General features: G+C 46.2%; 1 protein-coding gene across 1 annotated transcript; it reads left to right on the top strand.

Annotated features, from left to right (window-relative positions):
- The first annotated feature begins 34,312 nt into the window (after window positions 1-34,312).
- Window positions 34,313-36,105, top strand: LOC147737914 (uncharacterized). Its single transcript, XM_086924995.1, has 3 exons — window positions 34,313-35,272; window positions 35,442-35,890; window positions 35,973-36,105. Exons 1-3 carry the CDS (start codon window positions 34,352-34,354, stop codon window positions 36,103-36,105), a joined length of 1,503 nt encoding a protein of 500 aa, XP_086781121.1. The 5' UTR covers window positions 34,313-34,351.
- Window positions 36,106-72,089: the final 35,984 nt, after the last annotated feature.

Here is a 72,089-nt window from a genome sequence, read left to right on the forward strand (position 1 = left end):
CAGTATTGTCGTGGTGATGCGATGGATTTTTCCCAACAGTGTGTGGGAAGTGGACCTCACCTCACCCGGCAACTGCTCGGACGAATAAGGCACCGCTCTGTCCGTCGGTACCTTGAGGCTGAAAACGAGCCGAAGGGTGCATGCGTGTGAGGGACCTAAGAGGTGGGATTGTGAGCGTGAGTGAACCACACTATAGGCGAGGGTCGAACGAAGCCACATCACCCTTATTGTTGTGCTCCGCTACCCCTCCCTTTATCAATTTTAATTAAGCAGTGAGCCACCTGATTAAAAATGTTCTAATGGACTCTACTGACTTACTTTTAACTTTCACTCACGCTCACAATCCCACCTCTTAGGTCCCTCACACGCATGCACCCATTGGCCAGGAATAGAAGATCTCCACCAAAAGAGTAACACTACGTGTTGCCCGGCAAGCATTGCACCGCCAGCTTGCCGCTGGAGCAGGAGGCCAATGATGACACGATACAGTTATTTGGACGGATGGCTACTGTTGTCCAACCCTCTAATTGTGTGAGGCATCCTAATTCCGAAAAGGGTTTACTCAATTCCCTGTTGCACACTCCTGAGAGTGGCTGTTTTCCAAATTTTTTTCCCCGTCCTCCCTCCTCCTCCTCAGGGGAACCTTGTACAATTGTTGTATATTGCTCATTGGACACGTACATTGGACCCCGGTAAATATCGTCCTCCACTGTCCCCCCTTTTGCATATTACCCTGTTATTTGCAACATTTGTGGGTGGTCTGGGAACCCCGGAAGAGTATATCTAGCCTAGTCAGTTAGAGAGAAATTGTCCGACTTGTCCGAGTAGCAGACCTGTCACTGACCCCACGACTCTATAGGTGATTGATACAGAGAGCTGCGGAGCCCTCTGTCCGAATTTTCCACAAACTCCAAGGGGTGGAAATAGACTTAAGTGCTGGCGAAGCACTTTGGCTGGGGATTCGAGAACCCAATCGGGGTTATTGGCAGATTCCGTGCAGTGAGGGGGTAACGCAGGCGTTGCATCCGAAGCTGTGGGGGTTGGTCGTGCCCTTTGGTGAGCCCAGTCCTGACCCAGAACCTGAGGGGTATCCTGTCCTGGTTGTCCATAGGAGCCTCTGTGCTGGGCATGGTCCAAGTGCTCAGGAGGATGTCAGTGAGGGCCTCATTAAAAGGCAGCAGGGGATCCGAAGAGGCTGCTGGCAGCTGAAGCATCTCAGTCAGGAGGTTAGTCTTGACAGCCACTGTAGAAAGCTCGAGGAGCAAGGCCTGAGCCGTCCTATGCAATACCACATCGAGTAGGCTCCCTCGTTCGTAGCCATGGTATGGGGAGAAAGCATACCAAGGTCTGGGGAGGTATCCAGACCACTGGCATCAGCCAACTTCTGTCACCAGTCTGGCTCTTCAAGTTGGTCTGCTAGAGGGTCAAGAGACCCCTCCCAGTCCTACTCACCCTCCTCTCTATGCCACTCAGGGTGGAAGGGAACACCAGGAGTACCCTCAAGTGACGGGACAAACGTCAGTCCGACTGTAGAAGTAGACCTCAGCAAGGCCTACCGGTGCTAGGGGTTTGCCCTTCTCTGCACACAAGTCCTCAGACAAATAAATAGAAGTTAGCAGAGAAGGAGGCAAAGGTGACCTAATCATTTCTCCTGACCAATCATAAGTTGGGACCCTGTTATTTGCAACATTTGTGGGTGGTCTGGGAACCCCGGAAGAGTATATCTAGCCTAGTCAGTTAGAGAGAAGTTGTCCGACTTGTGCGAGTAGCAGACCTGTCACTGACCCCACGACTCTATAGGTGATTGATACAGAGAGCTGCGGAGCCCTCTGTCGGATTTTTCAACAAACTCCAAGGGGTGGAAATAGACTTAAGTGCTGGCGAAGCACTTTGGCTGGGGATTCGAGAACCCAATCGGGGTTATTGGCAGATTCCGTGCAGTGAGGGGGTAACGCAGGCGTTGCATCCGAAGCTGTGGGGGTTGGTCGTGCCCTTTGGTGAGCCCAGTCCTGACCCAGAACCTGAGGGGTGTCCTGTCCTGGTTTCCGTGAGCTGCTACCTGCTCACCTACTGGTATCCTAAATCCTTGAGGGTCCTTGTCCTCGTCCTTCCCGAAACTGACCCGTGGCCAGGGTTAGTCTTCATTCTTGTCTAGGTAAATATTACCCGTGGGTGTCCGTCCTTCTACCCCTTTCCTTTTGCTCTTAATAAAGCCTCTATGCACATGATTTTGCTCTGATCTTTCCTCTGATATATTTGCAAACTGTTTAAATAGTATGTTCCTATTTTTCCCTTCCTTTAGGATGTATTTGAACTGTTTCTTTGCATTATTAATGTGTGGTGAACTTTAGAAATTGCAATAAGACTTTAGCTAGACAGAGTAGGAGTGGGGCTGAATTACGTTTAGGCTATAGAAATTCACTGATTGGTGTGGTTTAAACTTATCGTCCCTAGTTTAAGTCTAAATTGAATAGCATGTTCCCTGTTACCCATACCCTTTAGGAACTCAGTTTTCCCTTAAATGGTGTTAGCATTCTTGCATAGCTATTTCATCTTTTTGATTCTGCTTATTGATGTCCTTATCAACATCTGTCTTATAATTCTGTCACTTTAAATTTGATATATAAAAACCCTCAAACGTCTCTGGTGTCTGTGGTCATTTTGAAAGGTATATCAAATGTCGATCGAATAAATAGATGGTGTATTTTGAAGTGTTATCACCTACCCTCGAGCTCCTGATCCATCAGGAGGAGTAAGTACCTGTAGTAAGTCAGGTATCCTGTTAGAAGTGTCACAGGAGACACACACACAATACTGATAGTAGCGTGTAAAATCACCGACTTGTAAATTGGGGTTTTGGAACGCATACATGGGCCCAAGTGCGTTATAATCTGGCAGTCTGTAGGGCCGGGTGACCTGCGCGCTCTATCATGAGTACCAACAGTTCAGATGGCAGACACGTGAAAAAATACGGAGCAGCCCCATGCCTAGTTCGCACAATTTGTGGCAGGGGTGTAGTGTGTGCAGGGGCGGCTGGAGTTTGTACCCAGTGTGCAGGAGGTGAGTGTGCAGGCGGCGCAGCACCTTACCGACCTTGCAGGACTTGTGGCAATTTGCAGGGGGGGGCGGCGTATGCCGCTAAGGTAAGTGCCCAGTATGCAAGAGGAGAGTGTGATGTACCCGCCGCGCGCAGCCCCTCGCCTAGCTCGCAGGATTAGTGGCATGGTGCAGAGTGTACAGGGGGCGGCTGAGGTGGTGCACGATGCTGGTGTTAGTGTGCAGGAGGAGAGTGGTGCATACGCCACGCGCAGGACTTGTGGCAATGTGCAGGGGCGGCTGAGGTGGTAGTGTGCAGGCGGGGCAGTCCCTTCCTCACCTAACTCGCAGGACTTGGCATAGCTACCACCAAATGCCCGGTCCGTTCCACCCCACACAGAAGCTGTGGTTACTTTGAACACTGTCCCAACTCTTCGTAAAGAACGGACTCCAGCAGATGGCTGATACAAACAAGAGATTCAAGACAGATTTCAGAGCAACCTTATCTGCCATATACCTACCCGTGCCGGGCTATCAAGAAAGGAAGTGGCAAGCACACCAGTGCCCAAACTTCTTCCGGAGCAATAGACATAGAGGAAGTACAGATGTCAAAAGCGCAATACAGGTGGCCATATTGAACTAGCATTACAACAAAAAAAGGCGATGAAGCATTCTAAAGCGTCGCGCGTAAGTTTTGCTACTCTATTAAAAATAAGTAATTCTTTTCTTGGTATTTTGGAGCGTAACACTGTGCAACACAACATTGTCGACTCGGAAAAGCACATAGTCTAAGATGGCAGCTGCTTCAGCTAGTTTACTTACTCTGGGGACGGACCTCTTCCGATTTCTCCGAAAGCCCACACGAACTCGCTAAATGTTAACTTCGTACGTGGCCAGCCGCACACACACACACAGGCCGGAGACACGGACAGTGGGAGGGGGTGGGGGGGGGGGCGGAACGGGCACACAGACAGCGGGAGGGGGGGCGGGATAGGTTTAAGAAAAGCGCTTAGCGGCTCTCGCCAACCACTCCGGCTAAAGGCACTTTCAAATTGACGAAAACATCACGGGACAAAAAAAACCAAAAAAAAACACGCACACAGCCGCATAACGTGAGAAAAGGGGCAGGATGAGAAAAACATCGCCGGAACGCCCACAAATCGCCTCGAACCATGACAGGCAGATCTCACTTCCAATGGCTTGCCTCCATTTATGGAGCTAGCCAATGGAAGTGAGAGGCGTGACAAAGGCACCATACTCTTCACAAAAGTATTCGCCTGCGCGAACGCTGCTGCGCTGGCGAAGCCTAAAAACAGTCTCATGAGTCTTGTATGATGCTGCACTCTAGTATTTGTGCCAGCTCATTGTCAAGCCACAGAGTTCATTACATCATTTGTGTTCAAAACAAGCAGCAAACTGAAAGTGCCGTCATTCCAAGATGCAAACTCAAGAAGAAACCAAGGTGATTCTTACCCAAGTCAAGATGGCGAACAGGACTGCATGGAGGATGGGGGGCACTCGAGGCAGCCCCTGCTTTTGCCCGGAGGGACCAAGGCCCCGGAGTGTGGGTTGAAGAGAGGCTGCTGGGTCAACAGCTGCGCATGCGCTGAGGACAGACTCAGCCTTCTGCCCCGGAGTGTGGGCTGAAGAGAGCCTGCTGGGTTAACAGCTGCGCATGCGCAGAGTACAGACACTGCCTTCTACCCCAGAGCGTTGGCTGAAGAAAGCCTGCTGGGTCAACAGCTGCGCATGCGCTGAGGACAGACACTGCCTTCTGCCCCGGAGTGTGGGCTGAAGAGAGCCTGCTGGGTCACCACCTGCGGATGCGCAGAGTACAGACACTGCCTTCTGCCCCGGAGCGTGGGCTGAGGAGAGTCTGCTGGGTCAACAGCTGCCCATGCGCAGAGTACAGACACTGCCTTCTGCCCCAGAGTGTGGGCTGAAGAGAGCCAGTGGATCAACAGCTGCGCATGCGCTGAAGACAGACCGTGCCTCGGCGGGTTAAAGAGGGCCTCGTATTAACTGTGCATGCGCTGGGGACAGACACTGCCTCGGCGGGTTAAAGAGGGCCTCGTATTAACTGTGCATGCGCTGGGGACAGACACTGCCTCGGCGGGTTAAAGAGGGCCTCGTATTAACTGTGCATGCGCTGGGGACAGACACTGCCTCGGTGGGTTACAGTGGGCCTTGTATTAACAACTGCGCATGTGCTAGGGACAGACCGGGCTTCCCGCCGGTGTACCGTAGTTATGATCTTCCCATCTGGATGATCTTCCCCGTACAATCTGCGCATGCGTATTTCACCACGCACGCGCATATGCTTGAAGACTACTTTCGCCTGTCTGTGTGATCTCCCCCGCATCCCACCGCACGTAGCATTGAAACTCGGTGAGTTCGGTCAGTATATTTTCTTTTATTTGTTACCTTCTATTTGTCTATTTTATGCGCGTAGCATTGAAACTCGGTCAGTATATTTTCTTTTATTTGTTACCTTCTATTTGTCTATTTTATGCGCGTAGCATTGAAACTCGGTCAGTATATTTTCTTTTATTTGTTACCTTCTATTTGTCTATTTTATGCGCGTAGCATTGAAACTTGGTCAGTATATTTTCTTTTATTTGTTACCTTCTATTTGTCTATTTTATGCGCGTAGCATTGAAACTCGGTCAGTATATTTTCTTTTATTTGTTAGCTTCTATTTGTTTATTTTTTGCACGTAGCATTGAAACTCGGTCAGTTCGGTCAGTATATTTTCTTTTATTTGCCCAGCTCATCCTATTTCTTTCAGGGAAGGTTGTGAGGAGGGAAGGGGAACGCTAGGCCGAATATCTTCGAAAACGCTCCTGAATGATCCCCCCACTTGAAATAAAAAAAGAAAACGCCCCTGAATGATCCCCCACTTGAAATAAAAAAAGAAAACGCTCCTGAATGATCCCCCCATTTGAAATAAAAAAAGAAAACGCTCCTGAATGATCCCCCACTTGAAATAAAAAAAGAAAACGCTCCTGAATGATCCCCCACTTGAAATAAAAAAGGAAAACGCTCCTGAATGATCCCCCACTTGAAATAAAAAAGGAAAACGCTCCTGAATGTTGCAGTTGATCAAGGATCCGTTTTCCTGAATTCTGCAGCAATTGTGTCTGTGTGTTATTACGAGCACTGACAGAGCCACTAACTCTGGCATATAGGGAAGACTTTCACAGATAGGTAACATATTCACATCCGTATGCAGAAGCATCTATACACACAAAGCACAAAACATTTACAGATGATTTACCCATAGACCAAAGTACACGCTTCAAACCACAAACCAACAGACATGCGAGCACCCATGCACGCAGACCGAAAGAAATACCTGCACCCTAACGCATTAACCAATAGATTTACAGGCAACGTTGCACACAGACCATATAACATAAAGTCATAATAAGTTACCCCAACACACAGACCAACAGACATACACCTAAGCATACAGATTAACAGACCTGTGGAACAAAATCCATACAGATTAACAGATACACAAATAATGCAACACACAAACTGAAAGAAAAACCAACATCAAATACATAAGGACCAGCAGACGCAAATGTACTCCAAAACACAGATCAAAAAACATACAGACACCAGAACACACAGTACAGTACAGCAGGCATACCGGCACATAAACATACAAAAAAACATACATTCAGGTGCCCCAACACATAGACCAACATACATACAGACTTGCAGAGACTAAAGCACACAGGCAAATAGCCCATTCCTACAAACCTGCACACCTATGGCAGACTATGCACACAGATCAAGAGACCTACTAGCAACCCAACACAAAGATTAATCAGACCCTCCAGCATTTCGCGATTTCGCGATTCACGAAAAAATCGCGAAATCGGCAGATTAGCGCAATGGCCGCGATATTTGCTGATTCGGCCGCTAAAAAGGGTCTCTCTGTAAAAAGGAGAAAATTAAGGCTTTTTTTTGGTTTCAAGTGACACACACGTCACTAGGTGTCGCCGTGTAGCCATACAATAGCTGCTTCCTATGCATAACTCGGTGTAAAGCTGTGGTCGTAATTTTAGAGCTCTAGGAATGGGGCAGATTTTCATTCACTGTACCGAGAGCGGAAACTGAAAATATAAAAGTGCTGGTTTTCACTATCTCGGAGTACCTACTGCCTCCGAGAAGTAGCAGTATTATTCTTTTAAAAATGCTACATTTCGGTCGTGGTTCTAAGTCACCGTGGCTAGGCTTTGGCACTGCCCGGGCGAGTCCTCCCGTGGCTTCGAGGCAGCAGCAGTGAATGGAACTGAGCCATGCTGTTCCATGCCTTAGTGAAGGCTGTTCCACGCCATTTTATAGCAACCCGTGCCATGTCACTGTTTATCCTGTATGATGTGCGTGAATTAACTTGACGAAGATTGTGCATGTTGTGCCACGTCACTGTCCTCATGTGTGCTGTTTTTTATACTTCGACAAAGCTGTGCGCGCCGTTCCATCTCACTGCTTATTGTGTGCGATATGAATATATATATATCTTGCTGAAAGTATGCACGCTGTTATAGTGCTATATAGAAAATATTATTATTATCACCACAAGAAAGACTCTAAAAATTAGTCCATTGTTCCTCCTGCAGGAATAGATTTCCTTAAAAACCGAGCACACTAAAACATTATCAATATGCTTTTCGACCCCCGAAGAAAAGTATTTCTAATGTTAAAAAAATCTAGTGACTGAGCATTTTCATACACTTATAGAGTGCACAGTGCTTCCATCTCTAGGTGTTATTTAGCTATGGTGGAACTGAAGAAAAATATCTAATATAATGAAAGCCAATGAGGTATCAAGTTTATTCCAAGGGAATGAGAATTAGAGGATGTTCTTAGGGGCAGGTTGTTTTCAAATAGAGAGAGTCCTCGATCCATAGGTACATGCAGGGTACAAGTTGGTTAATTTTCTATTCATGATATTCTGGTCCTACAGCACGTAGAATTGTATGGGTAAGCAGATAACATTGCTATGATCGCTGTATAATGGTGAGTTTGCTTGATGACTGCCTGAATAGTGAGACTTTTTCAAACTCCCTTTGTTCCCCGTATGTTTAATAGTAGAAATGGTAGTGTTTGGGGACACATAGGACTGTGGATTGAATCCACGGAATCCACTGATTGAGCCAGGCATACTACCACAAAAGAGTTTCCTGAAGTTAAAAGTATTTTCATTTGACACAGATTCACCCTTATGTGACATTGATTGAATAAAATCAATTTTTAAAACTCCGATTTGCCATCAAAGCCCTTGCTTTGCAGGAACCCATGAACTAGGACAAGCAGTGTACTTTTAAAATGACTGTGATATCAGAATATGCAAATCAGCCACAACATCTGACCCCTATACTTTTCATGCACAAGATGTACTTTGTTTTAAGCTGTACAGGTTTTTAGACTAGGGAGTTTTAACAAATGTTTTATGAAGATTTTAATAACGGATTGATCTTATTGATAAAACCTTTTGCCTTTTCTACTTATGCAACCACAATATAATGGTGTGTAGTGTATGTTTGCATGTTTTATGGAACAATCTTCCGAAAATAAACAAATAGAATTGAATAGAGCAATCTTTTCAAACTGATCAAGTTACCCTTGAAAATTCAGGGGCATATTCTCAAGCCCCCATCGCCACCACAACGCCACTTTCAGTGACATTGTTGTGACGCTAGGGGATTAACCCTATTCACAAGGCAGCGTTAAGCCACGTTAAGTGGCCCAACGTGACCTAACTCTGCCTTTAGAATAGGACCCCTTCACGCTGTATTTAGCCTGAAAGGGGCGTGCGGTGGGTGTTGCGGTGGGCGTTCAGGAGGATGAGGGCCGCTGTTTCTCCGTTGTCTAGTAGGGTCCTGATGTCATCAATGGCGGCGATGAGGGCATTTTCGGTGCTGTGGTTGCTGTGGAACCCAGACTGGGAAGGGTCCAGGATGCTGTTCTCCTCGAGGTAGCAGGTCAGTTGTATGTTGAATGTCTTCTCGATGACCTTCACCGGGAGCAGGGAGATGGGCCGGAAGTTCTTGAGGTCCTTGGCCTTGGGTTTCTCGAGTAAGGCGTTGATCTCGGCGTGCTTCCAGCTCTCCCGGAAGGTTGCTGTCTCGTAGGAGATATTGATGACTTTTCGGAGATGGGGTGTGATGGCTGTGCTGGCTTTCTTGAAGATGTGGTGTGGGCATGGGACTGACGGAGATCCGGAGTGGATGGTGTTCATGATCGTGATGGTGTCGTAGTCGTTGATGTTGGTCCAGGAGAGTATGCGGTTGGTGCTGGTGGTGGTCGTGGGGGCAGAGGTCTCAGTGTTTGTTGGGGCGGTCGTGGCGTTGAAGCTGCTGTGGATGTCTGCGATCTTGCGGGCAGTCTTTTGCTTTTCGAGGGAAACAAGGTGTCTACATTGTAAATAAACCAAATATACATAGCTTCATGTTGTTAAATAACTAAAAAAACGAATATATCTGTGTTTGTTGTAGAAAAAATGGCCGCAAAATTGCCGCTAAATTTCCATATTTGTGCAGCTAAATTTTCATTTTTGTGCCGCTAAATTTGGTAATCCATGCCGCTATATCCTGGGGGGTCTGATTAATAGACATACAGGCATTCATACCATAATATAGAGGCATTTATTACGTTCTTAATGTGTTCCAAAGATCTGCTTTGGCATTCATCTCTGGGAAATGAGACTCTTCAGTTCCTATTCACAGGTTGCAGTCCAAAACATCACGGTAACCTGCCAAACTGTCCCTGTCTCGTCTCTTCCGCCCAACCAAGCCAGGCATCCACGTGCTGCTGTTTGAGAACATTTCATCACAATCTCACCCATAGTTGTAAGTTGTTCTGACTGCATTTATGTAGCACCTACTACCCCTGATGAGGCATCAAAGTGCTTTTTCGCTGAGTAGTACGCTACTCCGGAAACCATAAAGGATTAGTGGTGAATCGGTAAAGTGAAAATATGAACGCAATTTGAGTGGTGGATATATTAGTCAGTTATTTGGATTGAGAAGGATAGTGGAGGGATAGAAGAGGGAAAAAGGTTTGCATTTATATAGCGTTTGCTACCCTTGTTGTGGTCTTCAAGCGCTTGTTCCCATGATACACACACTGCTCTGACCACAGTCACATTATTTAAATATGTACTTGGGCTGGGCACGTCACGCTTTGGGTAGTCAGGGGCACATGTATCCTACATAATCTACCTGCCAGCAGCCGCTCTACCTGCCCCAATTTATGAAGCCCCAATTCACCAACAGGCTCATTTTCAGCCAGAGCTGAAGCCTGGTAGCCACGACCTGACCTGTGCACATGCCCTACTCTGCCTATTTTGTCTATTGGAGCTTCGGTGGTGGATGAGACTTCTAACCCTAGGTCCGCACTAGTGTATGGTTCAGCTGCAGGTGGTGTTGGGCCCTAGACAGCAGTCTGATTTATACTCAACATCACAGACTACAGACCTAGTACTGCCACAGGCCTCATCCGTTGCCAATACTGTTGCAGCCTACAGTTGGTCCCAGGCCTGGCACACACGTTGACACAATGACCTGGGTTCAGAACCTGAAGTATGACAATCAGAATATGCCTGGCTGAGCCACGACCCCATTTTGGCACAACTTTCCATGTAAGTGCTACTTTTGTCGCTTTTCAAATTTAAAGTGTACACTTAGGGATCAGTAGAAGTTTGTGAGCTACATCGCTTTTCTCCACTGTGTAGATAGAACAGACTTTCTGGGGTATGAACGATGGTAATTGTTTTTATGCCACAAGTTAAAAGTAGCCTAGATGTAGCAGTCTCTCAGTCCATCAATGCAATAAATGCTAGACATGACACAGGAAACCATGAGCTTGTTTTTTTGTAGACTACATTTACTTATACATGTAGCTATTCTTTTTGCACTGGCGTGAGCAATGTGTGTCTGTGTATTGTTTTATCTGCCTGTGTGTGTATATGTGCCTGACTGTGTGTGTATAAATCCGCTGAGTCATGTTGTGTGTGTCGACCTGTGCCTCTCTGGCTATGTCTGTTCCTAAGAGTGCCTATGTCGGTCAGGCCCATTTTTAGGGCGAAAGACATCTTGGAGACTTTAAGAAAGTTGACCTAGGAATCCATTCCACCTGTTGATTACTATTGGCTTTGTGGTGGTAACTCACATGTTCTGGCTTTCTCTGTGCTGACTTTATTTGCTGTAGGTTATCCAGGTTCAATTTGTTTCTCTCATTGCCAAAACCCTGTTTTTGGTATTCTTCCACTAACTTGCTTTTTGTAAACAGGCCTTTAAATCTTTTTATTATCTTGTCACATTTTCTGTGCATTCAAAGACAGAGGTCAAATGTCAACCTGTGTCTTACAGGCAGTGTTTATTTTCTTTCTCTGACTTCAAAGTGAGAGGATTTATGTGACAATCGTGCTGGCTCTGTACAAGTTCCTGAGGAAGGCTTTACGATATATTTTTTTCTAGCACACATCAAAATTTAAATACCTGGAAATAACTGTTCTGACAATCAAATCAATACATTGTGTGTTCAACTTTCCACACATCTTCGTTTGTGCTCTGTATACTTTCATCAGTAATACTGTGAGTGGAAATGTAATGGTCAGTTCAATTGAAGATGTGATTTCTGTAATGGCAGTATGCACCTATACCATCCAGGCTGCATGCTACCCCACTCCACGCAACTGCACTCTACTCTTCACCACTACACACTACACCACTCCCCTCCATACTGCATCACAGCACTCTCCTCTGCACCACCCCACTCTACACTTCTCTACTCTACACCACTCCACTCTACTCTATGACAAGGCACTCTACCCTACACTACTCTACTTTGTACCGCAGAACTCTTCGCCACTGCACTCTACACCACTCTGCATCACTCCACTCTATGCCACCCTACTCTGCAAAAATGCACTCTATAACACTGCACTCTGTGCCAATATTCTCTACTCTGTACCACTCCACTGTACACCAGTGCACTCTATGCCAATTCCCTCTATGCCATTGTAATCTCTACCATTGCACTCTTCTCTGAAACAATCTACTCTATTCCACTGCACTCAGCGCCACTGCACTCTACTCTGCACCACTCTACGCCACTGCACTCTATGCCAATGCACTCTACACCACTCTACTCAAAACCAAAGCACTGTACGCCAGTCTATTCTGCACCACTGCACTTTACACCCCTATATTTCATATCACAGCACTTTATGCTATTGTACTATGTCACTGCCCTACATGCCACTCTTCTTCACTCTGCAACACTGTACTCTATGCCACTGTACTCTACGCCACCCTACTCTGCACCACTGCACTCTATGTCACTCTACTCTGCACCTCTGTACTCTACGCCACTGCTCTGCATGCCACTCTACTCTGCACCACTGCACTCTACTCTACTGCACTTAAAGCCAATGCACCCCATGCCCCTCTACCATACACTACTGCACTCTACAGTACAGTATTCTCTGCAACACTTCTCTGCCACTCTATGTTATGCCACTCTACACCACTGAACTCTGTATTGCATCACTCTATGTCACTGCCGCCTACACCAATCCACTCTGAGGCACTCTAATCTACTATGCACCACTGCACACTATGGGGCTCATTAGGATGGCGGGACCGCCCGCCCTAAGGGCGGGGGTCCCGCACGCACCATTAGGATGTGCCCGCCACAGTGGCGCCCGCAGGGGGCCCCCAGAGTGAAGACCGCCTGCCTTTCCGTGGCGGCATTGCCGCCACGGAAAGGCTTGCCTTACAGCCCATAGTAATATGGCGGACGGTGTCTAACTGACGCCGCCACCATGTTACAGCTTTTCCGCCCCAGCCGCAAGGCGACCGGGGCGGAAAACATGCGGGCGGTGTTTTTCACCGCCCCGGCCCACCCCAGCCATACTAATATGGCGGGGGGAATTGGGCTGTTGTTGTTGGGCGGATTTCCTCCGCCAGGCTGGCGGTGGCCACCGCCAGCCTGGCGGAGGAAATCCGCCCGACATCGTAATAGACCCCTAAGACTCTCTATACCACTGCTCTCTATGCCACTTCATTCTACACTGAAACAATCTACTCTATGCCACTGCAGTCTACTCTACTCTATTCCACTCTGTGCCACTCCACTCTATGCCACTGCTTTCTATGCCACTGCAATCTATGACAATACACACTGTACCACTGCACTGCCCAACACTATACTCTAGACCATTGCACTCTTCATCACTTTACTCTGCACCACTGTATCTCACTGCACTCTACACCAATGCACTCTACACCATTCTGCTCTACACCATTTAAATCTATGGCTTTCCACTTTGCACCACTGCACTCTCTGCTACTGAAATCTTTGCCACTCTACTCTGTGAGTAGTAGTCTGCAAGACTACTTTCGCCTGTCTGTATGATCTCCCCCGCACGTAGCATTCAAACTCAGTCAGTATATTCTCTTTTTTTTGTTTTTCTATTTGTTTAATTTTTTATCTGTTTAATTTTTTATGTAAGTTTTTCTATTTGTTTAATCCCTCGGTTCCAGGCGTGCCTAAGTCGGCTCCGATATCCCGGTGTCCCAGCAAGATCGCGCGCTCGGGGCCGCGAACAGCGCCGTAGAAATCCCGGAGGGGGTCAAAACTCTCTGGAGCTCCGGTCCACGAGGCTTAACTCTGCAGCTGCTCCACCTTGCACGTCACGTCCACTTCGATGAGGGGGCTCGCGTCGCATTCCCCTGATTTCGTCATCGAGTCGCATCGCGACACACCTACGTGTGGGGCGCGACACAGTAACTTGTCGCGCCACACAGTTTGGAAAGCGCTGCCCTAGAACAACAGTCACTGAGGTCACAGGACCCTGGAGAAGGGCCAGCTCTAGGGCGCTGCAACCAGTGTGACCACACCAGGTGCTGACTTTAGGTGGAGGCATCATGTTTTCAAGTATATTATGGTTTTGAAAATGCTTACTGCCTCCTTCCTGCCCTCCATAAAAATCTTCAGGGTTGTGAACGATCTTTGTAACAATGCCAGAACCTCCCCCTCTCAAACCCCCACTCAAAAGCTGTGCAATCAGCTTAATAATTTCTTTAAGGACAAGATCGCCATTATAAGAGAAAGCATTCCGATCAGTCCTATCATGGCGGACAGAGCGGATATCTGCAGAAACCCGTCCGATTTCGATGCCTTCCCTCCGATAGACCAATCTAGACTAGTAGAATTGTTGAACCGTGTGAAGTCCAGGTCTCCCAATGACCCCTGCCCCCCGCATGTACTAAAGGAAGTTTATTCAGCACTCCCGCTAGGCATACTCCCTCTCTTTAATGAGTCCCTATCGCAGGGAATAGTTCCCAACTCATTTAAAAACGCTACGTTGGTCCCATTAATTAAAAAACCAGAGGCCGATTCATCAAATCTGTCGAACTACCGGCCTATATCCCTCCTCCCTTTTGGTGCTAAGATTCTGGAAGCCCATGCGGCCAGCTGTATCTCTAACTTCATAGAAACAACTGACTACCTGGAGCCAAACCAAGCCGGCTTTCGCCAGGCGCACTCTACCGAGGCAGTGATCCTCGCTGTCCTGGACACAATGAGGTCTAATGCTGATAGGGGCATACATCAGGCCTTGGTGCTCCTGGACCTGTCGGCAGCGTTCGACACGGTAGACCACACCATCTTATTACACCGTGTTGAACAAGCCGGCCTACGAGGCACGGCCCTCGGCTGGGTGAAGTCTTTCCTGAGCGAACGATCCCAGGCAGTCAAGCTCGGGAACTTCACAGCGCCCAAATTGTCCACCACCTGCGGCGTCCCGCAAGGCTCATCATTGTCCCCCCTCCTGTTTAATTTGTACCTTAAACCCCTATTACACTCTTTAAAAAACAGGAGGGTTACAATCTACAACTATGCGGACGACCTGCAGCTAATTTTCCCATTAGATTCAACTGACTGACTGCCCACATCACTTTAGCCCCTTCGATGCTTTCTGCTCAACTCATCTCAGCCTTCAGTTGTTCTTTATAAAATCTTTCGATAAACGGCCGCATAGTTCAGCGCTAGTGCGTCTACCAAGTCCGGGGAAGAATATCTGTGACCGCCTGTGCAGTCACGATGTTGAGAGGGAAGACAAGGATCCTGGATGAGTTCTAGTGACTCCTTTATTGGAGATACAATTGTTCAAAAACACTAGTCTCTATGTCCGTTCTGGATTGTGTGGCGTCCAATCAGTTCCAAGCACCTAATCAGCCATGGATCCCCGCCCTCTCGGTCCTGCGTTTCTGCTGCTATCAGGGTCTTTTGAGACTTCTCTCCTTCTTTCACCCGACGGGTAAGGGTAGAAAACAAAGAGCGATGATTGGGTCAGTACCGGGAACTTAAACTGTAAGGCAGTGCAACCTTCACCAAGGTGTGGAGTGATCAGGTAAAAGGAGCGTGTTGGGATCTGAAAATGAAAAAAAAACAATTTTTCAACTCCTGTGTACCCAGCCGCCCTATTTTCAGTGACCTCTCCACCACCCCCACCACCAAAAAGATCCCCCAAGTAGTACTTGCCTTGATCGACGAAGCCTCATCATGGCCGTTGCGTCTGGAGCCGGTTCGTCTTCCACCTCCTTCTGCCCACCAGGTGTTCACAGTGTACGGTGGATCCTCCAGCCGTTACGCTGCATTGGATCTGCCACACCTCCTGCTCCGCACTCCGCTCCTCACCCGGCTCATCTCCTCCTCTGATGGTCGCCTCCTCTCTCCTACTCCGCTCCTCACACGCCTCCGACTCTCGTTCTCATGCTCCTCTGATCGTTCTCTCACTCAGCTCCTCTGTTATTTCGGGTGGTCCCAAGTACCGTGGGATTGAGGGCTGGCAAAGTCCGCCTGCCATCCTAATGAGGGCCTTTGTGTTCACTAAATATACCAACAACACAAAACTTGCTCTGTGCCTAAGATCACACTGTCTGCCATTCGGCTGAGTGTGATTTATGTTTAGGTTGGTGGTGGTCAGCAGTGTGAGCATTTCTTATCTGATTTTTTGAATTGCAAGTTGTTTATTTTCTTTCTTCAACCTTTTGTTTTTGTTGCATTGGTGGACTTTGAGCTCATCCCAATTACTGGCTTCGATGTAGGAGAATCATCTTCTCCTTGTCCTGTGGTAACGATGGATGGTTGCTACTTCCAGGTCATTTGATGGGATGTTTTTGTGTGAGGGGTTCATGGAGGTCCGGTCATGTTGCTATTGTGGTCCGTTCTTATAGAGCTTTTTGTATGCATGTGTCAGCAACTTGAATGTTATTCTTCTTTCAGTTTGTACCCAGTGTAAGTTGTGTAGTTGTTTTTTTAATGTGGTTGTGTTGTGAATTTTTGATGATGACTCAAGCTTTAGCGTTTTAGACAGTCTGTCATTTCTGGAAGAGTTTTCACTTTATTACTGGCTTACACAGTGTTGCTGTAGTCCATTGTGTTAGTGATGAGTGCATGGGTTAGGTTTTTTATGAGTTACTTGGATCCACTTTAATGTTTTGAAAATTATGCTGATGTCTTTGAAGCATTTCGATAATATGGTGTTGATCTAACTATTTATTGTAATTAAGCAGTGTAGTATGATGCCTTTCTTGCTTTTGAGTTCTCTTGGGGTGCTTTTTTTTTAAAGGCAGAAGGCCACCAGGTTTTGTCCCATGTGTATGAGGTGCAGCAGAGTATGACGAGTTTTGTTTTTCTCAGCCTTGACTGTCAGCCACCTGTTGCTCAGCCATCTTGCAATATCTTTCATCCCTCCTTGTCCATTGCTCCTACTTATGTTGTCTTCCTTGGTCAATTTTATTATGACCTTTTTGTTATTTTTGCACCAGACATTTTAAATTTTTTGTTTTTTGCGACCATGGTTGTGAGCTTTCGCTATGTAGACGTTGATGAGTGTTTTGGTGATGTAGGCTCATTCTTGTACTCTTCATCTGATATCTGTTGTTTCTGAGACAAAGGGCATGTGTTTGATTCTCTGTGTTGTGCTGGAAACAATTCCTCACCATTAAAACATATAACAAACAAGACGGAGGGCATTGCTGTGGAGGGGGGCTGGGGGGGGAGAAATGCGACACGGCCGCAGCAGGGGGCGGAGCGGGGAGAGCGGCGATGGGGGAGAGACCCGGCCTTACGGCCGTGAATAGTGTGAAGCAGCAGGGGCCTTTGAAGTGAAGCTAAGCTTCACTTCAAAGGTGTGGAAGGAGTGCTGCTGGGGAACAGATGGCGATTTGATGATGTGCACGCGCATTTTAGGTCAATGCGCTTGCACATTGACCTAAAAGCGCACTGGCACAGCATCAAATCGCCAGTCTAGGTAAACCTTATTTAAGCCCCTATAGTCTCGCTCAATGCGCATGCGCATTGAGAGGCGAGACCTAAAAAATCAGCAGTAACACATTTGTCATGTTTAGGATAAAAGGAAGAAAACAGAAACACAAAGCTAAGAAAGAGCTCACTGAGCTTGGTGACCATTGTGCTTCTAGGAAAAATAGTCTTGTGGTTGCCGATATAAACATTTTGCTACGCAAAACCAAGATTAAAGATAACAAAAATGAAAAGTGCTAAACCACGGGAGAAAAAAAGTCTGTGATGAGTTTTTGAGGGGGAAGACGTGGGAGAGCGGGGGCCAAGGAGGGTGACAGAAGATTGTCCAAGAGTCTCACAAATTTTCCCGACCTTGCAAGCACTTGGATGTCAGTGGATGCGAAACAAAGAGCCGAAGCCTCCCAGCATGTCCTGATCCCCCATCTTAAGTACAAGATTCAGAAAAGGGGGTGGTGATGAACAGAGTGTCTGAATTAAGCAGACCACTCTTACCCAGTCCAAAGATCAGGGCTTGATCCATCACCGTTATTTATCTCACTGCACCATCCCAGCTCAGAACCTGGCTATATGCAAATCAGTCTGTCCCTGGCCCAGTGCATCATGGGAACAGGGCAGACTAAACTACCAAGCCAATTCTTCACCAGAAAGGAGACAAGCTACCGGGGACCGGTTTCTGGCATTTCAGCCGTCTTCGGCCCGGCTTGCTTGAATCCTGATGGTGCAGTGAGAAAGGGACTCATGTCTGAGGATACCCTGCCACACCTATAGTGGCCAAAAATGATTCAGAAAAGGGGGCTTAAGTACAAGGGTTTTAATAGAAACTTTCTTGGGGCAGCTAGGGCCAGGCAACAACACAGGAGATGCAGCCATGAATGGTAATTGCACAGTCTGCAAGCCCCCTCCTCCCTTGTTGGAGCCCATCTGTTAAAAGCCATTGAACGCAAGCCAAGAAGTCGCATGAACATAATATTCTTCCGTGCCACTGCATTTAAGTTTTCCTGGAAATAAGCTTGCGGGAAGATACGAAGAGTTCAGTGGGAGCAGAATGGAAGATGTTTTTACGCAGTGCAAATCCATACGATGGGAAATTAATTTGACCTGTCTGTTGATGATATTTTTCCAGGCCGAGTATGGAATGGAATCTAAAAAGAGGGATGAGTTGTCCATCTCTAGCACTCTTATGGCCTTTGCAATCTGAGTGTTCAAAGGGTTGCCAGGACTGGAAAAGGTTTCTTTTAGGTGAAATTTTAAAGTGTTGTCACCGGCTTTTAATAGCCGTATGAAATATTTCAGGGTATCGGCCTCACAGTAAATTGATTGTCTTTATAGGCCCAGCTCCAAACGTAGTCTTGCTCACTGAATGAAGCCTGGGAGGTGGAAAACATTTTTGTAGGTGGAGATTTGGGCAAGATCAAGACTAGCAGAGCATGCCCCGGGAAAGTCCTGATGCCCGTAGGTTAAGGCAGGAAGAAGGGTAGCTTTGATCACCTTCAGAATGGCTTCTGCAGAGGGACTACACAGGGACAGGTTCAACCGAGTCAGGGAGTATGTGATTGCTCCTACTCTCTTTTGCAAGGCAGCTAGATGAGCTGCAGGTCTAGACGTCTCGTTGAACCAGACTCCCAAATAATTGTCAGTCAGTCATAAGCTTTTATTCGATATGCAAGATATCTTATAAGCACAAGTACAATACAACCATAATAATTGTATTTTACAGTTGTGTTGATCCTGGCAGGCCTGATGTTTCACCTTAAGCTTTTCTTATTCTTACATCTGCCAAATATCAGTACCTTGGTTTTTGCCTGATTGATTTTCAAGGCATTAGCGGTGTTCTATATATGGAGCGTACTTAATGCTCGTTGGAGACCCGATTTGGCTTGGGAGACCCGATTTGGCTTGGTCGATTATTATAATGTCATCCGCATATTGTAATATATGCAGAGACTTTTTACCAGGACTGAGTTTTGGCGGGAGGAGATTGCTGTTCTCTAAAAAAGTTCCAAGATCAGCTGTATAAAGATTGATTAAGAGAGGGGCAAGAACGCAGCCTTGCTTTAGCCCGTCAGCGACACTTATTCTAGAAGAAACTGTCTTTAGACAGGTTTTGATTTGCACCCATGTATTCTTGTGCTGTGAAGGAGGCTCTGTGGGATCCCCCAATTATTCAATTTCCTCCACAAGATGTTCCGGGACACTTTGTCGAAGGCCGCGCTGTAGTTAATAAAGCAGCAGTAAAGTGGAAGATGGTTTTCTTGGGCTGCTTCTTGACTTAGGATGGCTAGAGTGGTGATATTGTCTGTTGTGGAGGCCGATGCCCGAAACCCCGTTTGATAGTATGGTATTAAGTTATTGTCGGCAACCCATTTTCAAGCACCCTAAGAAGACATCGTGCGTATGCCCTTGCCTCAAGATCTAACAGTGCGATGAGTCAGTAATTAGCCGGGAGCGTGGGGTCTCCTTTCTTGAATAAGGGGCATAGAATCGAGCCTAACCATGAGTCTGGTAGCTGGCAAGTCCTGAATACGTTGTTGTATAGAGGAGTCATGAGGGCCGCCCACTCTTCCAAGGCACATTTAAATACCCCAGCCGGAAGACTGTTGGGCCCTGGAACACCGGCGTTTTTCATATTTCGCAGATGCTTGGAGACCTCGGCTGAAGTGGTCAGCTCATGAGTTTCTGTTTGAGTGGATTCAACAGGATCTCCTAGTCCGATCACCACTGGGTCCGAGGTATACTGCGATATAGTTGGGACACGTGCAGGGCCCAATCTTCTTCACAAACCACGTTTCCTCTCATCTTATTCGTGGAACGGAGTTTGTTCATGTAGGTCCAAAACTTGGACTATTGAGGAGGATATTTCCCTACTTAGCAGATAGCCACAGAAAAACTTTAGTACAGACATTGGTAATTAGCAGGCTTGATTACTGCAATGGGCTGCTCATTTCCGCCAATGAAGAACAATTGGGCAGGCTACAAGTAGCTCAGAACACAGCTGCCAGGCTGATTCTAAATGTCCCAGCCAGATCTTCATCTCGCCCTTTGCTAAACAAGTTACACTGGTTACCCATTCGCCAGAGGGTGAAATTTAAGATTTGTTGCATTATTCATAAATGCCTGTTGGGAGTTGGCCCCAGATACCTATCCGAAATATTCAGACTCTATGAGCCAGGTCGCTCTTTGCGCTCTAAGAGTCAAGCTCTGCTCCAAGTACCTAGGATCAAAAAGGAGAGACAGGGAGGCCGAGCTCTATCTTATAAAGGCCCTATTCTTTGGAACTCCTTGCCCCTCACCCTTAGGCTAAATTCCAGTTTGACTGCATTTAGGAAATGCCTAAAGACTCATTTTTTTCTGACCTGGTAGTCTTTCCAGTATTTCTGCCTGTGTATCCTTTTTTAGTTCAGCTTATGGTAAGAACGTAAGCGCGGAGATACCCCTTTGGGGGTCGAATTCCTGCACTATAGAAGAAACTAAATAAATAAATAAATAAATAGAGACCAAGTCTCCTGGAGACATATGATATCGCTTTTGTTCAGGAAATCAACGGCTGATTTTGAGGCAAGAATTGACTTTAGCCCAGCCACATTCCAGGATGTGATGGTTAATTTAGGGTTGAACCGACTGGCGCCCGTGTTAGGAGGGGCGCTGCTGGGCTGTGTAGTAAGAGGCTCAAGGGCGGAATAGCCGTGGCGGATATCGTTTGCGTAGAAGGCAGGGCAGTTAGGTTTGCAACTTATCAGACGTTGGTTGTTATGGCATGTGATGTTTAAGAGATTGTCTGCTTTCGCCGCTTCCAGAAGCCAAGCATGGGTTGCACCCCGGGACCCCTTCAGTACGCTAGTATACTGCTTCACTGGGGCCTGGGGGAGGAGAACGTGGGGATATTTTTGATGGGTAGGAACCCACATTTCGATGCCCCAATTTTCAAATAAATTGGCTTCTCTGAGGATTGCATTCCTAATGGATTCCTGGGACAACGATGTAGTGGTGGCCTTTGAGCCCCCTTTTCCTGCTATTGTAAAAAACTTGACCGATATAAGGTCTGAGGAAGTGACCCCAGACAACGCTGGAACACATTTGAGTAGACGGATGAGATTGAGGACGTCATATGAGCCCTTATGCTCGTAGTGAGGAAAAAAGACTAATTCTGCTCCCTTTTCCAGGTTCTGATGATTCAGGGTCCTAGCTGGGTCATTTGAGGGTACTGGCGCCGTCAGAGGTTGGAAGCGAACTTCGGGTGGGTGATTGTTCCCCCCCGAGTAGTTTACCATTTCTGATACTTGTGGCAATTGAGGCGGACAGAGCCTCTGCATGTGCACAGTGGAGAGCCAACCAGCTCTAGATGGATCCTCCGATAGATGATGAGCACAGCTGCTTGTTGCATCGCCCTCTATTGCACTTTGCGGCTCCACTTTCGATGGTTTCCCCATTACCTGACTTTCAAGTGGACTCTCCCGTGTTTCTGGTGTTGTTGCAGCAGACTGTACATTAATGGTCTGATTTCTAGGTCTTTGATCGTGAATGGTTGATACTGTAATTTTGTTAGACAATGGATCATTCACTGTTGGTGGGAAGTTTAAATCGATGGCTGTTGTGGCCCCAGGACCTTCCTGGGTTAATAGACCGGGCTGTTCACTGATGGCCTTTGGACCCACGGCGGTCAAGCTTGTCTCAGTAGTTTTTGTTTTGGATTTTGAGGGCAAGTTGAAAATAGGAAAATAAGGGAGGCCTCTTGAATTAGTGGCTGTCAAACTGAGTGCTGCTGAGCCTTCAAGCCACGCTCTCCTTTTCGCCAAGTGTTGTTTTTTGGATTGTTTTTTGAGGTTTTTTTTCTCCCTCCTTGACAGTGACGATTTCAATGAGGCATTAGGAAAGCTGTGGTCCGTGTCCATATGGACAGGGTCGGAGCAGACAGATCGTGTAGTTAATAATTGCGTGGATGTTTGACTAGTAACTTCAATGTGTTCAGAGCCCGTTTTGGGGGGGCAGGGACTAGTCCCTGGTGTAAAGCGGGCTGGACTTGTAGTGGCTAGGCGGACACAAGGGGAAATATTTTTTCTCTCTGGGAATGAACTGGAAACTATGGCTGGGCTTGAGGGCTCTTCGGCGGTAAGTGAGGGATGAGGCTCTCGTGTGGGCTTTAATGGTCCTTCTCCATTGTTATGGCACTTCACACTTTTCAAGATTGCACTCAAGATTTCGGGGAGAGACGAAAGTTTGTTGATTATTGGGGAGCAGGGGCAAGAATTCGGAGTGCCCGTTAGCGCCGCCCAGCCTTCAAGAGAGGTTATCCTGGAGCCCAGGTCCGATAGTGCTGAGGCCAGAGTTTGCATTAGATCGATCTGCAGCTCCATTTTCTGCGACTGCCATAGCGTGGCTTTAGCTATTGCGTCTTGCTTTGCGTGCAGAGATGTCAGTGAGACCAAGATAGAGTTTGTGGTGACCGAGGAAGTAAACGCTGGAAAATCCCGGTCCTCCGTTAACGTTCTAAGAGAGTTTGAGCGCGGGCTACGGCCCGGTGAGTGAGCAAGTGAATCTTCGATTCAGGCTTCTAAGGAGGCCAAGAATCGGTTGGATAGTTTGTTAGCTAGGGAAGAATCATCATAGTTGTAACTCTTGTTTGAAGATGAATGGTCATTATGTCCAATTAAGGGAGCCCTTAAACATAAGTTTGGGCTGTGTTGAAGTTGGGGCTTCAAAGTTGGACTGGCCGCGTTACTGTTATCAAGGTGATCTGATGGTGTCAGCTGGGCGCTGCCATAGACCTGGGCTTGGACTTGCAGCTTAGTTGCAGTGTTTAATACAGTAGTATTTAAGGGGTCAAAGCTGAAAACAGGTGAGGATGAGTTTCCCAGGGCTGCAAAGGAGGCGCTCAATGAGGCAGAGAGACTGTCCTGGGTCGTAGAAGCAATCTCCTGAGAGGGCGAATGCGGCTGGTATGCCTCATGTGAGGCGAAGGATTTAGGCGAGGACAGAGAGCGTTTCCCCAGAGTTGAGTTTTTAATGTAAACTGTACTAGGAGGGCAACAGTTTTCGCTCTGAGTGTCAACATTAAAATCTGTGTCGGGCCGTAGTGGGTGAGTGGGAGGAGAGCCCTTTTGGAGGGGAGTTTTTCTGAAGAAGTCGCTGATCCGAGATTGCGATGATGGGCCGCCTGGGTGTAACGTTGTGTCTTGAGATGGTGGCGACTCCTGTTGAGCCTCCCCGGGAGAGGCGGAGCGGAGAGTAGTACCCTTTCTCCGTGGAAGTCTTCTAAGCGGCTTGATGTTTTCCATGGTGAGTCCACAAGGTGTTGTTTGCGGGCTGGGCGGGGCCGAATCTTAGACACCTCCTAACCCCTCTCAGGAGTGTTGAATGCCCAGAAGTAATGAACTGGGGCTGCGAGGCTGCAAAGACAGCAACAGCCCAGGGGCAGTCTTAGCAGCTGACAACAGGCTCTACAGCAAAACTCCGAGCGACTGAGGCAGTGCCAGCCTCAGGCAACCAACTGGTCAGCAGATTACACCTCCCCCGTGCCTTGCCGCCTTGGTGCTGACTCACCCGCTTGCGGGTGCTCTTATCCCTCACTCCTGGCTCCTGGTTTCCCCTGGACTTTCTCAGTTCATCAGCGGTGAGGCTGGTAAGGGGGCCAGGCACGATGAGGCAAAAGCTGCTGCAGTGTTGTTATCACAGCGCTTAGCTTAGCGCTCACACCCGCCAGCGGCTGCTGTTCCTCTCGCACAGGCCAGTCGGCTATACTGCTGCGCTGCAACCAGAGCGGGTTCAGGATCGGCTCCTTAAACGGGCTGGTAGATTTTGATAGGGGGACCAGGTGCAGCGGGGCAAGGCTACAGCGGTGTTGTTGTTACAGTGCTTGACTCAGCGCTCACACCCGCCTGTAGAGGTTGCTCCTCGTACACGTGGCCAGTCCACGGCACCTCCCCGGAAAAAACTGACCCAGCTCAGGTCAGTAGTGATACCTGTGATGACTGCCTCGTCCCTGCTCTGGCTACTCTGACCGCAGAGTACCAGTGGTTCACGATGTAGCTCCTCCGGCCATGGGGCACAGTTTCGGACTGCTGCTGCTGTTTGGTATAGCACCTGTGGAGCCGGCCGCAAACAAGGATCAGGCGGCTTTGTCCGCGAGGCAAACCGAAGCGGCTCTGGCCGCGAGACGGACAAAAGCGGCTCTGGCCGCAAGACAAACAGTAGCGGCTCTGGCCGCTAAGCACGATTCAAGCAGCCCCTGCCGTGGGGCTCCAGCCGCAGACAAGGCTCGAGCAGCTGCTAAACGGAGTTCAAGCGGCTCCGACCGCAGAGGCAAGGCTTAGTCAGGCGGCTCCGCTCGAGCCGCTAAGCAGGCTGGCTGGAGCAGGCTCCCAGGCTCCCAGCAGGTTCCCAGCAGCGGAGCGGAACGCGAACAGACTGCCGAGCTGCCGGGTTGCGGATTAGCAGCTGACAAAGAGAAAGGCATTATCACTGATTAGCACTGACACTAAAATTTTAGCTAAATTGATTGCTACCAGACTCCAGCCCCTGATGCCTAACATCGTCTTCCCAGACCAATCTGGATTCATACCCCACCGATCCACAGCCCATAACATTCGCACCCTGTTTGCCTTATCACACCAGCTTAACCCCGACTTACAAGCCGCTGCAGTCTTATTAGATGGTGCAATAGCGTTTGATTCAATTGAATGGACTTACCTATTTACAGTATTACAAAAAATGGGATTACCCCCCATTTTTCTTCAGTGAATTAAAATACTATACACAAGACCGGTAGGTAGGATATGGGTCAATCAATATCTGTCGGACACGTTAAGCATTACACGGGGCACTCAACAGGGATGCCCATTATCCAAGCTTCTATTTGCCATAGCCTTGGAACCCCTGGCGTGTAAAATAAGGCAATGACACAAGACCACAGCCTTGCAATTTCCGCAACTCCCCTTGAATATTTCACTATATGCTGATGATATGGTGTTATATGTCCGAGATCCCGTGTTTAACCTATCTCCCCTAATTAGGGAATATATTAAATTCGGAGGACATTCAGATAAATTGGAGTAAATCAACAATCCTACCTTTAACTGATGCTACAAGGTCTTGTCCGACTGAATTCCCATTGGAATGGCAGACAGATTCCATTAAATATTTGGGGATTGCAGTGTAGTTCCTATATTCCCAATAGGCTCTGCGCATTGGAATAATATATTCAGCAGTGTAGACGTAGGACTGAGGTCGACTGGGTCTCTACTGACTATATTAGACATAAGGTTTGCCAGCTAGCTCAGAGGTCACTAGAAACTTTCTTGAATAAACGAGGAGGAGTTTAACCTCCCTGGATAGACAAGAAGGGATTAGCTTCTGACAACCATATAACATGACAACTTTGCTCCCTCAGAATAAGAGTGTATCTCTAGAGTTGTGTGAAAACAATAGACAGCTATTTCACTCAGTATTTTGTGCGTACTTAGTTTCACCAGAGTGCAGAGAAAAGAGAGACGGGCGTTTTCAATAAAAATGTGTTATTTATTGAGCAGTCTTCTTTCTCATGCAAGAGAAATGAATTGCCATAATTGCAATACTTAATATAAAGTAAAGTGCGTACAGTAAAAGGAGTATTATGAAATAATACTGTAAAAGCATTGATATGGTGTCTTAGCCATAAGATACTTTAAAATGGATAAAATATATACATACATATATACATTGACTAACGTACTCAACTGGTGCTTCTAACTACGCCTACCCCGGTGTACCTGACCTAAGCCTAATACTGGGAAGGAGTAAGTAAGTAGCAGTTTAAGTTAAGTTGGTTTTGCCAAGGATCTGATTCAATAATTCTCTTTAAGGATTTAGTCAGCTCCGTATCTGGGTGATAGAATGCAGGAGGTCTGGTATCTCTCTTTCAGGACTCGATATCCCAGCAGCCCGCGAAGGCGGCTGAGAACACCGGAGCTGGGTTTTCTCGGCAGGAGAAAAGACAGCGGCTCTCTCAGTGCGTCAAAAGGGAGGGGCAGCGTCCGTGGGCTCTCGGGCAAGTAGATAGCTGCTCTGCTCCAAAACCACTACCGTGTGTTTGCTTAAGCAACGTTGGTATATTTATACCTGAAAGGTGCCGGGTTTGACGTAAGGGTGGACATAAGACGTCAATAAAGATGTCACTAAGAACTGGCCGTTCTTACAGTGCTTCACAGGAGTTCTAGGACGAAATCAAAACAAAAGCAAACGGGGATTTCCTAGGTTGCTGGAAGTTTGGTTTGTTTAGAGAACTTGTTGTGCTTTCTAGGAGTCGATGGGAGTAGCCATGCTGTGCTTTGGATTGTATGAGCTATTACTGAATATGAATCCGATTCTTATGCTTTTGTCAGGACATTATTGATTATAACCTCACAAGGGCATAAATCGGGAATATTGAATTAGGGTCCTAGATAAGAACACGACAGGATCTGGCATCACCGGCACCTTGCGGTGGTTGTTTGGGAAAACTATGGTGTGGTTATTAGTAAGCTAGAGGATAAAGTAGAGAGGTGGATTAAACTGCCTCTATCACTGGCAGACCACATGGCTGTTATTAAGATAGTTATACTACCTAAACTTCTTTACCTCTTCAACAACATTTCCATCACACCGCCATCGTCTGTATTTCGCAGGTTGTCATCCATGATTACCCGACTCATATGGGCTGGTAAACCAGCGCATATCGACCTCTCTACACTAACTCTGCCCTACTCAGAGGGCGTCTTCAAAGTTCCCAATTTTTTTACTATACTACCTGTGTGCACAAGCACACTATGTTCACTACTGGTACCACCCAATTAGGTATCTACCACAAACGGCAGTTGAGGATGGTGACACATACCCCATACCACTACATAATATTCTTCCACACCTACGCACACATATGGGCAAACATGAGATAAACACAATCCGCACCACCAATCTGGCCTGGCAGAAGATGTGCAAATTAGCGAATAGATTGCCGCTATATGCACCAGCACTACTACTGCAACACCATCCAGAGTTATCTGTCACCCAAGACAAGTCAAGTCAAGTCAAAGTATGTTTATTTGTTTTGGTACTCAACCGAGGACCACAAATTTTTAAAATAATTTTACAAAAATAAAATACACTTCAACGATCTGATTTAAAATTCATAAAGTTAAAACATGTTCAAGGTTGCTTTGAGAAATTTAAAAAGATTATAGCACACAAATTCATTAGGTGAATGCTTACATAATACGAGCAGTTCTTTTACAGTAACTATTCTACATTTGCAGTAAATCGGTCTTAGGTATCTGGATCTTGCCGATACTACTATTGAGTTGGGACATACAAACAATAAATGTTCAATTGTCTGATCTCCCCCCAGACACAAAGAGCACATCGTTGTGCCTCCTAGAGTCCATTTGTAGGTAAAAGTCTGTAAAGGAAGGATGCCCAGGCGAAGCATCATTATTGCCCGTCTTGCCCCGTGAGTTAATGTAAGACCTACGTATACTGGCTCCTTTTTATATTCAATAATTGCTGTAAATGGTTTATATAGTGATAGCGTATTACAATGTGCAAAATCAGTCTCATAACTAAATTTGGGTGTAAAACATTTTAAAAACAATTTCAACTGAGCAGCTGTCCAAGATCGTAAAATATCCAGATTAATTTGTGCAAGATCAAGCGCTTTAACCATATTTCGAGAGAAGGTCTGATAAGAGGACTCAGTTTCAAATATCTCTTTCTTGAGCAATGCTCGTAAAGTATCACTTTTTGCATGAAGAAGGTTGAAGGTCCACCGTATCACATTTGCAACTGCAGTCGCATATGAGCTAGTGATTGAAAACTCCAGCCTTAGAGCTTGTACTGGGATTGAGGCAGAGACTTTCATCATTTTCTTTAAGATTTTTCCCTCTTCCTGGTCCATGAACGACCATTGCTTCATTGGTATATATTCCGTGGAATATGATAGGACTGATGGAATTTTTACTTTAAAAACCTTTATCATTGATGCAAAGTGTTTTGTCCCGGTTGCCGAATATAGTCTTGCCAGTGCTCCAGCATGCATTTGCGACTTTCTTTTTAAGTTAGTTATTTGATTTGAATTCTTTAGTGATTTTGCAAAAATTCTACCTAAGTAGGTATATTCCTCTACCTGTTCGACTTTCTCATTTCCCAACTTCCAGCAATACCTAACCCCTTTTTTGTTTCGACCAGTGAAAGCCACGATTTTCGTTTTGGTTAAGTTGGGAATTAAGTAGTTGTTCCTAGAATAGTTGTATAAAATACATAGAAGTTCTTGAAGGCCGAAGGGGGTGAGATCGAACATCACTATGTCGTCAGCATAGAGTAGCGCATGTATGCTCTGTGCAGCTATTTTCGGCGGAAAACTGGAGCTTTTTTGGAGAAAACTTGGAGACAAGGTGGGAATGGAACCACTTCATAAAGTGGAAATAGACAAGATGGAAGATCTATTCGACGATTTCGTCTTCATAGACCTTGATAAACTTGACTATATAAGCAACCCCACACTGCTTTTTAGATTCACATATCATAGGCTACAGGGAGCTCCCAAACGATTATACCCTATGTTCCCAGATGAACCATCCACCCTACAGGCTTTGCAAATGATCATCCACAATGCACTGTTTTGTTTTTGTAAGATTGTATGTATGCTTTGTACAAAAAACAATAAAAAAAGAAAAAAAATATTTACAATTTCAACTTTTTTTTGTTTGCTAGACTCTTATGCTAGTGTCCAACAGGACGTTTTTGGCCCATGAAGTAGCAGTAGATGGTGTAGCACCCAGTATAATGTGCTGCATGGCTAAATACTTATAAGGTCCAACATGCGAGACCTATTGGCTATGTTGAAGCTTGTTTTCAGTAATTCCACTACGTTCATTTAGTTACTTCTGCTCTTCCTTAGGAAAAGCATTTTTTGTCTTGCCAATAACTTTGGGACCGTTTTATGAATCTCCACAAACTTTCCAAAAAGGTCCTCCTTTTTGACTAGTTTTTGCATAGAAAGTTGGGGGATGACTGATCAGGCGATGGCCGAGAAAAAAGGGGGGTCCCAAAATGCAAAATCCCCATGCTTTTTCCATAGACTTCTATATAAACTGCTGAATGGAATTGCCTCAAGTTCGGCAGGAAGCTAGACCATGGTCCGCAAATTGTGCTTTTTATGATTTGGTATAAATCTGTTCAGAAGGTTTTGTGAAATTATGGTTGTAAAATAATTGAATATATCTGGACTGTTGGGAGCAGCAATTTAAAAATGAAGTTTTCTGATTGGCCCAACAAACTTTTCCTTGGGCTATCTCTCTCCCACGGGAGTCAGACTCCTGCAAGAGCGAGCACTATGATTGGATACTAGCAACATGAGAAAAATGCTGCTAGCAGCCATTGCAGGAGTGAGGAACTTAGTAACCTGCCCTGAAGTAAAAAGAAAATATTATAACGGGGCAGGACAATAAGAAAAAAAATTGTAAAAGAAATACCACGATCCCTCGAGACTCGTGGGAACAGGAAAAAGAAAACACAAAATGGTAGCTGGTGACACAGGGATGAGCTCCTGATTTCGCCTCAAGGTGGTGACGCAGTGAAGAGGATTGAGAGTGGACGTTGGTAGCATGGAACTGGGCAAGGTGAGGGTGATGAGTGGTGGATAGGAGGTAAACAACCTGGACTGGTGAAAGCAGCGTGGAGGAGCGTATTTCGACATATTGCAGGCTGGCCTCCGACATCCATGTAGTGGCAACTACGAAGGAAATGGTGAAGCCAAAAGGCCATCTGACAACACAAAGAAATGAAATGGATAAATACACTGCCGCCTGAAAGGAAGATCTGCACAAGGCACAGCTGTCAGAAGCCCTGCCTGGAAGGAAGATCTGCACAAGGCACAACTGACATAAACCCCCCCTCCCCTGGAAGGAAGATCTGCAGAAGTCCAGCCTGGGAGGAGGATCTGCACAGGTCGCAGCTGACAGAAGCCCTACCTGGAAGGAAGATCTGCACAGGGCACAGCTGACAGAAGTCCCGACTGGATGGAAGATCTACAGAAGGTGCAAGCGACACAAGCCATGCCTGGAAGGAAGATCTGCACAGGGCGCAGCTGACAGAAGTTCTGCCTAGTTAGGAAGACCTGCACAAAGCACAACTAACATTAGACCCCTCCTCCCGGAAGGAAGATCTGCACAAGGCATGACTGACAGAATGCAGAATTCCTGTCTGGAATGAAGATCTGCACAAGATGCTGCTGACAGAAGTCCAGCCTTGGAGGAAGCTCTGCACAGGTCACAGCAGTCAGAAGCCCTACCTGGAACGAAGATATGCACAATGCACAGCTGACAGAAGCCCCTGCTTGGAATGAAGATCTGCACAAGCTGCAAGCGACACACGTCATGCCTGGAAGGAAGATCTACACAATGAACAGCTGACAAAAGCCCTGCCTGGATGGAAGATCTACACAAGGTGCAAGCAACAGAAGCCCTGCCTGGAAGGAAGATCTGCACAAGGCACGGCTGACAGTAGTCCTCCCTGGAAGGAAGATCTGCACGAGACACAGCTGACAAAAACCCTGTCTAGAAGAAAGGTCTGCACAGGGCAAAGCTGCGAGAAGGCCTGCCAGGAAGGAAGATCTGCACATGGTACAACTGACAGGAGTCCTGCCTGGAAGGAAGATCTGCACAAGGCACATCTGACAGAAGCCGCAGCCTGAAGGGAAGATCTGCACATGGCGCTGCTGACAGAGGTCCTGCCTGGCTGTGACCTCAAAGCAGTGAGAGACCACAAACTACAAGATCCTTCAAGCCCAGCTAGCCACACTGGAAACAATGTACGCCAAAGGCCTTATTTAGATTTCAGCGGATGGTTTATTCCATCACAAATGTGACAGGTATCCTGCACGCCCAATTCAAAATGCATTACATCCTGTGGCAATTATAATAAGGCAGACCGGATATCTGTCACGTTTTGATTAGGCCTTGGTGTAGTTCACACAGTTTTACTCCGGTGAACTCCACGAAGTGGCAGGGAAACCTGCTGCACTCTGGGGACTTCCGCTAGTGCTGCTGCTTTCTGCCGCTCGAATTGACATTCTAATCGAGTGGCAACTTCATCAACGAGAATGGCAGATTTCTACACTCGAGTGGTCGCGACCTGCCACGACCTCCCGCAATGGGAAATCTCACCAGGAGGAGGTCTAGCACGTTATATTTTCTCACAAGCACTCGTCACATTACCGTTGGCGAACCGCTTGAGAAAAAAAACTCTGTTCTGCATCACTTCATGGAGTTTTTTGGAACGGAGTGGGCAAAACTTTGCGAGGTCTGCCGGCAGAGCGGAATTCGTCACCCACCCCTAGTTTTGAGGCAATAATCCATTGGACAAACTCCTAACTAGGCCCTATGTCTGCAATAAGTGTTGTAGAAGAAGTGAGTTCCATGGCCTTGTGACTATCAGGTCATTATCTGACTTCTGATGAACCCCACAGAGTGAGTGCGCAGCCAGAGGGCAGTAGGGGGGCCAAAGGACAGGAAATTAGGTAAACTTGAACATGAGAAATATGGAAAGGTAGAAATGCTGCATCACCCGTGGATAACTGTCACCTCCTCCCGCTCTGCCAAATGCCCATCCAGTCACAAAGTGGCATCCAGGGCCCCAAACAGACAACATCATGTCAGATGCCATGTAATGGTGAAAAAGGGGGAATTAAGATTAATATGCACAGATCTGCTGCAGGGATATGTCAGGTAAATTATTGGTTGTGATTGAATCTCTATAAGTACTAAATGACTGATATTGTTGAATATTAAATTATATGAATCAACGTTTGTTTGCCATATCTGCGTGTATAATGTAAAGGACGGGCCTTACAGTGAACCCCTCACGCTGTTTTACACAAAAGCCCCGGAAGGAGCTGCATCTTACAGAACTTTATCTACTTTAGAAAGAACTAAAGACTTGCTTAATAAAGTTGCCATTCAGGGCCAGAACCGGGTGCTGTAAGCTTCACCATTTTCATGGAGATGGACAGATGTTATGGCGATAGTAAACCCCCTCAACTCACAATAATGTTCCAATCTTCCGGGTTAGAAGAAACCAGAAATGCTTGAACCAAGGGAGCTGTTGAAAGTGTCAAAGGTGACTTATGAACAGCGAGTAAAGACAGGAGTTGGTTTATGAGATGATCTTAAGTGAATAGGAAAGGAACGAGAAGAAGTGTGTGAATGGAGTTACTTTTGTTGTATACTTTGTAAAGAGTTACGGAACATTTTGCAACCCAGCCTCATCCATTTATTTTTCTTAAATGTATTGTTCTTTAAATGAAATCTTGAGCATATGCGTCTATCTTAAGCTATGCCTCTAGCACTTGGGTGCTCCGTGAGCTCCCATACTTTGCTAAGATACTCTGAAAACACTGGTAAATCGCCTCCTTTTCAGACATTAATAAGATGTCACCTGATAAACAGAACTTTTAGTTAAATATCTGTGTATGATGAAATATTCCTTGCTAAGTTTCAAAGGCGATAAAGAAGAAGGGGGAGAGTTACTAACATTTTGCGCCGTGTTTGCATCACAAAAGTGGCACAAAACAGCGCAAAATACTTTTTTCCTAATTTACTTTCAAGCAAATAACGTAAAATTAATGTGAAGCCACTCATAGCACTGTGTCGCATTACTTTGTGCCATGGGGGCCTGCCAAGGGTGGTGCATGGGAGTTCCCGTGCAACCACCCAAGGTTTTTCCCGCTAAACCCAATTTACCAAATACAGTAGATTGGGTTTAGCGTGAGAAAACTGTACCCTTTTAAACTAGGCGCAAGGAAGGAGAAATGTTTTCATTTCTCCTTCCTTTTCTGACTTTGCATGCGTGCTGCACTGTGCAACACGTATACAAAGTGGGAAAAGCTTTCCATCATGTCTAGGCATAGTATTTTGTACAGGAAGGGTGTCCTTCCTGTCCAAAACCTATGCTGGACTCACACACGCTAGCTCTCGGGTGCTAAGGTGTGTGCATGGCGCAGGGCTGCTGTAATCAGTCCTGGCGCAAGGGAAAGGGAAGGAGAGAGCCATATCTTTGAAAATATGGTGCTCTCCTGCGCCAAACCAGTAGCGCAATGAAGCGCAGCCTCGTGCGGGGGGGTGGGCTGCACTGCATTGCGTGGAGATTTGGTAAATCTCCCCCGAAATGTCTTTTACTACCAGTTAAACATTGTGAATTATCATTCCATTATGTTTCAATTTAGTAATGTTAAATATGTTTACATCCAGCAGAAAACAAGCCTTGAATGTATGAAATGACCATCAAGAATGAAGCGAATGCTGTAAATCGTCAATAATAGCAGAAATAATGAGCTACAGTATTCAGGAAAACATCAGCGCAGTCGGCGACAGAGGAACCTGCACACAAACTGACAGATCCCGGATGAAGCATCAAGGGCAGTTTAGTGATTGTGAGAATGTGAGCTGTGCACCTTAACGCCACAAGATGAAGAAATGACCTTAGGAAAATTAGGGCAATAACAATAACAAATCACCTCCTACATAAACAAGTGTCCAACACCAGCTTTGATCATGGGATTGGTATGATGTGATTACCGCAGTGCTCTGTTTTCTAAAATGATGACAAGCCATCCTTCAGTCCTCTATGTGAATTGTTAACTCTTTGTGGCCAAACCACAGTAACCAGAGAAAAGCACTACAGAGTGGAGCCAGACAACTGACGGGTAAAGGAAAGAGGAGTTCTACTACAATACAAAAGACTGTCCCAATTTGCACCGGCAGAAGGAAGATACATCTTTATCCGCAAGCGTGCATAGCCATATTCCAATCTAAAGGCACAATCACCTACAAAGACACCTAATATGTATTAGGAGTTTAACAAATATTTGGTGGCTATAGCCTTTTATTGTTAAAACAGAAATCAAACGTGCTAAATACTGCACACATATAAAGTGTGTGAGAAAAACACAAGTGCTTTATCAGCCATGTTGGTCCATCAGGAAATACAGTTATGGGATACAGACAAATATATACCCGACCCACAGACACTAACCAAGAAAGAAGAATCATACGCATGCAGCAAAAGCTTTAGTTTGTCATCACTACTCAAGCTTCATAAGCAAACATACACAGGACAAAAACCATTCAAGTGCAGTGAATGTGTCAAGACATTTAGTAGGTTATCAAACCTACAAAATCATCAGCGAACACATACAGGGGAAAAGCCATTTAAATGCAGTGAATGTGTGAAAAGCTTTAGTCGATTAGATCTCCTACAAAGACATCAGCGAACACACTCAGGGGAAAAACCATACCAGTGCAGTGAATGTGTGAAGACCTTTAATCATTTATCAAACCTACAAAGTCATCAGGGAACACACCCGGGGGAAAAACCCTATCATTGTAGTGAATGTGACAGACGTTTTCACGGCTCTTCAGCATTAAGGTATCATCAGCGAACTCACACAGGAGAAAAACCATTCATATGCAATGAATGTGGGAAGAGCTTTAGTCAGTTATCAGACCTACAAAGACATCAGCGAACACACTCAGGGGAAACGCCATTCAAGTGCAGTGAATGTGTGAAGAGCTGTAGTCGGTTATCAGACCTACAAAGTCATCAGCGAACACACTTGGGGGAAAAACCCTATCATTGTAGTGAATGTGACAGGAGTTATCGCTTCTCTTCAGCATTGAGGAATCATCAGCGAACTCACACAGGAGAAAAACCATTCAAGTGCAATGAATGTGGGAAGAGCTTTAGTCAGTTATCAGACCTACAAAGACATCAGCGAACACACACAAGGGAAAAGCCATTCAAGTGCAGTGAATGTGTGAAAAGCTTTAGTCAGTTTTCAGACCTACAAAGTCATCAGCGAACACACTCAGGGGAAAAAACCATACCAGTGCAGTGAATGTGCAAAGTGCTTTAGTCGTTTAATAAACCTCCAAACACATCACCGAATACACACAGGGGAAAAACCATTCAAGTGCTGTGAATGTGCAAAGTGCTTTAGTCGGTTATCACACCTTCAAACACATAATCGAACACACACAGGGGAAAAAACATTCAAGTGCACTGAATGTGCAAAGTGCTTTAGTCATTTATCAAGCCTACAAAATCATCAGCGAACACACACGGGGGAAAAACCATTCAAGTGCAGTGAATGTGTGAAGACCTTTAATCATTTATCATACCTACAAAGTCATCAGCGAATACACACAGGGGAAAAACCATTCAAGTGCAGTGAATGTGCAAAGTGCTTTAGTCGATTATCACACCTTCAAACACATAATCGAACACACACAGGGGAAAAACCATTCAAGTGCAGTGAATGTGCAAAGTGCTTTAGTCGGTTATCACACCTTCAAACACATAATCGAACACACACAGGGGAAAAACCATTCAAGTGCAGTGAATGTGTAAAGAGCTTTAGTCAGTTATCAACCCTACAAAGACATAATCAAACGCACACAGGAGAAAAGCCATTCAAGTGCAGTGAATGTGTGAAGAGCTACAGTCGGTTATCACACCTAAGAAGTCATCTGCGAACACACACGGGGGAAACCCTATCATTGTAGTGAATGTGACAGTAGCTTTTGCAGATCTTCAGCATTAAGGTATTACCAGCGAACTCACACAGGAGAAAAACCATTCAAGTGCAATGAATGTGGGAAGAATTTTAGTCGATTATCAGAGCTACAAAGTCATCAGCGAACACACAGGGAGAAAACATAGAAGGGTACTGAAAGTGTGAAGGGCTTTTGATAGAAGACCCGACTAGCAGTAAAGAAGAAAAACAGATATCAGTATTTGCAGAGTTATAAAAGTGTTTGTTACCAGAGATTGTTCACCTCCGTACACAAAGCAAGGCAACATGATGCACCAGGATACACAGTGGGAAGTGACACAATGTGGATTAAAAGAAACATTCTTCATTTTTATTTGATGAAGAAGAGATACAAAGAAAAAAATTATCTTGCACCTGATCACACTTCCTGTAAAAGCAACACTGAAACAATACTGGGACTAACGATGGTATTTTCAGCTAAGTTGTCGAAATAGTGATAAAACCTATAAACCCGACACACCCAGAGTGGACATGTTGTCAGGGCTCTGGAGATATGAAGCTTCATTGGTAAAATGTATGCATTACTAATAACAAATGCCACTGCAGTATATGTAATGAACTAAAGTGAAACACAGGTGTTCAAGAAATAACCTATTTTTATATCCCGTGGCTCCTCTCCAACTTGGCTCTTCCTAGTCATTTTGTGACTTGCCAAACTCTACTTTTTACCAGAATTGAGCCACTGTAAGCAGCAGACTCTGTTTGAAGAATGTTATGAAATAGCGAAATCCCACATCAAAAGCATATATGTGCCAGGACAATCAGTTGCACTCCCAGCAACTCGTCTTCCACACTGATTATCCCTTGTCCTCAAATGTTTTGAAGGATTTGTCGTATGAATGCCAGAAGTGGCGCTGAGATTCATGAAGCTAATGCTAACAGGAGTGTGTGGGAGATAGAGAGGGGGAGAGATAAAGAGAGCGAGAGAGACAAAGGGGGAGAAAAAGAGAGAAATGGAAGGACGGGGAACAACACTTTATTTGTACTCACCTAAAAATAGAAGAAGCAGCCAAATACATGTCAATGTGTGACATCACCAGAGAAACGGGCTGAACACCTGTGAATTTATATGTTTATTTTAATACCTATACACCCATGTAATTCAAATAAACAGGGCACAAGTAAGGAAAATAGTGAAGGAGCCCATTATCATATGCAAATCACAGTGACATCACATGTAGTGACATCACAAGAAGTGATGTCAGGCCCTTATAATAATTTTCATGTGAAAGGTTGACGGCCTGTTTTAAAAACAAAAAACAAGAAACATAAAATAACGTAAAAATATGTTTTTGGTTTTAGTTTTTATACATCATGTGTTTTTCCAGCTATTAGTTTGTAACTAAACTTGGAAATTACTCAAAGTGTAAATATTTTTAAACAGATATGTGGAACTTGGAAATTAAATTTTTAAAGAGTTTTCAGCGAATAAATAAAATGTGCTTTTAATTTGCGTTTGTTTCCTGATGTTAATCTTTATCCAGCCCCTAAGCCCCAAAGTGTTTCACATTTACAATGTATTAAGCAATAGAAGGGCTAATTTTGTCAAGTTCTCTGTTCCTCTCTTGCGCCACTCACACAAACAAACACTCAGAGGCCTGTGTCTGCAGTGCTGGGGCACAAAGTAACAATTATCAGTCGCAGGCTAAGGAGCCAAGTGGAACTGAGTCCTGTTTCTAGATAATAGTAGGGGGACATCTTCAAACTCTGGCTACCCCCTGACTTGTGCCGTGCTGATAAAGCAATAGTGAATTTGAGTAATTTATGATGAATTGAAATGAGAGAAAGAGAAGAAGAGAGCGAGGTGCAGGATATAATAAAGAAAATGAAATAAAGAGACACAAGACTTTACTGTGTTCTGTGTACTAGCTCTTTACGTAAACAAGTTGTGCTGTGCGTTGTGAATAGGCTGTCACCCCCTTTGTATGTAAATGAGCTTCTGTGACCAGACACCCCAGGCTCCCATCTCTTCCAGCACGGATGATAATGAGAGCACTTCCCTTATTCAACATGGCGTCATTTTTTTCTTACTAGTCCGCTTTCTATCTGCATGCACACGTGGGAAGCCGGTATTAATTTCCTCTGAGTTTGAACTTCCGTGGGGTTCCCGAGACTGAGTAGACGCTGTTGCAGAACAACCTTTTGACACTGTAAGTACTCCACATTGGGGACGGTGTTACCTTCGCGGCACATATGCCGGATTTACTTTAAACCGCATTTTAATCACTGCTTTACGTTTTACAGATTGCGACCTAAGAGTCACGGATGTAATTTGTCCTTGAGTACTACGCTTGCGAGAGCGTCACACCTTGGGTTATGTTCACTTTTACACACGCTTTGGTGGTTGGTTACTTTCGTCACGTTGTTTTCTTTACCATTTTCGCTGAGGAGCACTACTTTCACATTTTGGCCAGGTACTTCATTTTTATATCATGAGTGTAATTACAACGTTCACAAATTTTCTTCATACGTTTGGCATAATCTGTTTTGAGGAAACTAGATTCGAGAGACCTATGCTCACCCCTCTGTTCTGAGTTTTGCACATGTGGTTAATGACACTATGACTTGATTTGATTGATGCAATTTTTGTATTATATGGGTCATATCCAGTGATACTTTGGCATTTTCTTTTTTGTTTGTAGAGTTGTTCCCTGAGGAAGGGCTTGTCATGTGCCCGAAATGCATTGGGGAGGATTTATAACTGGATGATGTTTTTGTTGGAATGAAGTTTATGCTTTATGGAACCACATTGAACTTTTGATCAAGCATTAAATACTTAAAGAACCTCAACATTGTGTGGAATCAACTTTGATGAATTGTTTATAGACATTATTGTCTAACTTTTGAGCTGTGCGACTGGGTGCCTCCTTCCAAACGGGGGGAGCTTTGCATTAGTTTCTACATTCTCGCTGTGAGGTACAGACAGCGTAATCCCCTGTGAGCACGCCACAGACCATTACTTTGATTTAACTTTTGAACTATCTTGCTGTGCAAGTCCTTCCCTCATTCTTTAGCACTGTAAGGTAATCACAAACTATGGCTATATTGAAAAAATAATCGGCTTCCAGGTCACACAGCTGTGGTTATGTTGTTCTTTATTAGGTTTTTTTTTAGTTATTTTAATTTGCAGCAATTCTCCAGGTTACTTTTTCTCAGTATTACGCTTCAGGTCACTCTTAGCTCTCCATCAGTTAAACGTGAAGTTTGATGTAGGATTTGTTGTTAGTGTCCCTAGACCATGTCCCGATCCCTTTGTCCTTGATTTGTCGGCATGTGTTTTGTCCACACACTGGTCTAGAATGGGTCTTCTCAAGGTAGAAGGGGCTGTAATAGGAATAATAAATCATACATATACGAAATTGTATGTAAATAAATATGTGCCTTTCTGTTATCAGGCACCACCAGACTCACATCTACACATGTAATTGAGCACCAGACTAAAGTGACTGCTCCCTGTATAAATATGTGCCATCAGTAATCAGGATGATGGTTCTGCTGATACGCACAGCAAATAAAGTTTCTGGGACTGTACATATTGGCCTAAATTTTAATTGCTAAAGTTTCATGCAGTTTCGCTGATGTGCACAGCTTATAAGGTTTGTGGATATTGCGCACTGTAAGCAGATCACTGAAGTTCACCCTTAAGTAGTAACTAGGTCAAAACATAGTACATACATAACGCAAAATGTTACTGCCCCTCCCTTCTTTTTGACATCTCCAGGAGTTCCTCCTTGTTAGAAATGGGATCTCTGGTTGGCAGAGGCGTGCGCCAAAGCCAGGCAGAGACCACCACTCTAATTAGGGCAAGGCAGTTACACTCCAAAGATAACCCTGCTCAGCCCCTTGGTAGCATGGCACGAGCAGTAAGGCTTATCCCAGAGGCAATGTTTAAAGCATTTGCGCATGCACCCACCAGCAACAACATCCCAAGCCCCCCACAAAAGGAACTCCACACAAGGTTATATCAAAAATAGCCTTTGATCAATAATAGGGAGGCCTAAACGATGCAGCTGGCACTAAGTGCTGCGCAGCGGTGTAGGCCAAGGTAAGACGAAGGAGTGCATCTCACTCCTAGGTTCAAAAGAACATGTCCCCTGAAAGAAATACCTGAACGGTGTAGCTGCCCACTACTTGCTGTGCAGCTGGGAATGCAAAAATAAGGCATAGGCTCTCACTGGCCCTCAGAACAAATTGTGCCCAACGTTGGAGCCCTCTAGTCTCTAGAACAAATACTGCGGGGCGTTAGAGCCACACGGGCGCAGTAAATAAATAATGTACCCCTGGGAGGCATCTGGTTCTGCAAACCACTGGGGCCCCGTTGGAGCCATGGAGGCTCTGGAATGAATCTGCCCCATGGAGCACCCTGGCTCCTTAAATCACTATGCGCCACTAGGGAAAAAAAACTTGCCCCCAAAATACTGTGGATCGCACTGGTGCTTTAAAACAGGACATGCCCACTGGCGGAGCCACTCGGGCTCTTGAGGCAATATGCAACTGTTGGAGCCATTTAGGCTCGGAAAAGAAAAGCTGGCGCAACACGGACCCCTCGGTATGGGGACCTCTACAACAAAGAAGGAAGCCCTCACTCACCAGGCTCTGGAGACTCACTGGGCTCCTCGTGTGCTCCGGTCTCGGCTTCCCTCCTTTCGTCGCAGCGGCACACGGGGCTCTCCCAACTCATGGAACCCCCGCCACGTCAGTGCCCTGGTTCACCCGGTTCCCCATCTCAGGACCTTGACTTGGCGTGGAACCTGTGAGGCTTGGTATGGCTTCTCACTGGCCGGGGAGAGTAGCGGAAGTGACGCTTGCGGGGCCCGCCCCCAGTCAGGCAAGGATGCCTGATTTCCGGGTCGGGCCTACACAACACCAGCAGCTCGGCAGAAGGTGTAGAACGCGGCTTAGGCCGTGGCAGTGAAACGAAGGGTGGGCACCCGCTTTAGGGCTGAAATAAAGAAGCGGCTATAATCGGGGTGGGCACCCAAAATTAAATATAAAAGCAGGCGGATATGATGCATGGTGGGCACCTGCAAGTCAATACAAAAATAAGCGGGGTAGGGCACCCACAAAGCTCACTGGGAGGAGGGAATCCCCAGGCAGGGTGCCTTTTCAATAGCGGCACACAGTCAGCGCTGCAGCGAGAATGCAAAGCACTCTCAGGGTACTAGGCCTGCAACAAGCCCCGGCAGAAGCAACAACAAAGGGAACAAGGTCCAGGAAGTCCTGGGCATCAGGGAGGGCAGTGCAGGGCCTAGGGGCCCACACACAGGGCACTCCAGCAAGGAGACAGCCCCCATGGCGGTCCCTCCTGGGCCCCACCAGCAGCAAGCCCCCCTCTGTCAGGATCCAAAAGTGAGAAGGGCCCCCAAGAAGTCCTCCAGGCATCCAGGGGCAGGGCAGGGTCCAGGGGCCAGCACACAGGGCCCTCCTGGGCCCCACCAGCAGCACGCCCCTGGTAGATTCAAGTAGCAAAGACAAGAACATTTTCATGAGGTCACAGCCCCTTCTTTTATACACAAAATCCTTTGTCTCAAAGGTGCAGGCAAGGTTTAGTAGTGAGCCCCAGCAAGACCTACCAGTGCTAGGGGTTCGCCCTTCTCTGCACAGAGTCCTCAGACCATAGAATAGAAGTTAACACAGAAACTGGAATAGAAAATACAAGATTTATTAAACCTCATGAGTTGGAACTACATTCACACAACACCCTTCGTTATTGTTTGAAGTAGCACCCTGAATGGAAGGAGCTTGGTCCTTTTATACCCACACAGGGGCTCAAAAGAAGGCGGTACAATTACAAAATGCAGGTTTTAGGTACATATAAGGTCATACAGAAAATGCACAGTCAACAAGTGGGAGGAGCTAACAGTTGCTAATTCTGGTGAACACATCCTGACATTTACAAACTAGGGACAGCTGCAAGGACAGCTGCAAGCTCAACTGAGCATGTGCAAAGCAGAAGAGGCTTAATATAATCTGTCTCTAGGCAGATTTCAAGGGCAGACAACAGCAAGGTAGGACAGAGCACATGGTGAGCACACGGTAGCACATGGCAAACAAGATGGCAGGGGGGCATCCTTTGAGAAAGTACTACGCGCCGTGAGGGAAACGGCAGTTCTTACACCGCCAGCAGAACCCTGGTAGCTTCTCCTGCCGTGAGGCTAACGGCAAACACCACCGGCACCGGGGACCGCTGGACCTACAACTCCCAGCAGCACCGCGGCAGGCGCGGCAGGAGCAACGTCAGCAAAGCACCAGGCGGCGCCTTAAGAGAAGGGCGCGCCGAGCGCTCCGAGCGCTCCCGGGGTCATCCTGTGAGAAAGTACTACGCGCCGTGAGGGAAACGGCAGTTCTTACACCGCCAGCAGAACCCTGGTAGCTTCTCCTGCCGTGAGGCTAACGGCAAACACCACCGGCACCGGGGACCGCTGGAACTACAACTCCCAGCAACACCGTGGCAGGCGCGGCGGGAGCAACGTCAGCAAAGCGCCAGGCGGCGCCTTAAGAGAAGGGCACGCCTCCCGTCCCGCGGGACGCGCGCGGGCGTCTGTGGCCGTCAGTGGACTACAGTGGTCGGGCGGGCCACCCCTCTAACACTGTGACTGCGGTGAGTGAGTTAATACTTTGTAGTCATGGATTCAATTGATAAAACTGTTGGCCAGGACAATTTCCCATTTCCCCCTCCCACGTTTGAAACTTTACTTGAAAACACCCTTAACCTGGTTACTAACGAAATTGCTGACACGGAAAGAAGAATGTCTTTGAGCTGCACTAATATAACCACACAGTCTACATCATCGCAAATAATCCCCAGAATTCCGCTATCACCAACAGTTGTAATTTCTAAACCTGCATCAGCATCTATACTTCCTGAGCCTCTGTTGGCGGAGGCGGATCCCATTATAACAATCAATTCACAGGCTGACGCTACTGCTAATGGGACACTGGAAGTTAACAATAAACTGGGCGGGGAAAAGCGCAAAAGAGGCACAGCTAAACCAAGCGCTAATAAAAGGAAACAACCGTCAATTAACAAGAGCCAACCAACGCCACAGAGCCTGTGGAATAAACAAAAACCATCTGGGGTAGAAATTATTCATATAGATGATAAAGCTGCAGCGGACACGGATGGCATCCCTTCTGCAACCATTAGTAACCAAATGGGAAATTCTAATACGATATGGACACAGACTACCTTAATGGGAGAAAATAATGCCCTATCGAAACAAAATAGTAACCTCATAGAGACTATAGTTGACACTATTTTTAGCCGTTTAGAGAAGCAAATGATCAAACAGTTTAATAATGTTTTTAAAAGACTGGACAGATTAGAAAACCTGGTAAAAAACGAAGAGGCAAAAAGAAAGGGGTCTGTTACCCTGGATCAGATCAGGGCAGATCGCTTGTTGAAAGAACTTGAGACAGTTAGTAACACCTTATTGCAAGGAAAGAATGATGTCTGTCTTAAACCAGCCGGGGGTCATAGTATTCCCGGACCTAAACAACCTACTGTACCACTTACTACCCTACCTAGTCGCACTAATGGCGCTAATAATAAGGTATCAGCCAACCCACCATCTAAACCCCCTCCACCGCCCATACCCACAAATCCGCCTCCACCCGCCACTGTTAATTCTAGCTTTAACAACCGGAACAGTGGCCCTACCCAGCCAACCACAGCAGTAGGGCCTACCTCTAACAACAATTGGGGAGCAGGGCATTCTGGGCAGAACAGGCCATTTAAACATCAAGGGCCTGCCCTGCATCTACCACCTGACGCTTGCCCCTTTGTCCTGGTTTTAGCAGGCGTACCACAACTGAGGGAGGGTCAGGGGGAATCTTGGGTCCAACTGCACAATAAATGCATCGATTGGTTAACCAAGCACAAAGGGGTTGGATATGATATCTCTAGAGAGATTCTATCAGCCCGTAGGGTGTCTTGGGTGGGGTCGTTATTTAAAGATACAGAAGGTGACTGTATAGTGCTTAGCTTCAAAAATCCTGGTACAGTAAGATTCTTGCTTAACAGAAACAACAACTGTTCTGGTATTTCTACTGTTGCAACCTTACTGCCTTTAAGTTTTTTCTATAGACCACCAAAAAGGCAATTTCAACCAGCTCCTTTCCCCCTCAAGATATATAATAGGTTTGCACCCCTTTCGGATCTGGACTTGCTAGACTGACCACCAGTGACCAACTCGGACATCACGACTATGGACGATCCGCCTTTGGTACCCAATCTTGAATCACCATTGGACACTTTACCACCCTTTCCGCTTACTGTAAACAGTCAACAATTTTCCAACCAAAGAACTATTGTACAGGGCTCTGAACTATCCCTTGTGAGTTGGAACATAGCGGGTCTCAGTTCTAAACTAAAAATTAAAGAGTGGTCAGACTGGGTTTACACAAACTGTGATATACTGATGTTACAGGAGACTTGGTGCACGAGCGTATCCACATTAGAGGATTTTAGCTGCCATAATCTAATGGCCTCTGCTTCATCTATGGGCCGCCCCAGTGGGGGCCTCTCCATCTGGGTAAAAATAAAAACAGGTGTACAAACTAAACTGATCCAGACTCAGGGCAAATGTTTTATGGCTGTAAAATACATCAACAGGTTGAAATTATGTTTAATTAATTTTTATAATAATGATTTTGTGACCCACCCTAATAATAACTTTTTGACTTTATTTAACTTTATTGATGAAATTATAGTGGGGCAGAAATATGGAACCTTTGACGGAATTTGCATTGGAGGGGATTTCAGTGCCCTATGTACCGTAATAATCCACCATGTAGAAATGGCGAGGAACTGAGAGATTATTTAGCATCTAGAGACTTAGTTAATGCAATGGAAATCGCCGGAACAGGAGAAAATAACATGCTGACACCTACTTACATTGGACAGGGGTGCGCCTCTACAATAGACTATATGTTTATTTCTCCCTCACTGAGCGATATAACCTTAAAAGCGGAAGTTATTTGTTCTGCCTATAGTGACCACTATCCGATTAGAGTGTATGTAAAAAACCTGGGGAATACAAAGGATATGACGAGTATTGAAACGGGGGTACAAAATTTGGGAGTTTCCACTGATAGACTAAGACTGGTATGGAAAGGGGTTGATAACAAAGATATCTTAGCACAGGTTATCAACAAACACCCAACAGTAATCGAGAATTGTTTGTCCCATGATATACCGGCCAAAGTTGTGGCTGCTTCCTTTAGTAATCTCTGTCTGGCTATTAAAAGAGAATCTTCGAAACCTGCACGGGCTGGTAAAGACTGTGGTCCCCGCTGGTTCGACTCTTCATGTTCTAGGGCAAATAGAGAACTGAGGGAGGCCCTAAAAACCAAACCTAGGGACCCGCAACTTGTAAGTGAAATGAGATCTAAGTACAAAACCATGCTACGTATTCGATCTGAGGCCTTAGTGATTGACCATTGGGAATCCCTAACCCGTACCGCAGCACTGAAAGACACCACTGGTTTCTGGAGAGAGGTTAAGTCTCTGGGATCCTTTGGCTCTAATATTAAACCAATCACTTGTAATATAACTGGAGAGGCATGGGTGGAGCACTTTTCCAAAATTTATGCTGTATCAGGACCCCCCCCAGCCACTGTTTCTCCTGCTATGACTCCGAGACCCCTAAATATTGCACTATCCGAGGTCGAAGATGCCATAGTAGAGAGTGCGAGTAATAAAGCCCCCGGACCTGATGGTCTTTCAATAGATCAAATTAAATCAGAAATTAACTTCTGGGCCCCATTATTATGCAACCTATTTAATAATTTATCCGACAGCTTAATTCCCGAATCATGGTCAAATAGTGTTATCGTACCTATATTCAAAAAGGGTGACAGACTGGACCCTGCCTGTTACCGCCCGATATCACTGATTGACAATACATTAAAGGTTCTCGGGAGGGCAATTTTTAATAGGATTAGGAGTTGGGCAGAGGACAACGATGTCCTACACTGTTGTCAACTGGGTTTTAGAAGCCATGTGGGCACTATCGAACAATGTCTGAATTTGAATCTGATAATGGCCAAGTACACTATTGTAAAAAAATCCCCGTTGTACCTTGGATTCATGGATTTAAGTTCAGCATTTGATTTCGTTAATCGTTCTAGTCTGTGGTCACTTTTGCTTAGTTATGGTTTGGATGACTCTTTGGTGTATTTTCTCTCTTATTTACATAGGGACTTAAAGGCCAGAGTACGCATCAATAATGAGGGTGAAGCCTCAGATGATATTTTAATTGGCAGGGGTGTTAGACAGGGCTGCGTACTCGCCCCAATGCTTTTTATCTTATACATCAATGGGTTGAGTAGCAGCCTGAGTAAGATTACTAAGGATGTTCCAATCATAAATGACAACCCCATCACTGCTCTGCTATATGCGGACGACGCAGTGCTAATAGGGCGTACTCCCAATGCACTGCGTATTTTAATTTCCGGGTTTGTCGATTTTATGTCAGATTTGGGCCTCAATACTAACTTTAAAAAATCATTCATTATGAATTGTGGACCCAAAAAATATAACATCACCTCAATTAAGTCAGGTGAAAACATCCTAAAATGCACAAGCACTTTTCCCTATTTAGGACTGCTATTTTCTAATACAGGCTCATGGCAGCCACATGTTGTTCACGGAAGAAATAAAATGGGCAAATCTATCAACTCAATCCTATCACTTCGGCAACCCAAAAAGGCTGATGTTGTTAGTTCTTTGTTAAACATCTACCGTACCCAATGTCAACCTACGGGAACTTACGCAGCCGAAGTCTGGGGCTATTGTAATAGTACGCCCATCCAGATAGAGGAAAACAGATTTTGCAGGAAGGTCCTGGGGGGTACCCCCCGCGCCCCTACATTCATTTGTCATAACGAGCTAAAATTACCATATGTGGAGGATTTTATCCGATTAAGGCCCGCCCTTTTTTGGCTAAAACTATAGCTAAACCCAGCAGCTCATCTAACCCGCAGCATAATATCTGACTGCCTACAAAGTGAAAGATCACACCTTGTACCATGGTTGAAAGCTGTTGAGAACAGCCTATCTAGTGTGGGCATGGGCCTTTTGTTTAGTTCTCCAAACACTATTGTCCATGCACACAAGACTATAGTTAAACGGGCATTGTATGCCTTATATGGTGAGGAACGGAAAGGATCAGAATATCTTAAAATTTCTGTTATTAAATACACTTCCCATGTTGAACCTGGAAATGAAACTTTAATTTCACCACAGAGATATTTGTTAATAACATTGGGAAGATGGAACAGGAGCCTCTTGTTCCGATTTTGGGATGGAAGTGTTGTAAACTTATTAAGCTTCCCACTAGGTTATAATAACAATGTGGAACAGTTGGCTTGTCCTTGTTCTGAAGGAGGTAAACAAGGCTTGATACATTACTTTTTCTGCGGTTTTTATAAAATGTATACTCTTCAATACCTAATGCCGTATTGCCGCAAATATGACCTAAGGGATTTCAAACAGGCAATAAGAACTTTCCAAATGTTGTCCTCTGATGAGGTGATATTTTGTGTAAGCTGTTTCCTTAAAGCTAGTGTGCGATCAAGGAAGAGTATGGAATACGCTTGATGAACATTAGTACTTTGCGCTTTCTATACTTCTTGCTATCTGTATATTAGTGAACGGTTTATCTGCACATAGACATTTGGATGTTTAGTTCGATGCAAATGATTCCTATCGTGAAAACTATAAATTGCAAGTAAAATATCTGTAAACTGTGAATTTTTGTAGCACTGTAATCTGCACTTTCTCTGCTTTATACATGGCCGCTCCAACTTTACTGGAAAAAGGCTATTTTAATGTAAATAGTAAAATGAATGTTTTTAATCAATTTTATTGTGCTTTAACCTGTTTGTGCTTTTATGGATGTATTAATTCCGAATAAAGATCATTTGACTTGACTTGAAGATGGCTGCCAGAAATACAAAATGGATTCCACAAAATGGACAAGATACCTTCTAAATACAGGATGGCTTCTGCTAATACTAGCCCCATCGCTGCCAAATTACAACAGACGACCCTTTTAGAATTAGCTGAAGACAATTATTTATCTGGGGTAGTCTAGATATGCATCCTGTACATCTATTAGCATTATTTCATTGATCTCCTTATGCAGCATTTATTGGGCTTTTATTTCAGCAACATTTTTCTTAACAGGTGTACAAGCAGTGATGCAAATAGAGCAAAGTATAGGACCACAATGTATACATATACAGCATGTGAATAGTATCACCAGTAGTATGCATAAGCTAGTCAGTAGCTTCCAGCCCCAAGTGATAAAGAGTGTCCATATCCACTTTGAAAATGTCTCTGGGAGGATCTCTGCAGCGATCTAATGCAGTTTAGAGATTGCATCATATACTGAAGGTGAGTGGTCCGGGATGAAGACACAGAAACTACACCCAATGATGTGACATGCACCACCTCGATCAGCCAGTACCACATCTAGAACCATTCGGTTCTGGAGAACCACGATCCTTGCAACTTGTATCTCCTCTGTAATGTTCGCAAGTGTCATAGCTGTCTGATTGTTAACAGCTTCCATAACTCTAGTCAATCGCCTTATCTTTCTGCTGTTTAATGCAGCGCCCACAGAGAAAAACAACCCTACGTTGAAATCCAGATACTGTTGCAAAGTGGTATCGGTCTGGTCCACTTCATCCATACTTATTGTTCTCTTATTTCTGTTCTAGGAAATGTCATTGTACAGTCTATAGTCCTTGTGATACGATGCAGGTGCCAAAAACACTGGGGGCAACAAAAAGGACACATAGCAGATCCCTGACCACCCAACATGTAGTTGATAGTATCCCTTATTTTCGCACACATAATAAGTATTATGTGAAGATGTAAAGCTGCTGTTATTAGCACCTTCAATGGTCAGAACTACAGTACATTCACTTCTCCCGACTGGAATTCTCCCAATACCCCTAATTCATAAATCTGCTTTAGCTCTTGTCACAGAAATTACGAAAGGTCCATTGTTTTTAATATTTCTAATATTTGTAAAGACATATGGTGTCGAAATATTGTCAGGTTGATACTCTTCCCATTCCCATTTAGTCCCTTTAGCTTGAAGATAACCATATTTGTGTTGATAGCATACTTTATTGAGGTGAAAGTTAATCCCACCTACTGAAGGCTTTCCAGAGTCAAACAAAAGCACAAACCAAGCTTGACAAGAACCATTGTGTGAGAATGGAAGAGGAATGACAGGTGTTCCTCCCTTTTCCTGGTGAGCAAGTATCCTCCCACACAACCCAACAGTTGGTACTATCCGTGGCATTATGAGTATGATGCAATATTTGAATAAAAGTGTTGTTCAAGTAAGATTGTCGATGCTTCTGCTCATGATACGGAAGCGTGAAGTAATGATGTTCCACTGGCACTGGAGTAGTGGCAACAAAAAGCTGTCGAACAGGGGCCACCTTCTCCATGAACCAAGCTATTACTGCTATAGCCACCATAGTAACAACAAACGCTACAGCACAAATGATTCTTTTGTTATTCATTCTAGCACCAGCAATAATCGATCTTTCTGCAAAACTTGTTGAAACAATCGTTGGAGCTCTTATCCCTGGGCAGCCACTGATTTCTTCACCGAGGGTCAAGACCGGTGTCACTACACTACGCAGGGCTGATCCCCACCTTGCCATATCGGCGTTCCGTTTCACTAACCCAGGGCGGTAGCTCAACCAGTCTTTTTCACAAGGCATATTTTTTCCTTGGTCTCAGATGGTATCACAATGCTCCAGAAAACGTGTGGTTCCTCAGATTCGTCAGGTGGGATGGCTTGGTTTTTCTCCGTATCCAGGATCTCTGGATGGTCGGTCAGCACAGCAGATTCCACAAAGGTAGGTGACACACGTTTGCAGTGAGTGCTGTGAACCCAATTCTTCCGGTACGTCCCTTGAACTGCTGTCCTCGTAGCCAATAGCACTTGTTCCAGTCCTCGCCACCTCAGCTCCAAGTTGTTCGACCTCTCAAAGACCAGAGATCGTGAGCCTCACCTGTAGATCTGTCAGGAAGAGCTTCTCGACCTGTTGATGAATAGAGAGTAAACTGTTGGTTAACTGTGCCAAATAATCATTCATCAGAACACAAGGTACATCATGTATGGGGCGTGGCTTAGGAACTCCCCAAATATTCATCGGTCTTCCAAATCCCACCTTGTAAGGTGTGAGCCCGGATCATGAGTGTAGCACCAATCTTATGGACAACAATGCCAGAGGTAATGCATCTGGCCACTTCAGGGACGTGGAAGCCAGAATTTTCGCTAACTTCAGCTTCAGAGTAGCGTTGTACCTCTCCACTAATCCTTCTGATTGTGGGTGGAAGACTGCATAGAATTTCTGCTTGATCCCTAATCCTTTTAGGGCATGCTCAACAACTTGCCCAATAAAATAATGTGCGTTATCACTCTACAAAAATGTACAAACACCATATCTTGGGAAAAAACCCCTTAGAAGCACCTTAGCTGTAGTGAGAGCTGTATTTTCCTATGTAGGGTATGCCTCTATCCATTTACTGAAGGCACATACCACCACTAGGACATATTTTAAGTTATTGCAGAGTTCGGAGGGGGCGCTAGAGGGTGCACTGTGGGATGGCTGCCTGTTGAGACAGCTCCGCCGGACAGACCTCTGTCCCGCAAGTATCACCCTTGAAACAGATGATATTTATCTGCAGCTTGACAGCAAACTCAATCGGAATATGCCGGGCTGCAGCGGAACGCTTCTGCGACCTGATTGTGGGCAGATTTGAGGAAGAATCAGTTTCCGAGCTCTTTGGGTGCAACGAACGGAGCTCAACAAGAAGGTGGCCGCTGCACTACCAGGCAGCCAGAGAGCGTGGTGAGCGGTACTGAGGGGCGGAAACACTGGAGCGTGGGTCCAGCTGCAATAGTGCCTATCTCTGATGTGTGATGCGACAACGACTGTGGACACCTGCCGGTGCCGAGAGCGATACAGATGGTTGCGGCAGAGATGTGGGAGCCGTGTGAACATAGCGGCCTCCTGCACACTGCTATGTTCGGATCTCTGGGCCATGTAGGATGTACTGTCGCTCCCCGTGCGTGACCTTCCGTGTCCCTCCTGCCGGGCTGAAACCTCTGTTGGCTGCAGTGAATGCCCCCTGGCTCTACGGCGGCCCCCTGCGCATCTCAAAGTGGTCGGGATATAAAGTGCGGGCACCGGCCATATTGTGTATCCGTCTCGGCATGAAATAGCAATGTCTATGTGTGGACAGACTGGATGTGGCCACTTGGACGCTGAGTGGGCTGTGGTTGACATACTGCCAAAACATTGAGGGGCACTGTGGTCTTCTAACTCTGCGGACAACGGTAGTGTTACGATTGGCGCCGCGTGGCGGCCATTTTGTATGCCCCGGGACTGGACTCTTATATTTCAGAGAACAATGGTCCTAAGCAACCAGTAAATTAAAAAAATAATGGAATATAGACCGTGATAGGTTACTATATACACCCGATGTCCAGCCGGACAAGGAGTTTTATCCATACAATGTTGGAAATAAAGTCAAGGATATTCAAAACAAACATTTATAGTGAGGCACAAGCCTGTACCCTGCAACGAGGGGGAGGTGCGGGGGAATGGAATACCAATACAGACAATTTAAACAAAACCAAAAATACAAAAATTACAGGCAAAGACTTTGAGCTGTGGCACCGTGCATTTAGAGATACTTTTCAGCAACTTTAGCCAAAATAGAAACCACAATAGTTAGACACAGTGGACATTTGTGGCACTATTTAGAAATGTCGACGTTTCTATCCCATGCTCATTACTTATCGGGATCATCATCAGGACTAGAACATAACATTTGCCATGTTAGAACAATAGATGCCAGACAGAATGGTCCTTAGAATGTCCAGCAATTCTAGTTAGGGTGAGCTCAAGTGGTTTGCGGGATAAAAACGAGTGAATCACTCTTAAGTTCAACATGCAAGATGTATGGAGCGTGAGGCTCCTACCCGGAATGTGATGGTGGTTGTTAGGAGGAGAAGGCCGTTCTCCTCAAGATGTTTGTAGGGCCGCAAGTCTGGCCGCAGGGTTGCCGAACCAGGGTGGTTGCTCGGCAGGCTGAAATTACACAATGGTAATGTGGCTTGGACTGGACTCTGGCGCAATACAGAGGAAAACCGCACCATGTTGACCTGATCGGACTGGTGTGTTGAGGCGCCTTTGGTGCGACCAATCAATGCTGCAACATCGAGTCCGGATTGCTGTGCTGTGCTCTCTGGGTGCCTCTGTGTGGTGAGTGAAGGTGTTTATTTCACGGTGGGGCCCCTTGCTGTACCGTACCGCCCGTACTCTGACACCTCACATCAAGTGCACGCATCAATCATCACCATGGTGTTTGCGGCCATTGTTCCTCATGGTAGACGCCACCTCTGGGTCGGCCTCGAGTGTGGCCGTTGGTAGACCCCCTAGACGCGTAATTCCATGGCATTGCGCTTCTCGCCATCTAGCGCACTCACCCTCCACCTGGCCAGCCCCATACCAGAGGCCTTGGGTCCTCCTCAAGTATAACTGATCACGACTGCCAATGTGGTACATTCCTGCTGTGTGGTGGAGCATCTGCTGTGGTGTCCTTGCGGACGGCTTAGACGACTTCCATCATTGAAGTGGTATTCCGGTCATCTTCTGGTGCTGCTCCATTTTAGTTGTTTGCTGGCGCTTATGGGTGGTGACCCTGTCCTCCACAATGGGTAAACCGGACAAGCAACAGCCGAAGCTTACTTTTGAATCACAAAGGCAGACGAAGGGTTCTGCGACGCACACCGACACGGATGCTGAGACGGACACTACCACTCCTCAAAGCAATATAGTCCAGTTTACAGGACATTAATGGGAAGCTGGACCACCTTACACATCGTGTGGATAGCATGGCAGCGAAACTGGACAAACAAGGTGAGCGCCTGGACGCGGATGAAACCCGCATCACGGCAGTGGAAGACGAGGCGCATGCTACTCCTATTAAATGTAAATGTGGCGGGATGGAAAAAGTGCTGGAGGTGATTAAAAACAAGGTGGAGGATTTGGAGGCAAGATCTCGCCGAAACAATGTTAGGATCGCAGGTGTACCCAAATTAACCAACACGGGCCGTATGGAGACGTACGTGGAGGAGATGTGTCAGGCGATCTTTGGAGTGGAACACTTGTCCTCGATCGTCATAGTAGAACGTGCACAAAGGTCGCTAGCACCTCGTCCACCACCGGGTGCTCCCCCCAGACCCATAGTGGCTCGTATCCTGAATTATAGGGATAGAGACAGTATTTTGCGGATGGCACGGGAGAAACAACAAGTGTCATATCAGGGCAATCAGCTGGAGTTCTATCCGGATTACACGGTGGCTGTACAACAGGCCCGCAAGGAATTTGCCAATGCCGAGATGAAACTGAGAGAGCTGAAGGTGGAGTACGCCATGCTCTATCCTGCGCGTTTGAAGGTAACCTGGGACGGTCAACCAACAATCCTCCACACTCCGAAGGCAGCCCAGGATTTCATCAAGAAGATTGCCACCAAATGCAAAGAACAAAAACGTGCTGACCAGCAACGAGATTCGGACTGAGGTACAGGCACAGCGTGGAATGTCCTGGACCCATATTATCATCACTGCTATCTTTGGGTCTGCGTTGCAAACATTCGAATTGGCTGACTCAGGTACCACGTACTCTTTCGGGACTGATATATCCCTGAGCGGTAAGTGCAAGGTTTGATCAAAAGGTATGCAAGCTGGGCCTCCCGGTGCTACACGCTGCACAGACCGATAGATGTCCAATGGTAGGATTTACCAGCGGTAGTGACGTGGGACATATAACCGCAAGACTACTGAACTAAATGGTGGATTTCATGCATATCCCGTCCTCATACTGTGAGATGTGGGCATGACTATCTTCTATGTCAGGGCGGTTACTACTGCTGGGTCCTCTTTTGAGGCGTCAGGGGGGTTAACCTCGGACCTATTCCATGTGATGCTTTAGTTCACCTGAAGACTAGGTGGGAATTTGTCATAGGTTAGTTACTGGCAAAGCCGGACCTCAGGTATATATCTTGTCCTGTATGTTGGGAACATGTTGGACGAGAGATGGTTAGGTAATGCTGCTTGCTCATTGTTTCCATCATTTACATTTTTGAAAGGGCTGATTGTAATGTTCCTTTTGCAATTTACATTAGTGGAAGAGTTTGTTCATTCTTTACAAGATTTGGAATTCAGATGCCTAGTACTTAGCAAGCATGGGGGTGTGGTCCTCCGGACTAAATCTATATTATTTCACAGGGGGTATGCCGGAGCTGCCTTGTGCAGGTGATGAACTGATTGCTCACATGTTCGTGTCTGTCTCTCTCCATTGTGGGTGGGGAGGATCTACAAACTGCAGCCTGTTTTGTCTAGAAAATGTATGCACACAGTAATATGGTATGAAGTTTACAGCGACATTTGAATTACTGTCAATATTATTTCAATGTTTGTTTGGATTTCGTCTGTACTAATGATCGTGGTCTGTCCACATCCATTGATTTGGATGGTGTTGTGTGCCCTGGGCGGACCGTCACACAAGAGTTCCCCATGAAGTTGTTGTTTAGAGGGGGATTCTGTATTGGGATATGTCTTTGGCATGATTGGGATGCTGAAGTGGGAGGGGGGAGGTGGTGTTGGGGTTTGGATATGTTTGGCGGACCTGACCACTTGAGATGCATTGCTGAGATCCCATATGAGGTTTTTTTTTGTAGTGAGATTCTTGTATTACCACACCACAGTTGCTGTATAGGGAAAGGATACTGCGCCCACGTTACTCTCTATTTGTATTCAATCATCCATGACGGAAAAGACTACCACTGAACCAAGTCGGTTGCACTTAAATCTGCTCACGTGGTTTACCAACCCCAAAAAAATTATGCAAGTGTTCGCTTATTTTGACAGATTGCACGTCGACATTTTGCTGCTACAAGAAACGCACATTGCCCCTCACACTAGCAGTCACTTGGGTTGCAAATGGGCTGAATCAATCCATCATTCCACGTTTTCCTCATACTCTAGAGGGCTCACAGTCTTGGTGAAAAAAGGCACGCATTTTAGAGTTGAGCTTACAGTAGCGGACAATCAAGGTAGATATATCATCGTTGAAGGCACACTTCGAGGGCAGAAGATAGCGATTATCAATACATATGGTCCAAATATAGACGCACCTGACTTCTTTCACGAGGTCTGTCAGAAATTACACGGAGAGCTGGGTAGAACGTTGCTATGGGGAGGTGACTTCAATCTCGTCTTGAACGAACACCTAGACCGTTCAGGTAATACTACAGTACCACACCAGAGGGCAAGGGCTAAGGTATTAGATATCATGACAGAAATTCAACTACACGATATATGGAGGGCACAGGACCCGGGATGCATGACAACGACACACACGTCAGTGGCACATGGTAGTTGGTAGCGTATTGATTACTGGATTGGATCAAAAGCGGCGCTGCATTGGACCACAGATGTCAAGCACTTGCCCAAAACATTATCTGATCATAACCCCATTTTGCTGTCCCTTAGGGTACCGTCATATGTGCTGCCCGCCTATAGTTGGCGATTTAATACAAAAGCACTTACAGATATACACAGATACCATTGCCACGGCTATTAAAGAGTATTTTCGATTGAACGTGCCCTCCACTGAGGACCCGAGCCTCTTATGAGAGGCTTTTAAATCCACCCTGAGAGGGGTATGTATAAGCACGCATGCTGGGATCTTGAGAGATATACGTGGACAACATACGCACTGCGAGGGCATGCTGAAAGCGCTTGAAAACGAGTAAGAACTCACACAAAATCTGCAATTACTGGGGGAAATTAGGCAGGTACTGACTGAGTACCAGTCATTTGCTGAGGAGGAACTTAAATTTATGTCCAGACGTCCCACGCCAGGGCCTTTGGTGAAGGGGGAAGGCCAGGCAGAGTATTGGCATCAAAAATTTGTGAAGGTCGTAGCTCCCAAAACGTGCTGCAGATACGGGAGGAAGATGGTTGTCTAAGAACGGACGCAACTGGTATCTTACAAGGTTTTGTAAAAACATATAGCGCGCTGTATGAAACGCAGCTGGTGGCGTCGTCAATGGAGGTTATGGACTATCTGGCAGACGTTGCCATTGCATGGCTATCGGATGTGCAGCGGGCCTACCTGTTGTTGCCAATCACTGTAGAAGAGATAACAGACGTTAATAAATCATTACCAAACGGTAAAGCCCCGGGTCCCGACGGGTTCACTTGTGAATTTTATAAAGCTTTTGTCGACCTGGTAGCCCCTCATTTGGTCTAGATGTACGGGGATGCCTTTGATAAGATGATACTCCCCCCTTCCCTCAGGGAAGCGGTACTGATTGCCCTCCTAAAGCCTGCAAAGGACCCTAAAACCTGTGACTCGTATAGGACACTTTTGTTACTGAACGTTGACTCTAAGATCTTAGCCACGTTACTTGCTACACGGTTGCAGCCTCATGACTTACTTGGTCCTCCCAGATCAGTCCGGTTTTATACCATCTAGGGCAACTACACACAACACTCGGACGTTGTTCGCGCTCTCCCACTATTTGATACCCAGTACGAAGGCAGTGGCAGTCATGTTAGATGCCGCCAAAGCTTTTGATTCCATCGAATGGTCGTATCTTCTGACGGTGCTCCGGAGGATGGGCTTTCCCCCTATGTATATTCAGTGGGTTCAGTTACTGTACACACAGCCTGTAGCTAGGATCCGGGTCAAATGGTTATATCTCTGATCCGATACCTATAGCGCGAGGGACGAGGAAGGGGTGCCTCTTATCCCCTCTGTTATTCACGCTGGAACTTGAACCTCTAGCTTTCAAACTTCGGCAGAGACATCGTTCTTCAGCCTTAAAGTTCCCAAATAGACACTTACATATTTCCTTTTATGCTAATGATATGTTACTTTATGTACGCGACCCAGAACCGAAGTTGGCCCCACTATTATGCGAGTATATAAAATTTAGGAGACAGTCTGGGCTCCAAATCAATTGAGCAAAATCTTCAATCATCTTATTGACTGATACTACATTTCCACACCAAACAGAATTCCCCTTGGAATGGCAAACTGACCCCATAAAATACCTAGGAGTCTGGTACCACCGGGATCCAGAGGTCGTTATTAGAGCCAACTACGGTAGAGTGATCTCCTCATTGGAAGAAAAGATAAGTCGCTGGATACAGTTGCCTTTATCTCTAGCAGACAGAATAGCAATAGTGAAAATGGTCATTATACCAAAACTTCTCTACTTTTTTAATAATATCCTGATTCCCCTCCAGCGGAGATTTTCCGAAGATTGTCCTCATTAGTGCTTAAATTGATCTGGGCAGGTATGCAAGCTTGTATAGAGTTGCGAACTTTGACACTACCGTACTCTAGAGGCGGTTTTGGCGTGCCCGATTTCCTGCTATATTATCTTTGTGCCCAGGTGCAGTACGCTACCTATTGGTCCCATCCGAATCCGTACTTAACACACACTGCCATAGAAGAAGGTGATGCGTTGCCAATACCCTTAAATGGAATTGTAACGCACCATAGACCGCCATTGCACTCCAAAGACATTAACGCCATTGATGCTACTAATGCGGCATGGCATAAGCAAGGTAGTTTAGCACGTAAATTACCCCTCTATGCCCCAGCATTACCACTGCATCACCACCCAGAACTTTCTGTTACGAGAGATGAGGTTGGTATGCGCTTGTTACATCAAGCGGGGATTGACAACATGGGAGATCTGTATCACAATGGGGTATTCAAAACGACGCAAGATTTATCATGTAATAAAATCAGACATTATTGTTTTGCTTTACATATCACAGACTTCAAGGGGCGATTAAGAAATTATACCCCAGCTACCCGGTAGAACCCCCACAGCTGAACACGTTGCAACTAATTATATCCTCCTCAAAAACACGCATTTAGTATCACGACTAAACACTATGGCGCAAGATGAAATAGCCAATAACACAAACAAGGCGCTGGCAAGATGGAATGAGGCAATGGATATTCCCCTTACTGAGGCAGAGTGGCAGACTGCCTGTTCCCTCACTCAAATGATAACGCCAAATGGCAATTTAAGGATACTGCATTTTAAGTGCTTACATCAAACTTACTATACTCCTGCGAGACTTTATAGGTATGGCCTCCATCAGGAAGTGGGTTGTAAGCGTTGTGGTACTGACATGGCAGACTTTTTACATCTTGCATGGCACTGCCCGAAAGTGCATGAATACTGGGTGAAAGTTAAATGAACAAAGTCCAGAGCACACTTGGGAGTAAAATTACACTGGGAGAGTAATCATATATGTAATGGAATGAGAAAATCGCACACCAATGATTCTTTTCAAATATAATAGTTTTTATGAGTCAGAAAGGAACTACTATCCAGGAGATCCAAAGAACATGCACCAGCCGAACACATTTATTCGTTAAAGACATTAATGCCTACGACATCTGTTTGTCAAATGGCATTCACTCCCTCACTAAATATATTGACATTTCAACAGGGACTGGGGTGGTATCAAAAAGTTGTTTTCACCCCACAGGAACTAATCTGATAATTGTATTTTCCGTTTATTGTTTTTTGGTAACTGTAAACCGATTCATTTTGGGAAGTTGTGAGCACATTTGTCTTGTATCTAAACTCATTTGTTCATTTTTATGTTTTTTCATTATAAATGTTTATGATTTGTGGTTCAGCATGTTGTAAATTGTATGGCAATATGTGAAGTTGACGATGGTCTTTTTTGTCTAGATATAAAATAAGTTCAATAATCAATTGAAAAGAAAAATGACATAAACTAAGTGTCAGGAGGATGTATGACGTTACAACGCATACTTTTACCACGCATACCATTACAACGCGGTATTTACAACGCATACCGTTACAACGCATAGCGCTTAGAGGTGCTGGATAGTGGTAAGTATAATTTTATATTCCAACTCCAGTCCCCGTGGACACTAGGGAAGGTGTTGGATATAAAATTATACTTATTCCCTATCCTAGAGCGCCCCCCAGCGCAATGCGTTGTAATGGTATGCGTGGTAATGCCTGCGTTGTAATGGCAGTGCGTGGTAAAAACTTCGTTGTAACAGTTGTATACCGTGTCAGGATAAACTAATAAAATTTGGTTCATCCTTATTCAGGCATTCATTGTTTGAATTAATACTAGAGGCATAGGTAAACTCCCGTTTTCTACAACAAGATGTCATCAACATATTGTGTGAGAGCCACTCCTTTAGGCAAAACGAAAGAATCAAGCTGTCTCTTCAATGCTTGACTGTAAATACTAGGACTCTCAGTGTAGCCTTGAGGAACTCTACAAAATCTATACGATCGATTATTCAAAGTGAAACCAAACAAATATCGGCTATCAGGATGAATAGGGATCAAAAACAAAACATTCTTCAAGTCTATCACGGAGAATGTAGTTGCTGTTGGAGGAACCAAAATAAGTAGTGTTGTTATGTCAGAAACCAGAGGATATTGCGGTACTACAATCTTGTTAACTTCTCCCAAATCAATAATGAATCTCTCAATCCTAGTGTCAGTATCTTTTTTCAAAATAGGAAGAATAGGACTGTTGCAAACATTAAAAGAGACTTCCTCCACAACCCTAACCTTAATCAAATCATGGACAATGCGTGTAAGTGCTTCTTCGCCTTCTTGAGAAATTTTATATTGAGGCAATCGTGGCAATGAAGCACCCTCCTTGACACTAATATGCACTGGTGGGATAACCATCTGTCCTACATCTGTGACTGAAATAGCCCACAAAGTACTAGGGAGTGAAGCTAATGCAGTATCCTCTTTAACAAGAAAAGATATCTCAATCACGGGGTAATTGTCATTCAAAATAACATGTACTCCTTCAGGAGAACATCGTATCGTAGCCCTGAAGTACTTGAGCATATCAAGACCCACAATATTGTCTGGTGTGTTCGAAGAGAGCAAAAACAGCCATGGAGCAGTAATATGTCAACATGGAATGAAAGAGGCTGTGACAGTGGGCTAAGGGAAGGTGTTCCATCAAAACCTATCGATGTAATGGTTAAGCCAGACAGAGGAGTCCTCAGAACCAAATGTTTTGATAAAGCGCTACGAGTATCTCCTGTATCAACCAGAAACTGATCAGTAGAACCCAAAACATGTGTGTTAGACCTGGCAACTTGGCATGGGTCTCCCTTAAACTTTTTGTTACTGTGCCGCATGTGTTTTGCTGGTGTTAGCTGCTCAGAGCACTGTGCCACTGCCAATCAGTGCCACAGTGCAAGTGCTCCTTGTATAAAATGTATATGTTGATTGGATTCCATGATTGGCTTATTTGGTTTACTGTCAGACCCCAGTAAAGTGCACCAGGAGTGCCCAGGGCTTTTAAGCCCAAATGCTGCTAGTGGGCTTGCAGCACTGGTTGTGCCACCCACAGAAGCAGCCTTGTAAAATGTATCTAAGGTCTGCCATTGCAGAACCTGTGTGCAGTCTGGTATTGTCATGCTGACTGGGCAAGTGCACCCACTTGCCAGTCCCTAAATCTTCCCTTTACTTCATGTGAGTCACCCCTATGGTAGACCCAAGGGCAGGGTGCATTGTAAGCATAAGGTAGGACAAGCCCTGATGTGTGTGGCATGTCCTCATAGTGAATTACAGCCATTTTAGTTATTCAGTATTGGAAGGCTACCTGTTCTCATAGGCCAGAATGGGCTGTTGTTACATCCTATGATCCTAACAGACTCAGGGAACGTGGTAGAAATCCGAGTTTAGTATGCCTGAACTCAGAATAATAAAATACGTTTTTTAGGAAAGTTTATTTTAATGTTCTGTGTTTGCAAATACCACTTTTAGAAAGATGGTATTTGCTTGCCTAACCATTTCAGCCCGCCTCTGCTATGATGTGTATCTGCTGTCTTGTTTCTGTGAGAGACAGGGCTGGGGGATTCCAGGAGACAGGCTGGGCAGTCAGGTGGTGAATAGGAAGATTACATCCGGATGGGTGGGCGGAGTGCACCTAGACTCTGAATAGGGCTGTGCTCTGCCACCATAATGCTGGCTCCACCTCCTGTGGAGCGTCTTATGTCTCTGCCCTGCACACTGAAAGAAAAGTCAGAATCATGTCAACAAAGTGCTTAAAAACTGGACTGAGCTAGGCAAAGGCCCCCTGGCCTCAAAGAACATTAGAATTGTGGTATAAATATTGGGACCCTGCTCCCAAGAAATTAGATCCTGCTGAAACAAGAAGAACCTCTGCCCGACGAGAAGGAACTGGGAAAAATGCCAGGAGGAATACTGTCCCTGACCTGGGGATTGGCCTGCAGTGGTTGCCTTGCTGCGAGCAGAGAGGAAAAGACTGGAAAATACTTTATTTCAACTTGTTCTTTTAAGATCTCCAAGGGCTTGTGAGTGAGCTTGCCCCCTGAACGGAGTCCCAGGACTATTGGACTCCCAACGCCTTCACAAAGAGCTGCTGGAATTTGCCGTTTTCCCGGGACTGCTAGACCTGCGATCTAAAGTGCGCCTCGAAGCCCTGACTGCCGTGGAACCTGTGCTGCTGCCGCCACTGAACCGTGTGACTCCGCTCTCTTTACAAGTCGTAGCTCGCACCGTAAGCTAGCTGGGCTGCACCGCACACCGCATCACCCTCCCCCCTTCGAGCCGCATCGCTCGCCGTGTCCGAGCCGCTGGCCTTCTGAAGTACGCAGCGCACCGCAGGGCGGAGTACGGCTCGCACGCTTGCAGCGTACAGTTTGACCCGCACCGCGCTGCTTTGAACTAAATGGCATCCCCGCTCTGAAGGCACGACGCGCACAAAGCACCGGATGTGGACGCTGGAAAGTCTAGGACTGTCCGACTCGCTCCCCGTGGCCCCTGCTCTATGCCTCACACGAGACGCCGACAGAGAGCCGGGGTCCGCACCGCAGCAGGGCCAACAACGCTCCTGGTTCGCCTCCACTTCCACAGTGCCTCGCCCGCATCGTTATAAGGTAACTGTATGCCTCGCACTGCGGTTCTATACGCACCGGACCCGAGAGTCCGCGGCGCCTATTTGACTCTGCCTAGGTAAGTTTCGTCCCCGTGAGAGACGCACAGACAGCGCGAAGTGCACAGAACTGAAAAACTGCACATTTTTAACTAAGAACTGCATTCCTAACAGTATTGTGGCCTATTTTTACGTTATTTGGTCTTGTGCTTGGCCTTTATATAAAAGATACTTATTTTTATACAAAACCTGGTGTGGTGTCCATGTGTGGTGTTGTCACGGAATTACTGTATGTGTTCACAAATGCTTAACCCATAACGCTCTGAGATAAGCCTTGTCTGCTTGCGCCACACTGCCTAGAGGGTGAGCAGGGGTTATTTTAGAGGGTAATCCCCTTACCCTGACTAGAGGAGAGGGTCCCTGCTTGTCACAAGTACTTACCTGTGCCAACCAGAGACCCCAATTCTAAAAAATGTGCTGTAACATAGGGACCCTTCTGATCTACTGGAACTTCAACTGATTCCTTACCCCATCCTAGGCAATCCTATGCATAAGCAGAATCTTGAAAATCAGACGGCACATAGTCGGACATTTGATATTGATTTTGCCTATCAAACGTGTTAAACCCATCCTGCCCATGTGTATTAGCATCAAACCTAGCACAATCACCTGTGCTTTCTCTAGGCCCTGAATATCCTGAGCGATTTCTCATTTGTTCCCGACCACGTGGACACTGCTGAGCACGCAGCACCGGACAATATGAAATCCAATGTCCCAACTGCCTGCAGTATGCACACTAGCTAATGGACAAATTTGAACGAGTAAAAGACGAACCATAAGAGCCACATCTACCTCTATCATTACCTCTGAAAGGCGGACCATAAGCCTGAGCCATCATAACCTTAGTTTTTAAGTCTTTCGTCTTTTAATCCTCACAGCCCTTCGCCTCTAACTCCTGGCGTTCATAATACTGAGCCATAGTCAAAAGAGAAACCGGAGAAGAGGTAGTCCATGAGCTCTCACTGGCCTTTAGGCGACTAGCTATTCCTGGCAACAAGTTGGCAACATATTTATCTATGAACAGATGTCTGCCTGTGTCATCCATTAATGACTGGCCACTAAAATTGTGGAATGCCTCCTCAAAGCGTGTAAAGAATCCTTTTGCTTACATGATGCCAATATAGCCCAATCTATCTTTTTAGGGGGGATAATCATCTTTAATTTAACTAATATAGCTGTGGGGAGATCTAGAATTAACTGACACGGTTTCTGTGCAGGTTCCATTTCTACATCCAGTCGTTCTAAGTCCTTCCATTTAGAAGGCCTAGCCCGTCTGCGCCTGTCCGTGCCTGGACCGGGCCCAGTGCAATAACCCCTGACCCACACAGGAGCCATACGACACCTCCACCCTCCACGCACTCAACACCGGCCGATCATCCACCTGCTACCTAGCCACCCCGAAGCGCACCCATGGACCCTTCTCCTGCCGAACTTGCAACTTCACCTGCCTCCGCACCGCCACCCCGCCCTCTGGAGCATGCAACAACAATCACCTCAAGTGCATCCTTCTCAACACCCGCTCCATCAACAAACACGCCATCCAACTCCAGGACCTCCTCGACACAACTGCACCGGAAGTCGCCTTCCTCACAGAAACCTGGATGAACACCTCCTCAGCCCCCGACATCGGTGTAGCCATCCCGGACGGCTACAAGATCACCCGGAAGGACCACATCAACCAAACCGGAGGAGGAATCGCCATCATCCACAGGAACTCGATCAGAGTCATGACCAGCACCGAGGACGCTCTCCCCTCTGCCGAACATCTACACTGCCAGATCCACACCGACCCCAAGACCACCCTCAGAGGAACCCTCGTCTACAGACCCCTGGGACCACGCACACAATTCAGCGAAGCCATCGCCGATTTGATCAGTGCTCATGCCCTCACCTCCGCAGACTACATTCTCCTGGGCGACCTGAACTTCCACCTGGAGACCAACAACGACAAGAACACCACCACCCTACTTGAAAACCTCGCCAACCTCAGATTCAAGCAACTGGTGACCACCCCAACCTACCTCGCTGTCACACGCTGGATCCCATTTTCTTCGCCAGCAACAATGTCTCCTTCAGCCGCACCACCGGCCTACACTGGACAGACCACAGCTGCGTCCACTTCACCTTCCAGAAGACCACATCCCACCACCACCCACAACAGATCCCCCGCAGATGCTGGAGCAAAGTCACCACAGACCAGCTGACCACATCACTAAGCCAGAACCCACCAAATGACACAACTGACGCCAACACCGCCGCACGCAACCTCACACAGTGGATCAGTGACTGCGCCTACGCCCTCACACCACTAAAAACACCTCCGTAAAGCCTAGCAACAAGAAAGCCACCTGGTTCACAGACGACCTCAAGAACACAAAGAAATCATGGCGCTACGACCAAACAGAATACAGCCCTCAACAACACCACCCGCAAACACCACCAACTGATCCGCACCACCAAAAGGACCGCTTTCAAAGAACGCGTAGATAACAACCTGCACAACAGCAAGCAGTTCTTGAGCATCATGAAAGAACTCTCCAACCCCAGCGCCAACTCCAACGACATCCCACCCTTGCAAGACATGTGCGACTCACTCGCCACCTACTTCCACCGCAAGATCACCGACATACACAACAGCTTCAACCCAGACCCCGCTACCAGCCACCGAGCCAACGCCCCCCACCGACACTCTTAGCACCTGTATCTACCTCAGCATCGAGGACACCACCCACGTCATGAACACCATCCACTCTGGCTCACCATCAGACCCCTGCCCTCACCATATATTCAACAAAGCAGACACCATCATCGCACCCCACCTCCGGAACGTCATGAACAACTCCTTCCTGTCCGCCACCTTCCCAGAGAGCTGGAAGCATGCCGAGATCAACGCCCTACTGAAGAAACCCACAGCGGACCCAAAGGATCTAAAGAACTTCCGGCCCATCTCCCTTCTTTCCTTCCCAGAGAAGATCATCGAGAAAACCGTCAACAAACAGCTGACCACCTTCCTCGAGGCTAATGTCTCCCTCGACACTTCCCAGTCCGGCTTCCGAGCCAACCACAGCACCGAGACCACCCTCATTGCAGCCACCAACGTCATCAGGACCATGCTCGACAACAGGGAAACCGCCGCCCTCATCATTCTAGACCTCTCTACCACCTTCGATACCGTCTGCCGCCGAACTCTAAGATCCCGCCTCCACAACGCAGGGATCCAAGGAAAGGCCCTGGAATGGATCACCTCATTTCTCTCCGACAGAACCCAGAGAGTCGGCCTCCCTCCCTTCCGGTCCGCGGCAACCAAAATCATCTGCGGCGTACCCCAAGGCTCCTCAATCAGCCCGACCCTCTTCAATGTCTACATGAGCCCCCTCGTTGCCATCGTACGCAAACACAACCTCAACATCATCACCTACACCGACGACACCCAGCTGATCCTCTCGCTCACCAAAGACCCAGCCACCGCCAGAATCAACCTCCAGAAAGGAATGAAAGGCGTCGCGGAATGGATGAAATATATCTGCCTGAAGCTAAACTCAGACAAAACGGAGGTCCTCATCCTGGGAACATCACAACCTGCCTGGAATGACTCCTAGCGGCCCACCGTGCTGGGCTCCCCACCGACACCCATGGACCATACACGCAACCTAGGATTCATCTTGGACTCCTCGCTCACCATGTCCCAACAAGTCAACGCCATCTCGTTCTCATGCTTTAACACCCTGCGCATGCTTCAAAAGATCTTCAGGTGGATCCCCACCGAAACGAGAAGGACGGTCACCCAGGCCCTTGTCACCAGCCGGTTGGACTATGGAAATGCCCTATACGCAGGAACCACAGCAAAACTTCAGAACAGACTCCAGCGCATACAGAACGCATCCGCACGCCTCATCCTGGACATCCCCTGACACAGCCACATAACCGCCCACCTGAGAGACCTGCACTGGCTCCCCGTCAACAAAAGAATAATGTTCAGGCTCCTCACCCACGCACACAAAGCACTCCACAACGCCGGACCTGAATACCTCAACAGGCGCCTCACCTTCTACACTCCAACCCGCCAGCTCCGCTCCGACACCCTTGCCCTCGCCGCCATCTTATGGATCCGCGGACCACCACCGGAGGAAAATCGTTCTCCTACCTGCCCGCCAAGACATGGAACTCTCTCCCCGCCGACCTACGTCTGACCCAGGACCACATCACCTTCAGGAGACACCTCAAGACCTGGCTGTTCGAGCAGTAGCAGCACCACCCACCCTCCCCCCAGTGCCTTGAGACCCCTACGGGTGAGTAGCGCGCTCTATACATTTCTTGATTGATTGATTGATTCTATAATGCCCCAATAGTCGCATTATCATCAACTTTACTAACAGTTCTTCACATGTCAGGGGGTAATATCAATCCGAAAAACAAATGAATATCAGGCACAGTCATAGTACAGGAACTAATGGCACCCTCAACTTCCTCATAAAAAGCTGCTGGATTTTTTCCGCGGATCAGTTAATGCAGTTTTAAGAGCCATAACATCCCCTCTATTCCAAGGTGTGTAAACCCAATTATAAATAAAATAACCTTTTTCATCCGCGGAAGTCTTATCACTCATACCCGCTCCTTTAGGAGAAACGTACAAAGGTGCGGCTTCCCGCATAGGTTTCGCATGAACTATCATAGTCTTATCTGATCTGAAGATAGAGCTTGTGTCACGCCGGTCTGAGACATTTGTGCAGCTGCGTCTGCTGCCTTTTTCTCCTCTCGCAAACGGACCGCCTCAACACGTAATTTAACCAAACGCCTGATAGTCAGCCACCTGAGAAAAGACAAAAAGACCATCATACATTTGCTTACAATCATTTGCTACATCAACAGGCTCCAATCCCTCTGAATGTTTCCTAAACCATTCAACATCTTCCGCGGCAAACACCTCTGTGAAATATATTTGCTCCCTTTCCTGCCAATCCTTTATGTGATCTAATATATCAGAAGCAGAATCAGTGTTATGGGCGGCTTTACGAGAATCCGATCTAAGCTCTCCGGAACATGCTACTGGTAACATAGAGCGAGTTTCCCGTGTTTTGTCCTGATCTGTGGCGGAATCCTCATCCGACTCATGAGGCGCAGAAGGGAGAGTATATGGAGGCAGAGAACGATCTAATAAAAGGGAATCATCTTGCGGTTTATTAAGGATAGGATAAAGGGGTTGCCTAACAGCGTATTGGCCAGTTACCTGTAAATGGCGCTCCCTATCTTCTAGTTCTTTCAGTTCTGTATTTTTCAAATCTAATGCCTTCGCATAAATGTTCTTTTGCTGTTCTTTTTCAATCAAGGCTTGCTCACGCTTCATTCGTTCACGTACTTCTGTCTCCCACATTCGTACACAGTCAAACATATCGTGCCTAGCCTTTCGCCTAAACTTACATTGTTCCACATACTGAATCTTTCATAAATCAAATGACCCATGCATAGGCCAACGCAACTCAGGATCCTTCCTAGTATATTTATTCCATAACGTGCTGTACATTATAGAAGAAATACCATACTTAATATATATGTCCTTATTAGGCGTCCCCTCCGGGTGGGCCGGTTGTGCTTCATCGAGTCTCAAACTGGTACCACTACAAAAGCAACACATCCTACTAAGTGTGCTAAAAACAGGCATGCCAAAAGTAGTGCAGAATATGAAGTATTATAATCAAAGTAGCGCTTAAGGTACTCTTCGTACGTTGCGCCGTTCAAATCAATTCAAAGTAGAGGAAAAATCTCATCACTACCTGCCTATATAAATTGCAATATATATATTACGAATTTCAAAGATTGGCCAATGCTACAAATCAATAGCCACAGTAAGCGTTACTAAACTACCTTACCAATCCAAGGCATAAAAAAACAACAGCAAGTGAGGCATCCAACAACTCTTACCAATCAATTGGTGTCCAGATTCCAACTGCCAAGTTCTCAAATCGACCAACTGGTCACTGCACGTGAATCAACAGAAGAGATCTCAGTCGAGGACCGGCACCACCTGGATGGTCAGATCAGAATGTAAGGAAAAACGCTGTGGTTGCCAAGACTCGGGTCGCCTCGGGCAGCGATCGCGTCCAAAGCGAGATTCCAATCCTTCGTTTTGACCACTCCTTCGGGCATCCGAGTCGCCAATGAGCCTCGCGTTGGAGCGCCAATTTGTAGTAGTAAGCCTCAGCAAGGCCTAGTCCTCAGACCATAGAATAGAAGTTGGCACAGAAACTGGAATAAAAAATACAAGATTCAATAAACCTCATGAGGTGGAACTACATTCACACAACACCCTTCAGTAATGTATGAAGTAGCACCCTGAATGGAAGGAGCTTGGTCCTTTTATACCCACACAGGGGCTCAAAAGAAGGCGGTACAAGTACAAAATGCTGGTTTTAGGTAAATATAAGGTCATACAGAAAATGCACAGTCAACGAGTGGGAGGAGCTAACAGTTGCTAATTGTGGTGAACACATGCTGCCATTTACAAACTAGGGACAGCTGCAAGGACAGCTGCAAGCTCAACTGAGCATGTGCGAAGCAGAAGAGGCTAAATATAACCTGTTTCTAGGCAGATTTCAAGGGCAGACAACAGCAGGTAGGACAGCGCATGGTGAGCAGACGGTAGCACATGGCAAACAAGATGGCTGCAAGAAATACAAAATGGATTCCACAAAACGGACAAGATAACTTCTAAATACAGGATGGCTTCAGCTAATGCTAACCCCATCGCTGCCAAATTACAACAAAGGGGAGAACCAGATGCAACTGGTTCTGGAGCACTTTGTTTTGCTCAGCTCCCCTCTCTATTCACAGGAGAGGCCAGGGACATCAGACGCACCACAGGAGGTGGTGCCAGCATTGTAGAGGGAAGGCCCAGCCCTTTTCTGGTCCCAGGTGCACCTCCTACCTCCCATCTACATGCAGATCTCGCCATTCACCACCGGGCAGACACATCCTGATTCCTGGAGCCAAGCACACCAGCCAGCTCCTGTCAATCACAAGCCAGACAGCCAATTCCCATTCACTGCACACAGAAATGCCAACTTTGAAAAAAAAGTGGCAATTCTACACTAGTCACAATAAATCCGCGCACAACGACGAGTTCACACATACCAAACTCGCCCCTGCACTCCTCTCACATCAGGAACTACCATGGACACACATATCCCCCATGCATTCCCCCATACACACACTCAGAGAGCGCACACACTTTACACTGAGCCACATTGCTAAAGTGCGCAGAGACCAGAAATCACTACCATTATATCAGAGTTCAAGGCAAAAAGAACAACAACGAGCTACCCTAAATATCTAAAAAAGTGCTCGTCATGTGGGCGAGAGGAGGAGAAAGGGCCAGCATTTAAGGGGTTTATGTGAGCTGTCAACAAACATTTCAGGTAGATTTTTTTTCCAGAGCTGACCATTAGGGGAATTTTTCAGCACACAACTACTAATCCAAACAAATCTGTAGTATTTGCACATTGGATCTTTCGTTAGTTGAAATGGTTCTTTAAACAGGGAGCTCCTGGTTTGATTGGAATCAATTACAGGGCAGAAGTTACACAACATTGTGAAGACAGAGGCAACCCTGAGCATAGGGGTACAGTAACATTTGTTGTACATGCACATGCAGTGTATGTCTTTGAAATGTATTATTCATGAGTGTACTTTGATCCTATAGATGCCGGTACTGGGCTTTCCACTCTTTCAAAGATGCAGCCGTTCCTACTCAGCCCCAAGCATATTATGGCCCGGAGGACCCTTTCACCCCTCCAGTTCACAAGATTGGTTTGTGGGTCACTTAGCCCCCACATACCTCAGAATGTCAGACAGGGTTCCCTAAAGCGGAGGGCACCTGATACCGTACTGGCTCGGTACACACAGTATCCTGTATAGGTGGCTCAGGCAGAATGTTTTGCAGAACAAAGCAGGCTGAGCGTGTCAAGTAGGACATGTACCAAAGACACAGGGTTCCATACAATCAATCAGTCCATGGACTCGTAGTGCCACTATGGGCAAAGTACCCGTTAAAAGCAACAAAACTGCCTTTTGAATCGCTTGCAACACCAACCCACGAGCAGCATTGTGGTGATGAGACGTCCCCTCGGAATGGTGCCACCTTCAGAGGTGTACAACACCTGGGAAAGTATCTACACTGCTACGCAAGGCACACCCTCATTGGCGGTACTACCTGATGAACCAAGGAAAGAACATATGAGTACAAGGCTGCTCCCTCCTTAGATCTAGGAATGAGATGAAGTATCAACCGTACTACCCATGGCACGCCGTCATGGGCGGTACTACCTGATGAACTAAGGCAAGAACAAATGAGTAAAAGGCTGCACCAGCCTTAGATATAGGAATGAGCTGAAGTATCAACCGTACCACCCATGGCTCGCCCTCATTGGCGGTACTACCTGATGAACCAAGGAAAGAACATATGAGTACAAGGCTGCACCAGCCCTAGATCTAGGAATAAAAAGAAGTATCAACTGTACTACCCATGGCACAACCTCATGGGCGGTACTTCCCAATGTACTAAGGCAAGAACAAATGAGTACAAGGTTACACCCTCCCTAGATCTAGGAATGAGATGAAGTATCAACCGTACTACCCATGGCACGCCGTCATGCGCGGTACTACCCGATGTACTAAGGAAAGAACAAATAAGAACAAGGCTGCACCAGCCCTAGATCTAGGAATGAGATGAAGTATCAACCATACCACCCATGGCACGCTGTCATGGGCGATACTTCCCGATGTACTAAGGCAAGAACAAATAAGAACAAGGCTGCACCAGCCCGATATCTAGGAATGAGATGAAGTATCAACCGTACTACCCATGGCATGCCGTCATGGGCAGTACTACCCAATGTACTAAGGAAAGTACAAATGAGTACAAGGCTGCACCAGCCCTAGATCTAGGAATGAAAAGAAGTATCCACCGTACTACCCATGGCACGCCGTCATGGGCGAACTACCTGATGTACTAAGGCAGGAACAAATGAGTACAAGGCTGCACCCTCCCTAGATCTAGGAATGAGATGAAGTATCAACCGTACTACCCATGGCACGCCGTCATGGGCGGTACTACCCGATGTACTAAGGCAAGAACAAATGAGTACAAGTCTGCACCCTCCCTAGAACTAGGAATGAGATGAAGTATCAACCGTACTACCCATGGCACGCAGTCATGGGCGGTACTACCTGATGTACTAAGGCAAGAACAAATGAGTACAAGGCTGCACCCTCCCTAGATCTAGGAATAAAAAGAAGTATCAACTGTACTACCCATGGCACAACCTCATGGGCGGTACTACCCGATGTACTAAGGCAAGAACAAATGAGTACAAGGTTACACCCTCCCTAGATCTAGGAATGAGATGAAGTATCAACCGTACTACCCATGGCATGCCGTCATGGGCAGTACTACCCGATGTACTAAGGAAAGTACAAATGAGTACAAGGCTGTACCAGCCCTAGATCTAGGAATGAGATGAAGTATCAACCGTACTACCCATGGCACGCCGTCATGGGCGGTACTACCCGATGTACTAAGGCAAGAACAAATGAGTACAAGTCTGCACCAGCCCTAGATCTAGGAATGAAAAGAAGTATCGACCGTACTACCCATGGCACGCCGTCATGGGCGGTACTATCAGATGTACTAAGGCAAGAACAAATGAGTACAAGTCTGCACCCTCCCTAGAACTAGGAATGAGATGAAGTATCAACCGTACTACCCATGGCACGCAGTCATGGGCGGTACTACCTGATGTACTAAGGCAAGAACAAATGAGTACAAGGCTGCACCAGCCCTAGATCTAGGAATAAAAAGAAGTATCAACTGTACTACCCATGGCACGCCGTCATGGGCGGTACTACCCGATGTACTAAGGAAAGAACAAATGAGTACAAGGTTACACCCTCCCTAGATCTAGGAATGAGATGAAGTATCA

This window comes from Lissotriton vulgaris, chromosome 1_1 (genome assembly GCF_964263255.1).
Source record: "Lissotriton vulgaris chromosome 1_1, aLisVul1.2, whole genome shotgun sequence".
Classification (NCBI taxonomy): domain Eukaryota; kingdom Metazoa; phylum Chordata; class Amphibia; order Caudata; family Salamandridae; genus Lissotriton; species Lissotriton vulgaris.

Coding starts and splice junctions, on each gene's coding strand:
- LOC147737914 (XM_086924995.1), top strand. CDS start 34,352: ATGTTGGTCCATCAGGAAATACAGTTATGGGATACAGACAAATATATA. Junction 35,273..35,441: donor CAGGGGAAAAAACCATACCA/GTGCAGTGAATG, acceptor AAAACATTCAAG/TGCACTGAATGTGCAAAGTG. Junction 35,891..35,972: donor TGTGTGAAGAGCTACAGTCG/GTTATCACACCT, acceptor TAGCTTTTGCAG/ATCTTCAGCATTAAGGTATT.